Below are 72089 nucleotides of genomic sequence, written 5' to 3'. Positions count from 1 at the left end.
TATCCTGTATATAAGAGACGCTACTCTCGTGTATTTAAGAGACACTACTGTCCTGTATATAAAAGACGATACTGTCCTGTATATAAGAGACACTACTGTCCTGTATGTAAGAGACGCTACTGTCCTGTATATAAGAGACGCTATTGTCCTGTATAAAAGAGATGCTATTGTCCTGTATATAAGAGACGCTACTGTCCTGTATATAAAATACGCTACTGTCCTGTATACAAGAGACGCTACTGTCCTGTATGTAAAAGATGCTACTGTTCTGAATAGAAGAGATACTACTGTTCTGTATATAAGAGACGCTACTGTTCTGTATATGAGAGACGCTACTGTCCTGTATAAAAGAGACGCTACTGTCCTGTATATAAGAGACGCTATTGTTCTGTATATAAAGATAAGCTCATACCCTGTATACAATGGCATCGCCAGGGAGAAGGCCATAGGGCACCATCTACATCATGCTGCCCATCCCCTGTACCCTCCCAATTGAAATCCTACAGATGTCCCCCTTGTTACTACAGTACATAGAGTTATAGCTGCACCAAAGGGTCATGCCCCTTATGTCTCCCATATACTGCCCCTAATGCCTCATATACTGCCCCAATGCCTCCCATATACTGTCCCTCATACCTCTCATATATTGTCCCTCATACCTCTCATATATTGTCCCTCATGTCTCTCATATATTGTCCCTCATGCCTCCATATATTGTCCCTCATGTCTCTCATATATTGTCCCTCATGTCTCTCATATATTGTCCCTCATGTCTCTCATATATTGTCCCTCATGTCTCTCATATATTGTCCCTCATGCCTCTCATATATTGTCCCTCATGTCTCTCATATATTGTCCCTCATGTCTCTCACATATTGTCCCTCATGTCTCTCATATATTGTCCCTCATGTCTCTTATATATTGTCCGTCATGTCTCTCATATATTGTCCCTCATGTCTCTCATATATTGTCCCTCATACCTCCTATATATTGTCCCTCATGTCTCTCATATATTGTCCCTCATGCCTCCATATATTGTCCCTCATGTCTCTCATATATTGTCCCTCATGCCTCTCATATATTGTCTCTCATATATTGTCCCTCATGTCTCTCATATATTGTCCCTCATGTCTCTCATATACTGTCCCTCATGTCTCTCATATATTGTCCCTCATGTCTCTCATATATTGTCCCTCATGTCTCTTATATATTGTCCCTCATACCTCTCATATATTGTCCCTCATGTCTCTCATATACTGTCCCTCATGCCTCCATATATTGTCCCTCATACCTCTCATATATTGTCCCTCATGTCTCTCATATATTGTCCCTCATACCTCTCATATACTGTCCCTCATGTCTCTCACATATTGTCCCTCATGTCTCTCATACACTGTCCCTCATGCCTCCATATATTGTCCCTCATGTCTCTCATATATTGTCCCTCATACCTCTCATATACTGTCCCTCATGTCTCTCATATATTGTCCCTCGTGTCTCTCATACACTGTCCCTCATGCCTCCATATATTGTCCCTCATGTCTCTCATATACTGTCCCTCATGTCTCTCATATATTGTCCCTCATGTCTCTCATATATTGTCCCTCATGTCTCTCATATACTGTCCCTCATGTCTCTCATATATTGTCCCTCATGTCTCTCATATATTGTCCCTCATGTCTCATATATTGTCCCTCATGTCTCTCATATACTGTCCCTCATGTCTCTCATATATTGTCCCTCATGTCTCATATTTTGTCCCTTATGTCTCTCATATACTGTCCCTCATACCTCTCATATACTGTCTCTCATGTCTCTCATATATTGTCCCTCATACCTCCTATATATTGTCCCTCATACCTCCTATATATTGTCCCTCATGTCTCTCATATATTGTCCCTCATGCCTCTCATATATTGTCCCTCATGTCTCCCATATATTGTCCCTCATGTCTCTCATATACTGTCCCTCATGTCTCTCATATACTGTCCCTCATGTCTCTCATATATTGTCCCTCATACCTCTCATATATTGTCCTTCATGTCTCTCATATACTGTCCCTCATACCTCCTATATATTGTCCCTCATGTCTCTCATATATTGTCCCTCATGTCTCTCATATATTGTCCCTCATACCTCCTATATATTGTCCCTCATACCTCCTATATATTGTCCCTCATGTCTCTCATATATTGTCCCTCATACCTCTCATATATTGTCCCTCATGTCTCTCATATATTGTCCCTCATACCTCCTATATATTGTCCCTCATGTCTCTCATATATTGTCCCTCATGCCTCCATATATTGTCCCTCATGTCTCTCATATATTGTCCCTCATCCCTCCCATATATTGTCCCTCATGCCTCTCATATATTGTCCCTCATACCTCTCATATATTGTCTCTCATATATTGTCCCTCATACCTCCTATATATTGTCCCTCATGTCTCTCATATATTGTCCCTCATACCTCTCATATATTGTCCCTCATGTCTCTCATATATTGTCCCTCATACCTCCTATATATTGTCCCTCATGTCTCTCATATATTGTCCCTCATGCCTCCATATATTGTCCCTCATGTCTCTCATATATTGTCCCTCATCCCTCCCATATATTGTCCCTCATGCCTCTCATATATTGTCCCTCATACCTCCCATATACTGTCCCTCATGTCTCTCATATATTGTCCCTCATGTCTCTCATATATTGTCCCTCATGTCTCTCATATATTGTCCCTCATGCCTCCATATATTGTCCCTCATGTCTCTCATATATTGTCCCTCATGTCTCTCATATATTGTCCCTCATGTCTCTCATATATTGTCCCTCATGTCTCTCCTATATTGTCCCTTATGTCTCTCATATATTGTCCCTCATGTCTCTCATATACTGTCCCTCATGTCTCTCATATATTGTCCCTCATGCCTCTCATATATTGTCCCTCATGCCTCTCATATATTGTCCCTCATGTCTCTCATATACTGTCCCTCATGTCTCTCACATATTGTCCCTCATGTCTCTCATATATTGTCCCTCATGTCTCTCATATATTGTCCCTCATGTCTCATATATTGTCCCTCATGTCTCTCATATATTGTCCCTCATGCCTCCATATATTGTCCCTCATACCTCTCATATATTGTCTCTCATATATTGTCCCTCATGTCTCATATATTGTCCCTTATGTCTCTCATATATTGTCCCTCATGTCTCTCATATACTGTCCCTCATGTCTCTCATATATTGTCCATCATGTCTCTCATATATTGTCCCTCATACCTCCTATATATTGTCCCTCATGCCTCTCATATATTGTCCCTCATGCCTCTCATATATTGTCCCTCATGTCTCTCATATACTGTCCCTCATGTCTCTCACATATTGTCCCTCATGTCTCTCATATATTGTCCCTCATGTCTCTCATATATTGTCCCTCATGTCTCATATATTGTCCCTCATGTCTCTCATATATTGTCCCTCATGTCTCTCATATATTGTCCCTCATGTCTCTCATATATTGTCCCTCATGTCTCATATATTGTCCCTCATGTCTCTCATATATTGTCCCTCATGTCTCTCATATATTGTCCCTCATGTCTCTCATATATTGTCCCTCATGCCTCTCATATATTGTCCCTCATGTCTCCTATATACTGTCCCTCATACCTCTCATATATTGTCCCTCATGTCTCTCATATACTGTCCCTCATACCTCTCATATATTGCTCCTCATGCCTCTCATATATTGTCCCTCATGCCTCCTATATACTGTCCCTTATGGAGGGAGGCATCCTTAGGACTTGCTTACAATGAAATTATTTATTGAAATTATATGTGACTGAATTATTATTTAAATTATTGAAGCCAGATTGGCACATACTGAAAACAGTGTGCAAGCAAACACCGGTGAGGTAAGTATTTTTTGCACAGAGTTACATAGTTACATAGTTAGTACGGTCGAAAAAAGACATATGTCCATCAAGTTCAACCAGCGAATTGAAGGGTAGGGGTGTGGCACGATATTGGGGAAGGGATGGGATTTTATATTTCTGCATAAGCATTAATGTTATTTTGTTCCAGGAATGTATCTAATCCTGTTTTAAAGCTGTTAATTGTTCCTGCTGTGACCAGTTCCTGAGGTAGACTGTTCCATAAGTTCACAGTTCTCATGGTAAAGAAGGCGTGTCGCCCCTTTAGACTAAACCTTTTCTTCTCCAGACGGAGGGAGTGCCCCCTCGTCCTTTGGGGGGGTTTAACCTGGAACAGTTTTTCTCCATATTTTTTGTATGGGCCATTTATATACTTATATACGTTTATCATATCCCCCCTTAAACGTCTCTTCTCAAGACTAAACAATTGTAACTCCTTTAATCGCTCCTCATAGCTAAGATGTTCCATGCCCCATATTAGTTTAGTCGCGCGTCTCTGCACCCTTTCCAACTCCGCAGTGTCCCTTTTATGGACAGGTGCCCAAAACTGAACAGCATATTCCAGGTGAGGCCGTACCAATGATTTATAAAGGGGGAGTATTATGTCCCTGTCCCTGGAGTCCATGCCTCTTTTGATACATGACAATATCCTGCCGGCTTTGGAAGCAGCAGCCTGACATTGTGCTATTCTGTAGTCTGTGATCTACAAGTACACCCAGATCCTTCTCTACCAGTGACTCTGCCAGTTTAATCCCCCCTAAGACATACGACGCATGCAGGTTATTAGTATACACAGTCCCCCTCTATATACACAGCCCCCCCACTATATACACAGCCCCCCCCTCTATATACACAGCCCCCCTCTATATACACAGCCCCCCCTCTATATACACAGCCCCCCTCTATATACACATCCTCTATAGACTGTAACGTGCTACAAAGCTTGGTGTCATCTGCAAAGATAGAAACAGAGCTGTTAATACCATCCTCTATATATACACAGCCCCCCACTATATACAGAGCTGTTATACCATCCTCTATATCATTGATAAATAAATTAAACAACAGCGGGCCCAGTACTGAACCTTGGGGTCACCACTAATAACCGGGGACCAATCAGAGTACGAATCATTGACCACCACTCTCTGGGTACGATCCATGAACCAGTGTTCAATCCAGTTACAAACTAAAATTTCCAAACACCTTAACTTACCTGTCAGACGTCTATGAGGGACAGTATCAAATGCTTTAGCAAAATCCAGAAACACTATATCCACAGCCATTCCTCTGTATACACAGCCCCCCTCTATATACACAGCCCCCCTCTATATACACAGCCCCCCTCTATATACAGATCCCCCCTCTATATACACAGCCCCCCTCTATATACACAGCCCCCCTATATCCACAGCCCCCCTCTATATCCACAGCCATTCCTCTGTATACAGAGCCCCCCTCTATATACACAGCCCCCCTCTATATACACAGCCCCCCTCTATATACACAGCCCCCCTCTATATACACAGCCATTCCTCTGTCAAGGCTTCTACTCACCTCTTCATAAAAGCAAATTAGATTGGTTTGACAACTTCTATCCTTAGTAAACCCATGCTGGCTATCACTTATAATACAATTATCCCCTATGTATTCCTGTATGTAATCCCTTATAAGTCCTTCAAACAATTTACCCACAATGCACGTTAGACTTACTGGTCTATAGTTTCCTGGGGAAGACCTAGAGCCCTTTTTGAAGATTGGCACCACATTCGCCTTGCACCAGTCCCTTGGCACAATACCAGACACCAGAGAATCTCTAAATATCATGAACAGGGGTACAGATATTACTGAACTTACCTCTCTAAGAACTCTTGGGTGTAGTCCATCTGGTCCTGGAGATTTGCTTACATTTACTTTACTTAACTTACCTTGTACCATCTCTACATTAAGCCAGTTCAGTACATTACATGATGTGTTACCAGCACTGACCTGTACATGATGTGTTACCAGCACTGACCTGTACATGATGTGTTACCAGCACTGACCTGTACATGATGTGTTACCAGCACTGACCTGGCCAATGTCAGCTCCTTCTTCCATAGTGTATACAGAACTAAAGAACCCATTCGGTAGCTTCGCCTTCTCTTTATCGCCTGTGACAACCTCCCCATTATCATTAATAAGGGGTCCTGCATGCTTTGTCCTTGGTTTTTTTGCATTTATATATCTAAAAAAATATTTAGGGTTAGTTTTGCTTTCTTTGGCCACCTGTCTCTCGTTTTGAATTTTTGCTGTTTTTATTACATTTTTACAGATTTTATTAAGCTCTTTGTACTGTTTAAATGTTATCGCTGACCCATCAGATTTGTATTTTTTGAAGGCTATTTTTTTGTTGTTTATTGCTCTTTTAACATCATGTGTCAGCCATGTAGGATTTAGTTTTAATCGTTTATATTTGTTCCCCTTTGGTATATATTTAGCTGTATAGTTATTTAGAGTTGATTTAAAGATGCCCCATTTACCTTCTGTATCCGTGTTTGACAACACCTCCCCCCAGTCTATGTCCTGTAGTGCAGCCCTCAGCCCAGGGAAATTTGCCTTTTTAAAGTTATATGTTTTTGCCTTTCCCGCCTGTCTTTGTTTTCTACATTTTAAGTCAAAAGTAACTATATTGTGGTCTCTATTACCAAGGTTTTCCCGCACAGTTACATTACCAACCAGCTCTGCGTTGTTGGAAATGATCAGATCCAACAAGGCATCACTTCTTGTTGGGTCCTCCACAAACTGGCCCATAAAATTATCCTGCAATAAATTTAGGAATTGTCGCCCCTTTGTAGTTTTAGCCAACCCCGGACCCCAATCTATATCTGGATAGTTAAAATCTCCCATTATTACCACTGTAATATTATTTAATTTTATTTAAATTATTGAAGCCAGATTGGCACCTAGTGAAAACAGTGTGCAAGCAAACTGCGGTGAGGTAAGTGTTTTTGGCACAGTGTGTATTAATAAATTCCCATATGGGGGCACAGTGCATCAATTCCTATATGGGCACAGTATGTAATAAATTCCCCTATATGGGCACAGTATGTAATAAATTAATTTATGGAGGCACAGAATATGATTGCTTAATTTGTGGGACAGAGTATGTTAGGGATTTCAGGAAGCACAGTGTATTTAGAATTTCATATAAATGGTGTATATTGTAAATAATTCCTGGGGTGGCATGGATTCAGAGGGTACAGTGTCTGGCAGTATTAGATTCAGATAGTGCAGTGTGTGGCAGGGTTATATTCTGAGGGTTCAGTGTCTGGCAGGGTAAACTTCAGGGGTACGGTGTCTGGCAGGGTTATATTCAGATAGTCCAGTGTAAAACAGTTATTTTCAGAGGGAACAGTGTGTGGCAGGGTTATATTCAGAGGGTACAGTGTGTGTGAGGGTTATATTCTGAGGGTATAGTATCTGGCAGGGTAAACTTCAGGGGTACGGTGTCTGGCAGTATTATATTCAGATAGTACAGTTTAAAACAGTTATTTTCAGAGGGTACAGTGTGTGGCAGGGTTATATTCAGATGGTACAGTGTCTGGCAGTACTATATTCAAATAGTACAGTGTATAGCAGTGTTATATTCAGAGGGAACAGTGTGGCAGGATGATATTCAGAAGGTACAGTATCTGGCAGTATTATATTCAGATAGTACAGTGTGAAGCAGAGTTATTTTCAGAGGGTACAGTATGTGGCTGGGCGATATTCAGAGGCTACAGTATATGGCAGGGTTATATTAAGATGGTACATTGTCTGGCAGTATTATATTCAGATAGTACAGTGTATAGCAGTGTTATATTCAGAGGGTACACTGTATGGCTGGGTGATATTCAGGGGTACAGGTTCTGGCAGTATTTTATTCAGATAGTACAGTGTAAAGCAGAGTTATTTTCAGAGGGTACAGTGTGTGGCAGGATTATATTAAGAGGGTACAGTGTCTGGCAGCATTAAATTCAGATAGTACAATGTAAGCAGTGTTATTTTCAAAGGGTACAGTGCCTGGCAGTATTACATTCAGATAGAGCAGTGTTACATTCAGAGGGTACAGTGTGTAGTTGGGTGATATTCAGAGGGTGCAGGATCTGGCAGGGTTATATTCAGGGGTACAGTGTCTGGCAGTATTATGGAGTAGAGTAGAAGTAATTTTCTAAAGTGCGCTACACTGCAGGGGTCCGTCACGCCAAGTTGGGAACCTGTTTTAAAAAATTTGAACCCCACCCCTAAAAATTTGAGCCCCACCCCTGTGTATATAAATAGACAGTGATCTCCAAACTATGGCTGTCCAGATGTTGCAAAACTACAACTCCCAGCATGCTGGGAGCTGTAGTTTTGCAACAGCATGAGGGTCACAATTTGGAGACCACCGGGAAAAAATGTGCCTGGTTATTATTTGGTTGACCTCGATTATCCTAGAGTGATTTATGGTTGAGCTGCTCTTGGTTTTGCAGGCTAAATGGCCCCTAAGGGAGAGGGCCACAAGTTGTACTCAGAGCAAAGTTGCCAAAGTTGCTTACTAGGATTGTGGCTACTACCACGACAACTAGAATATCCTGAAGGACTTATTTCTTATTTCCTTCCTTAACTTCCTACTTGGCTGAGGGGATAACAATAGGCAAGGGCCTCTCAGCTAATTTTTGTGGACCTGTTCATGTCCTGTTGGGAGCCGACCTACAGAGGTTTGCAAAGGGTTCTTCAAGGGTTTTTTCAACTAAGGTTCTGGCCAATATCTATACCCCACATGGGTTAACTCCTTCAGTGCCATCTGCCTTCTGCCATCATCTACCTCAGGTAGTGTTTTTGTTGGAACTGTTCAATTTCTGTACACAGGGCACATCACGAGCCGTCTACACGCCACCAGCCGGGACATCTTCACACTCCTCCTCGTCCTAATTCTCATCCTGCTCATCCTCGCCCCATCTTCATTCTCATCCTTATCCTCCTCACCCCCATCCTCCTCCTCGGTAGAGTCATTTGCAGTGCAGTTGGGAGGTCTGAGGAGCTGCTGTAATCCTGGGTGACTGATCCCCTTCCTCTGATAAGACGCAGCTTAGGTATAAAGCCTTTGGTTTAAGTGCAAGAAATGGAAATTGACAAGATAACACAAGTCGGAGCTCGGGATCCCGGGGAGGTGTCAGATCCGCTCATCCTCTGCATTAACATCCAATCTGCACACCCAGCTCTGCACGACGAGGCGCCGGCTCTGCACAACACTTAACCAGATCTCAATGTTCAGCTCCGTAATCTGTATTCCCAGGAGGAAGGCGCCACCGCTATTCTGATGCTGGAAGTGTCTGCAGTCAGTGGCGTTGCGACCCGGGTGCGGGGGGTGCGGCCCGCACCGGGTGACACCAACCTAATGGGGTGACACCAAGACGCTCCGCAGCACCCCCCCCCCCCATCTGTGCCCGACCGGCCTCCCATCCGTCAGCAACCCCCCCCCCCCCCCCCTGCGCTGTGTGAGCGGTGCGCCCGTCCGTCATCACCCCCCCCCCCCCCTCTTTCACCTTCACTCTGCGCCCGTCCGTCATCACCCCCCCCCGCACCTTCACCAGCACTGTGCCCGTCCTCCGCTCCCACGTCTGCGCCGGCCCGACGTCACACCGCATGGCCGCGCAGGAGGACGTGAGTTACGTCACTCGCACGGCGCCCGGTGAGAAGGATCGCTGCGCTGGATTGGTGAGTGTGTATGTCTGTCTCTCTGTCTGTCTCTATCTATGCTTGTGTGTGACTGTGTGTGTGACTCTGTGTGTGTGACTGTGTGTGTATGTGACTGTGTGTGTTTGTGTGACTCTCTGAGTGTGTGTGTGACTCTGTGTGTGTGTGTGTTTGTGCGACTCTGTGTGTGTCTGTCTGTGAGTGTGTCTCTCTGACTGTGTGTGTGTGTGTTTGTCTCTCTGTGTTGTATGTGTTTTTTGTGTGTGTGTGTGTGTGTGTGTGGGTGGGTGGGGGGGGGGGGGGGGTATAACCAGCGATCTATTGTGGGGAGACTTTGACCCATTATGGGGAACCTGCAAGGGAACCTGCGGCCTAATGTGGGGAAACTACTACCAAATGTGCAGAGTCTATGCTACCTAATGTGGGGAATCTGTGCTACCAAATGTGGGAAGTCTATGCTACCTTATGTGGGGAATCTGTGCTACCTAATGTGGAGAAATTGCTACCTAATGTGGGGAAATTGCTACCTAATGTGGGATAACTGGTACCTACCTAATGTGGGGGAACTGGTACCAAATGTGGGGAATCTATGCTGCCTAATGTGGGGAATAGATGCTACCTAATGTGGGGAAACTGCGACCTACCTAATGTGGGGGCACTGGTACCAAATGTGGGGAATCTATGCTGCCTAATGTGGGGAATAGATGCTACCTAATGTGGGGAAACTGCGACCTACCTAATGTGGGGGCACTGCTGCCTACCTAATGCTCCCCCCCCCCTGGCAGTAGCACCCTCATCATCCACCAGCAACACCCCCCCAGCAGCACCTCCATCAACATATCCTGATGGTGGATGATGGAGGTGCTCCTGCCAGGAGGATGATCCTGCCGATGGATGATGGGGGTGATACTGCCAGGGGGGATGGCCAGTAGCACCCTCATCATCCTCCAGCAACACCCCCCCCAGTAGTAGCACCCCTATCATCCACTAGCAACACCACCAATACCCCCCTCCCGTGGTAATAGCATCAGCTAACGGATGTTGAGGGGTGTTACTTTGGTTGTGGTATTATATTCAGAGGGGGCAGTGTATGGCAACGTTATATTCAGAAGGCGCAGTTTGTGGTAGTATTATATTCAGAGGGCGCAGTTTGTGGTAGTATTATTAGAGATGAGCGAACTCACAGTAAATTCGATTCGTCACTAACTTCTCGGCTCGGCAGTTGATGACTTATCCTGCGTAAATTAGTTCAGCCTTCGGGTACTCCGGTGGGCTGAAAAAGGTGGATACAGTCCTAGGAAAGAGTCTCCTAGGTCTGTATCCACCTTTTTCAGCCCACCGGAGCACCTGAGAGCTGAACTAATTTATGCAGGATAAGTCATCAACTGCCGAGCAGAGAAGTTTGTGACGAGTTGAATTTACTGTAGTTTGCTCATCTCTAAGTATTATATTCAGAGGGTGCAGTGGGTGGTAGTATTATATTCCGAGGGTACAGTATGTGGCGGTATTATATTCAGGGGTACAGTATGTGGCAGATTTATATTCAGGTGTACAGTATGTGGCAGATTTATATTCAGGGGTACAGTATGTGGCAGATTTATATTCAGAGGGTACAGTATGTGGCAGATTTATTTTCAGAGGGCGCAGTTTGTGGTAGTATTATATTCAGAGGGCGCAGTTTGTGGTAGTATTATATTCAGAGGGTATAGTGTGTGGCGGTATTATATTCAGGGGTACAGTATGTGGCAGATTTATATTCAGAGGGTACAGTATGTGTTGGTATTATATTCAGAATGTACAGTGTGTGGTAGTATTATATTCAGTGGGTACAGTGTGTGGCGGTATATTCAGGGGTACAGTATGTGGCAGATTTATATTCAGAGTGTACAGTATGTGTTGATATTATATTCAGAGTGTACAGTGTGTGGTAGTATTATATTCAGTGGGTATGGTGTATGGAAGGTTTATAATGAAAGAGTATAGTGTATAGTAGTATTATATTTAGAGGATACAGTGTCTGGCAGGTTTATAATAATTATTGTTTTCATATAGAGGATGAGAATGCGCTGACATAGTGAGGAGACGTCTGGGCGTCACATTCTACAGACAGAAGTTTTAGCTGGACCAGGCGGTATGTACCATCTGAATTAGATAAGGGAAGACTATAGAGAAGACATCACCTGTAGTCACTGATATCATTGTGTATTCTCCTCTCTGTGTCCTATCAGAGCTGTAGTCACTTGTCAGTTCTACAGTTAGGTCAGTGAAACTACAACTCCCAGCATAACCTCACCACTGCTCAAAGGGGTACTCTACTGGAAAAAAAAAATTTTAATCAGCTGGTGCTACAAAGTTAAACAGATTTGTAAATTACTTCTATTTAAAAATCTTAATCCTTCCAGTACGTATTAGCAGCTGTATAAGCGATTCACAGGAAGTTATTTTCTTTTTTAATTTATTTTCTGTCTGACCACAGTGCTCTGTGCTGACACCTCTGTCCATGTCAAGAACTGTCCATAGTAGGAGCAAATCCCCATAGCAAACCTATCCTGCTCTGGACAGTTCCTGACATGGACAGAGGTGTCAGCAAATAGCACTGTGGTCAGACTGGAAAGAACTACACAACTTCCTGTGGAGCATACACCAGCTTATAAGTACTGTAAGTATTAAGATTTTAAATAGAAGTAATTTAAAAATCTGTTTAACTTTCTGGCACCAGTTGATATAAAAGTAAATGTTTTCCAGTGGAGTACCCCTTTAAGTAATTCTGGGAGCTGTATATTTCAATGGTGAAAACTTCTTTAACACTTTCCTATTCTGTGGCAACTGGTATATCTGATTATTATACTGGAATTTCTCACAATGCGCTACAACAGTGGTGTCTGTCACAACAGGCTAAAAACTTACTGGGGGGAGGGGGGAGGTATGGGGGTGACACCATTTTCTACCGCACCGGGTGACACCAACCCTAGCAACGCCACTGTCTGCAGTGTCAGGTGCTGAGAGCAGCCGAGACAGATGAGACAAGGGCCACACGGGTCCCCATGACAGGAGGTCAGCAGACAGGGGACAGCTCCTATAGACAGCACAGGATGAGGTCTTATAGACAAGAAGGGATACAGCTCTTATAGACAGCACAGGATGAGGTCTTATATACAGCACAGGATGAGGTCTTATAGACAAGATGGTATACAGCTCTTATAGAGAGAACAGGATGATGTCTTATAGACAAGATGGGATACAGCTCTTATAGACAGCACAGGATGATGTCTTATAGACAAGATGGGATACAGCTCTTATAGAGAGAACAGGATGAGGTCTTATGGACAAGACGGGATACATCTCTTATAGACAGCACAGGATGAGGTCTTATAGACAAGATGGGATACAGCTCTTATAGACAGCACAGGATGAGGTCTTATAGACAAGATGGGATACAGCTCCTATAGACAGCACAGGATGAGGTCTTATAGACAAGAAGGGATACAGCTCTTATAGACAGCACAGGATGAGGTCTTATAGACAAGAAGGGATACAGCTCTTATAGACAGCACAGGATGAGGTCTTATAGACAAGACGGGATACATCTCTTATAGACAGCACAGGATGAGGTCTTATAGACAAGACAGGATACAGCTCCTATAGACAGCACAGGATGAGGTCTTATAGACAAGAAGGGATACAGCTCTTATAGACAGCACAGGATGATGTCTTATAGACAAGATGGGATACAGCTCCTATAGACAGCACAGGATAAGGTCTTATAGACAAGAATGGATACAGCTCTTATAGACAGCACAGGATAAGGTCTTATAGACAAGAATGGATACAGCTCTTATAGACAGCACAGGATGAGGTCTTATAGAAAGAAGGGATACAGCTCTTATAGACAGCACAGGATGAGGTCTTATAGACAAGATGGATACAGCTCTTATAGACAGCACAGGATTAGGTCTTATAGACAAGATGGGATACAGCTCTTATAGACAGCACAGGATGAGGTCTTATAGACAAGACGGGATACAGCTCTTATAGACAGCACAGGATAAGGTCTTATAGACAAGAAGGGATACAGCTCCTATAGACAGCACAGGATGAGGTCTTATAGACAAGACAGGATACAGCTCTTATAGAGAGCACAGGATGAGGTCTTATAGACAAGAAGGGATACAGCTCTTATAGACAGCACAGGATGAGGTCTTATAGACAAGACGGGATACAGCTCCTATAGGCAGCACAGGATGAGGTCTTATGGACAAGACAGGATACAGCTCTTATAGACAGCACAGGATGAGGTCTTATAGACAAGAAGGGATACAGCTCCTATAGACAGCAAAGGATGAGGTCTTATAGAAAAGAAGGGATACAGCTCTTATAGACAGCACAGGATAAAGTCTTATAGACAAGAAGGGATACAGCTCCTATAGACAGCACAGGATGAGGTCTTATAGACAAGATGGTATACAGCTCCTATAGACAGCACAGGATGAGGTCTTATAGACAAGACAGGATACAGCTCTTATAGAGAGCACAGGATGAGGTCTTATAGACAAGAAGGGATACAGCTCTTATAGACAGCACAGGATGAGGTCTTATAGACAAGATGGTATACAGCTCTTATAGACAGCACAGGATGAGGTCTTATAGAGAAGAAGGGGTACAGCTCTTATAGACAGCACAGGATGAGGTCTTATAGACAAGACAGGATACAGCTCTTATAGACAGCACAGGATGAGGTCTTCTAGACAAGAAGGGATACAGCTCTAATAGACAGCACAGGATAAGGTCTTATAGACAAGAAGGGATACAGCTCCTATAGACAGCACAGGATGAGGTCTTATAGACAAGAAGGGATACAGCTCTTATAGACAGCACAGGATGAGGTCTTATAGACAAGAAGGGATACAGCTCTTATAGACAGCACAGGATAAGGTCTTATAGACAAGAAGGGATACAGCTCTTATAGGCAGCACAGGATGAGGTCTTATAGACAAGAAGGGATACAGCTCTTATAGACAGCACAGGATAAGGTCTTATAGACAAGAATGGATACAGCTCTTATAGACAGCACAGGATGAGGTCTTATAGACAAGATGGGATACAGCTCTTATAGACAGCACAGGATGAGGTCTTATAGACAAGAAGGGAAACAGCTCTTATAGACAGCACAGGATGAGGTCTTCTAGACAGCACAGGATGAGGTCTTATAGACAAGAATGGATACAGCTCTTATAGACAGCACAGGATAAGGTCTTATAGACAAGAATGGATACAGCTCTTATAGACAGCACAGGATGAGGTCTTATAGAAAGAAGGGATACAGCTCTTATAGACAGCACAGGATGAGGTCTTATAGACAAGATGGATACAGCTCTTATAGACAGCACAGGATGAGGTATAATAGACAAGACTGGATACAGCTCATATAGACAGCACAGGATAAGGTCTTATAGACAAGATGGTATACAGCTCTTATAGGCAGCACAGGATGAGGTCTCATAGACAAGACGGATACAGCTCTTATAGACAGCAGAGGATGAGGTCTTGCTGACAGGAAGGGATACAGCTCTTATAGACAGCACAGGATGAGGTCTTATAGACAAGAAGGGATACAGCTCCTATAGGCAGCACAGGATGAGGTTTTATAGACAAGAAGGGATACAGCTCTTATAGACAGCACAGGATGAGGTCTTATAGACAAGAAGGGATACAGCTCCTATAGACAGCACAGGATGAGGTCTTATAGACAGCACAGGATGAGGTCTTATAGACAAGATGGATACAGCTCTTATAGACAGCAGAGGATGAGGTCTTCTAAACAGGATAGGATGAGGTCTTGTAGAAAAGACAGGATTCAACTAATTTAGAGAGGACAGGATATAACTCTTATAGAAAGTTCTGGATAAGGTCTTAAAAGACAGAAGGGGATACAACTCTTATAGACAGCACAGGATGAGGCTTTATAGACAGGATGAGATACAACTCTTATAGACAGCACAGGATGAGGCCTTATAGACAGGATGAGATACAACTCTCATAGACAGCACAGGATGCAGAACCTATGGACAAGAGACAACATTTGAAGACAGAACAGAGAAAATCTCCAAAATACACAAGATGCAGCTCCTATAGACAGGACAGGGAACGTTCCTATAGAATGCACAGGATAAAGCTCCTATAGACAGGATAAGGTACAGCTCCTATAGACAGGACAGGGAACGTTCCTATAGAATGCACAGGATACAGCTCCTATATCCTATAGACAGGATAGGATAAAGCTCCTATAGACAGGATAAGGTACAGCTCCTATAGACAGGACAGGGAACGTTCCTATAGAATGCACAGGATAAAGCTCCTATAGACAGGATAAGGTACAGCTCCTATAGACAGGATAAGGTACAGCTCCTATAGACAGGACAGGGAACGTTCCTATAGAATGCACAGGATACAGCTCCTATAGACAGGATAAGGTACAGCTCCTATAGACAGGACAGGGAACGTTCCTATAGAATGCACAGGATAAAGCTCCTATAGACAGGATAAGGTACAGCTCCTATAGACAGGACAGGGAACGTTCCTATAGAATGCACAGGATACAGCTCCTATAGACAGGATAAGGTACAGCTCCTATAGACAGGACAGGGAACGTTCCTATAGACAGGACAGGGAATGTTCCTATAGAATGCACAGGATAAAGCTCCTATAGACAGGATAAGGTACAGCTCCTATAGACAGGACAGGGAACGTTCCTATAGAATGCACAGGATACAGCTCTTATAGACAGGATAGGATACAGCTCCTATAGACAGGACAGGGAACGTTCCTATAGAATGCACAGGATAAAGCTCCTATAGACAGGATAAGGTACAGCTCCTATAGACAGGACAGGGAACGTTCCTATAGAATGCACAGGATACAGCTCCTATAGACAGGATAAGGTACAGCTCCTATAGACAGGACAGGGAACGTTCCTATAGAATGCACAGGATACAGCTCTTATAGACAGGATAGGATACAGCTCCTATAGACAGGACAGGGAACGTTCCTATAGAATGCACAGGATAAAGCTCCTATAGACAGGATAAGGTACAGCTCCTATAGACAGGACAGGGAACGTTCCTATAGAATGCACAGGATACAGCTCCTATAGACAGGATAAGGTACAGCTCCTATAGACAGGACAGGGAACGTTCCTATAGAATGCACAGGATACAGCTCTTATAGACAGGATAAGGTACAGCTCCTATAGACAGGATAGGATACAGCTCTTATAAACAGGATAGGATACAGCTCCTAGAGACAGGATAGGATACAGCTCTTATAGACAGGATAGGATATAGCTCTTATAAACAGGATAGGATACAGCTCTTATAAACAGGATAGGATACAGCTCTTATAGACAGGATAGGATACAGCTCCTAGAGACAGGATAGGATACAGCTCTTATAAACAGGAAAGGATACAGCTCCTATAGACAGGATAGGATACAGCTCCTATAGACAGGATAGGATACAGCTCCTAGAGACAGGATAGGATACAGCTCTTATAAACAGGATAGGATACAGCTCTTATAAACAGGATAGGATACAGCTCCTATAGACAGGATAGGATACAGCTCTTATAGACAGGATAGGATACAGCTCTTATAGACAGGATAGGATACAGCTCTTATAAACAGGATAGGATACAGCTCCTATAGACAGGATAGGATACAGCTCTTATAGACAGGATAGGATACAGCTCCTATAGACAGGATAGGGAACGTTCCTATAGAATGCACAGGATACAGCTCCTATAGACAGGATAAGGTACAGCTCCTATAGACAGGACAGGGAACGTTCCTATAGACAGGACAGGGAATGTTCCTATAGAATGCACAGGATAAAGCTCCTATAGACAGGATAAGGTACAGCTCCTATAGACAGGACAGGGAACGTTCCTATAGAATGCACAGGATACAGCTCTTATAGACAGGATAGGATACAGCTCCTATAGACAGGACAGGGAACGTTCCTATAGAATGCACAGGATAAAGCTCCTATAGACAGGATAAGGTACAGCTCCTATAGACAGGACAGGGAACGTTCCTATAGAATGCACAGGATACAGCTCCTATAGACAGGATAAGGTACAGCTCCTATAGACAGGACAGGGAACGTTCCTATAGACAGGACAGGGAATGTTCCTATAGAATGCACAGGATAAAGCTCCTATAGACAGGATAAGGTACAGCTCCTATAGACAGGACAGGGAACGTTCCTATAGAATGCACAGGATACAGCTCTTATAGACAGGATAGGATACAGCTCCTATAGACAGGACAGGGAACGTTCCTATAGAATGCACAGGATAAAGCTCCTATAGACAGGATAAGGTACAGCTCCTATAGACAGGACAGGGAACGTTCCTATAGAATGCACAGGATACAGCTCCTATAGACAGGATAAGGTACAGCTCCTATAGACAGGACAGGGAACGTTCCTATAGAATGCACAGGATACAGCTCTTATAGACAGGATAGGATACAGCTCCTATAGACAGGACAGGGAACGTTCCTATAGAATGCACAGGATAAAGCTCCTATAGACAGGATAAGGTACAGCTCCTATAGACAGGACAGGGAACGTTCCTATAGAATGCACAGGATACAGCTCCTATAGACAGGATAAGGTACAGCTCCTATAGACAGGACAGGGAACGTTCCTATAGAATGCACAGGATACAGCTCTTATAGACAGGATAAGGTACAGCTCCTATAGACAGGATAGGATACAGCTCTTATAAACAGGATAGGATACAGCTCCTAGAGACAGGATAGGATACAGCTCTTATAGACAGGATAGGATATAGCTCTTATAAACAGGATAGGATACAGCTCTTATAAACAGGATAGGATACAGCTCTTATAGACAGGATAGGATACAGCTCCTAGAGACAGGATAGGATACAGCTCTTATAAACAGGAAAGGATACAGCTCCTATAGACAGGATAGGATACAGCTCCTATAGACAGGATAGGATACAGCTCCTAGAGACAGGATAGGATACAGCTCTTATAAACAGGATAGGATACAGCTCTTATAAACAGGATAGGATACAGCTCCTATAGACAGGATAGGATACAGCTCTTATAGACAGGATAGGATACAGCTCTTATAGACAGGATAGGATACAGCTCTTATAAACAGGATAGGATACAGCTCCTATAGACAGGATAGGATACAGCTCTTATAGACAGGATAGGATACAGCTCCTATAGACAGGATAGGATACAGCTCCTATAGACAGGATTGGATACAGCTCTTATAGACAGGATGAGGTACGAATCCTTTACACAGGACAAGAGACAATTAGACAGGAGAGGAAAAAACTCCTATATAGAGGACAATGATATATACTATATAGACCCAGATTTAGCAAACTGTGTGAGAGAAAAAAAATGAATGATTTTCCCACAGTAACCAATCACAGCTCAGCTAACGAGCTGTGGTAAAGTGAAAGCTGAGCTGTGATTGGTCGCTGTGGGAAAATCACTATTTTTCTCTCCCACAGTTTGATAAATCTGGGCCTAGTATTATAGTTGACATTGCCAATATGGGCTACAGCTACTATAGACAAGACATATCTCATAAAGACTACAGAGGAAAGCTCTTACAGACAGGACAGGATACAGCTCTTATAGACAAAACAGGGAATAGCTCCTATATACAGGAGAAGCGACAGGTCCGATAGACAAGATGGAATACTCCTATAGATAGGACAGGGGACAGCAGCTTTAGTTGACATGACAGGATAAAGCTCCTGTAAACAGGACAAGGGGCAACGCCTATAGGCAGGACATTGGAAAGCTCCTATAGGCAGGACATTGGACAGCTCCTATAGGCAGGACATTGAACAACTCCTATAGGCAGGACATTGGACAGCTCCTATAAGCAGGACATTGGACAGCTCCCATAGACAGGATAGGATGCAGCTCCTATAGACGGGATAGGATACAGCTCCTATAGACGGGATAGGATACAGCTCCAATAGACAGGATAAAATACAGCTCTTATAGACAGGATAGGATACAGCTCTTATAGACAGGATAGGATACTGCTCCTATAGACAGGATAGGATACAGCTCTTATAGACAGGATAGGATACTGCTACTATAGGCAGGATAAGATACAGCTCCTATAGACAGGATAAGATACAGCTGCTATAGGCAGGATAAGATACAGCTCCTATAGACAGGATAAGATACAGCTCTTATAGACAGGATAGGATACAGCTCTTATAGACAGGATAAGATACAGCTCTTATAGACAGGATAAGATACAGCTCTTATAGACAGGATAGGATACAGCTCTTATAGACAGGATAGGATACAGCTCTTATAGACAGGATAGGATACTGCTACTATAGGCAGGATAAGATACAGCTCCTATAGACAGGATAAGATACAGCTGCTATAGGCAGGATAAGATACAGCTCCTATAGACAGGATAAGATACAGCTCTTATAGACAGGATAAGATACAGCTCTTATAGACAGGATAAGATACAGCTCTTATAGACAGGATAGGATACAGCTCTTATAGACAGGATAGGATACAGCTCCTATAGACAGGATAAGATACAGCTCTTATAGACAGGATAGGATACAGCTCATATTGAGAGGGAAGGGAACAGTCCCTATAGAAGGACAAGGAATGGTCTGTTATAATTTTATAGACCAAACAATTATAGACCAAACAATTATAGACCAAACAATTGCCGATCTCACTGGAATCCTGTAGGGCCGGTAGTTCTCTTGTTTTATATGTATTTCATATATTTATATTTCTTTCTGCTCTTCTTCTTACGTTTTACACTACAACTGTTCGGTTGCCGCAGTACATTGTGTCGTGTCCAAAAGTTTCCAGTCATATTAATGGATTCCATATGATTGATGGACTACAGGGACTCACATGACCTTATCCTGTCTTAAGACACCTGGCATTACCAGTAGTGATCAGCCTATAACTTATCAAGGCAGCTGGGAACCAACTATTCAAGTGAGTGAGACAAACAACTCCTGAGGTTATCAGGGCAAACCCAGAGGTAACGGCCTGTCCCAAATCCGGTCATGAAGTGGTGCAGCAGCAGCAGAGAGGAATCTGACAGCCAGTCGTACCAGATACTAAGCTCTTCACACCACAATTCGTGTACAATTGACATATTGATGTGTCCCTGCTTGGGCACAGGCCCTAGTCAGTTAGTGACCACGTTCGGGTAATTTCCCAAGATTATGCAAGTTTTGGCGCAGACTGAGAAATGCAGCTTGCAGCAATTTTCAGTCCAAGACAAAACTCGGATTTGTTGGGAAAATGACCAGAAGTAGTCAATAGCTGACTATGGCCGGGCCATTGAAATTAATAGGGCCTGTGCCTGTCCGAGCACGGACACATCAGCGTGTCATTGTGACATTTTCCAGACGTATCCGTGCCTCGGAGGCACAAATCGTGTTGTGAACTTGGCCTAAGCCTGCACTTCTTCCTCCCCTGTTCTGCAGGGGGGCACCCTGAAGTTATACTCAAACAGTAGACCTTCATTTCCAGTGACTGTATGCTGAGACTAGTGTGAAGGTTAGGATGGGCCGCAGGAGTTCTTGTGGCAGAATGAGACAATTGTCGGATTTTGTGCTATACCATACTTTACATTTGTTATTCATGGCTGTTTATATATGTGATACAAAGTTAGTTCCAAGCTGTGTGTCAGTTTAATGAATAATCTCAGAGATATCCCAACAGGACTCTGCATCCATACCCCGGATGATCCATTGGGTGGAGGCACTGTCGCAGATATGTACCCCAGCTGCCAGTGCTCAGGATTGGCCTTCTGCCAAGTGCAGAGGGTAACAGGGGTAAGGGATCACAGGGATACAGGTGGAAATCCCCAAAACACTGTTATATTTATATTGTTTTATACCGTTTTTCCTATGTTTTTCACTGCAATCGTATTTGAACCAGGCATGGCTTGGAGTGAAGGGTAAACATGCAAATAAATCTAGGACCCTTCCAGAGAGAAGGGAGAAGCTTGCTCTCAGCCAGCCTCTCTACTGAGAGGAGCAGGAGGATATCGGAAGTGTAATGTAGAGTGTGGAGGCTAGAGAAGCACATTATCCTCTCCCCTTGTGAATCTTTGACAAGCACCCAGGATAGCTTGGGTCAAGACTCTCTACTGGTCATCACCTTAACATGGTACAACCTGAGAGGTGAGAAAGAGATGAGGAGAGGTTAGTCTTTTGGGATAAGTTACACCAGGGAGAGTGATGAGGCTCAGCAGAAGCCAAATTTCTTGTGAAAGCCTCAGTCTGTCTTCTCTCTATGAGGGGAATTTATTATTGGTTTTACAGAAAACAACTTGAATGCAGTGCGGAATAGTTAGCTTTTTGCAGTGGTCTGGAATTTTTTAAGACAATATATTTTACCCCTCCCCTGCATAATTGGCCACTCCCCTGCACAATATATCCAGAAGCAGCACATTGGATGTTCTTTGTTTTATCTACAGTCAGTGGCCGTGGTGTCATACAGACACATGACAGCGATACTCTGCCCATGGATGGGGAAGTGCAAAACTGTATTTGAAAATAATGCATCATGGGAGATAACTGGGGTCACTTGCTTCTCAGGGGATCAGTGGAAGCAGAGTCACAGTCAGTCATTGTTTAAAAACTTCTTTATTAAGTTTGCAGCTGAACAGACAGTGAGAAGTGGTCTCTGGAGCGAGTCCTGGGGACATATCTAAGCGATGACTCCATAGTGCCCCCTATACACTCCCTGTCCATATCCTGGAGAACCATCCCCCAATGTTTACCCTCCACATAACAGAACAACAAAACTATGGACTCTAAAAGAATAAGATGATGAGGGATCCCAGAATCCATCCATGATGTCCTGACAAGTCTTCAAGTTACTCAAGACAAGGTTCCACACAAAGCTGCAGGGTTCACCTTGACGGGCCCTTGAGAGGGAGAAGCAATGTCTTAGGGCCACTCATCCTAGAACTAGAAACATCTTTACTGAGTGGCGAGAACAAAGTGAATATTTTTTTCCTCCAATGATGGTGGACAATTCTTGTTGAGAATCGCTGAGAATTGTCAAATGTCTACAATCTACAGGGAAGGAGAAGGCTTGGCCTTCATGATACCACCACCAGCAGCCATCATAAGACCACCACCAGCAGCCATCATAAGACCACCACAGCCATCTGGATACACATAGTCATCTGGATGATGTTCCTTGTTCCTGTGAATGGCAGTGATGTTTGGTAGGTTACGCTATAAGTATGGTCATACATGGTTTGTGAAACCCAGTATGATTATATATGTTATCTGTAGAGTGAAACAGTGTAGGATGTTATCTATAGGTCGCGATGATCTAGTACATTACCAGTAGGTCAAAGTGATCATTCAAAGTTGTGTATATCACCCATAGATCGAGATGGTCATATATGTTTCCTGTGGTTCTGTACAGTTCTATATGTTACCTGTATGTGTTCATGTATGCTACATATTGGTCAGGGTGCTTGTACATGTTACCTCAGTCATATATGTTACCTGTAGGTTTATACAAATGCTACCTGTAGGTTGGGAAGGTCATATTTGTCACCTGTAGGTCTGAAACAGTTGGTTTGGAGGATCATGTATCTTACCTAGGTTGGGACGGTCATATGTCTTCCATGTAGGTCAGGGTGGTCAAGTCAGTTACTCATTGGTCAGTAAAGTCATATGTGTTACCTGTGTGCCAGAATGGTCATATGCACAATGCATTCAGAAAAAAATTAGATCCTTTATTTCACTTATTTGTTATTCAAGTTTTCAATCATTCTGCACTCAATACCCCATAAGGACAAAGTAAAAACAGAATTATAGACATGTTTGCACATTTATTAAAATAAAGAAAGATCTGGAGGGGTCTGAAAGTTCCCAAAAACACAGTGGCCTCAAAAATTCTTACAGGTAAGAAGTTTGGAACTCTCTGCCCCACCCATCTAAGTTATCAGGGAAGAAGGGTCTTGGTAAGAGAGAAGACCGAGAACCCAATGGGAACTATGAATGAGCTCCAAAGATCCTGTGTGCAGATGGGAGAAACTTCCAGAAGGTCCAGAACCATCACTGCAGCCTCCACAGTCTGGGCTTTATGGCAGAAAGAAGCCTCATCAGTAATAACACATGAAAGCCGCCTGGAGTTGGCAAAAAAAAAAAAAAAATTCTAAAGGCTCAGACTGTAAGAAACAAGAGTATCTGGTCTGGTGAAACCAAAAACTAGTCTTATTTCTAAGCCTCATGTCTGGAGGAAACCAGGCACTGCCCATCACCTGCCCAATACCATCCCTACAGTGATCATGGTGGGGGCAACATTATGTCTGAAGGAAACCAGGCACTGCCCATCACCTGCCCAATACCATCCCTACAGTGATCATGGTGGGGGCAGCATCATGTATGGGGGAAACCAGGCACTGCCCATCACCTGCCCAATACCATCCCTACAGTGATCATGGTGGGGGCAGCATCATGTCTGGAGGAAACCAGGCACTGCCCATCACCTGCCCAATACCATCCCTACAGTGATCATGGTGGGGGCAACATTATGTCTGAAGGAAACCAGGCACTGCCCATCACTTGCCCAATACCATCCCTAAAGTGATCATGGTGGGGGAAGCATCATGTCTGGGGGAAACCAGGCACTGCCCATCACCATCCCTACAGTGATCATGGTGGGGGCAGCATCATGTCTGGGGGAAACCAGATACTGCCCATCACCTGCCCAATACCATCCCTACAGTGATCATGGTGGGGGCAGCATCATGCCTAGAGGAAACCAGGCACTGCCCATCACCTGCCCAATACCATCCCTACAGTGATCATGGTGGGGGCAGCATCATGTCTGGAGGAAACCAGGCACTGCCCATCACCTGCCCAATACCATCCCTACAGTGATCATGGTGGTGGCAGCATCATGTCTGGAGGAAACCAGGCACTGCCCATCACCTGCCCAATACCATCCCTACAGTGATCATGGTGGGGGCAGCATCATATGGTGGAGACAGGGAGACTGGTCAGGGTTGAGGAAAAGCTAAATGGAGCAGAAATATTCTTAATGAATACACTGAGGGTTCACCTTCCAACAAGACAATGGCCAAGACAACGCAGGAGGCTTAGGGACAACTCTGTGAATGTTGTTGAGGGGCACAGCCAGGGCCCAAACCCAATGGAACATCTCTGGAGAGACCTGAAAATCGCTTCCACTGATGGTCCCCATCCAACCTGACAGAGCTGAGAGGATCTACAGAGAAGGATGGCAGAAAATCCCCAAATCCAGATGTGTAAACCTTGTGGCCTCATCCCCAAGAAGACTGGAGGCTGAAATCACCTAACTCCTGAGTAAAGGGTATGAATACTTATGTCACTGGAAGATTTTTGCTTTTCCTTTTTAATAAATGTGTAAAGATTTCTAACATTCTGTCAATATTTTGTCATGATGGGGGATTGAGGGCAGAATGATGGGGGGGGTTAGATTTTCTTTTATTGTACATTTTAGCACAAGGTGCAGCATAACAAAATGCGAAAAAAGTGAAAAGGTCTGGAGACTCTCCAAGTCCCTTTATATAAATGGTGGTTCAGGACAGTCATGTATGTTACGTGTAGGTCAGTTAGGATTTAACCATTTATGAGATATGTTGTTAACCATTAGCTGATGTGTTGCGGTGTCCCCGGGATTCCTCTATGGCGGATAGGTGCAGTCGGTGAGGATGGATGAGGTCTACTCCTTGGGTCATTGTGGTGCATGGAGCTCTGTATACACCAGATGTGAAAACCACATGAACCTGTGAGTGTCCATGTGTGAGCGGTCACCTCCGGCAGCTGAGGATTCCTTCCCAGTGGACGCTGATCGGTGGTCGCTCTAGTCAGGGTATAGGATAAATCCGGAGAAGGTGCTGTATTTGTTGTTGTTCCCGCCATGCGCTTTCCCACCATCCAGCTTTACATAAATCTCGTCTCCGGAGTCCAGGTGAAGCACCACGCTGTTACTGGCATAGTCGTAGTTCTGATCTGCATCTTGAGCGATTGCGCTGGCCCGGACCTGAGGAGGAGGAAGAAGATGAGATCTAAAGTAGAGCCACAACGTTCTGTGTACAACGCTCCATCCTGGGGAGCATCATCCCTCCCTACAGATCTGACACACCAGCAAAGAGCCTGAGTATGACTCCTCTTACCGCACAGATCAGTGTTTTCCAACCAGGGTGCATCCGGATGTTGCAAAACTACAACTCCCAGAATGCCTGGACAGCCTTTGGCTGTCCAGGCATGCTGGGAGTTGACGTTTTGCAACACCTGGAGGCATCCTGCTTGGGAAACACTGGCAGAGATCAATGGGGAAGCCATGTGCAGAAATACTACAGGGTGCGCCATTTCTATGGATACACCTGAATAAAATGGGAATGGTTGGTGATAACTTCCTGTTTGTGGCACATTAGCATATGTGAGGGGGGGGGGGACTTTTCAAGATGGGTGGTGACCATGGCGGCCATTTTGAAGTTGGCCATTTTGAATCCAACTTTAGGAAGAGGGTCATGTGACACATCAAACTTATTGGGAATTTCACAAGAAAAACAATGATGTGTTTGGTTTTGACGTAACTTTATTCTTTCACGAGTTATTTACAAGTTTCTGATCACTTATAAAATGTGTTCAATGTGCTGCCCATTGTGTTGGATTGTCAATGCAACCCTCTTCTCTATATACTGCTATATACTACTATATACACCGCAGGAGAAATGCTAGCACAGGCTTCCAGTATCCGTATACACTGCTATATACTACTATATACACCGCAGGAGAAATGCCAGCACAGGCTTCCAGTATCTGTATACACTGCTATATACTACTATATACACCGCAGGAGAAATGCTAGCACAGGCTTCCAGTATCCATATACACTGCTATATACTACTATATACACCGCAGGAGAAATGCTAGCACAGGCTTCCAGTATCCGTATACACTGCTATATACTACTATATACACAGCAGGAGAAATGCTAGCACAGGCCTCCAGTATCTGTATACACTGCTATATACTACTATATACACCGCAGGAGAAATGCTAGCACAGGCTTCCAGTATCCATATACACTGCTATATACTACTATATACACCGCAGGAGAAATGCTAGCACAGGCTCCCAGTATCCGTATACACTGCTATATACTACTATATACACCGCAGGAGAAATGCTAGCACAGGCTTCCAGTATCCATATACACTGCTATATACTACTATATACACCGCAGGAGAAATGCTAGCACAGGCTCCCAGTATCTGTATACACTGCTATATACTGCTATATACACCGCAGGAGAAATGCTAGCACAGGCTTCCAGTATCCATATACACTGCTATATACTACTATATACACCGCAGGAGAAATGCTAGCACAGGCTCCCAGTATCCGTATACACTGCTATATACTACTATATACTCCGAGGGAGAAATGCTAGCACAGGCTCCCAGTATCCGTATACACTGCTATATACTACTATATACACCGCAGGAGAAATGCTAGCACAGGCTTCCAGTATCCGTATATACTGCTATATACTACTATATACACCGCAGGAGAAATGCTAGCACAGGCTTCCAGTATCCGTATACACTGCTATATACTGCTATATACACTGCAGGAGAAATGCTAGCACAGGCTTCCAGTATACACTGCTATATACTACTATATACACTGCAGGAGAAATGCTAGCACAGGCTTCAATTATCCATATACACGGCTATATACTACTATATACACCGCAGGAGAAATGCTAGCACAGGCTCCCAGTATCCATATACACGGCTATATACTACTATATACACCGCAAGAGAAATGCTAGCACAGGCTTCCAGTATCTGTATACACTGCTATATACTACTATATACACCGCAGGAGAAATGCTAGCACAGGCTTCAAGTATTCGTATACACTGCTATATACTACTATATACACCGCAGGAGAAATGCTAGCACAGGACTCCAGTATCCGTATACACAGCTATATACTACTATATACACAGCAGGAGAAATGCTAGCACAGGGTTCCAGTATCCATATACACTGCTATATACTACTATATACACCGCAGGAGAAATGCTAGCACAGGCTTCCAGTATTCGTATACACTGCTATATACTACTATATACACCGCAGGAGAAATGAGAGCACAGGCTTCAGTATCCATATACACTGCTATATACTACTATATACACCGCAGAAGAAATGCTAGCACAGGCTTCCAGTATCCGTATACACTGCTATATACTACTATATACACCGCAGGAGAAATGCTACCACAGGCTTCCAGTATCCGTATACACTGCTATATACTACTATATACACCGCAGGAGAAATGCTAGCACAGGCTTTCAGTATCTGTATACACTGCTATATACTACTATATACACCGCAGGAGAAATGCTAGCACAGGCTTCCAGTATCCGTATACACTGCTATATGCTACTATATACTCCGCAGGAGAAATGCTAGCACAGGCTTCCAGTATCCGTATACACGGCTATATACTACTATCTACACCACAGGAGAAATGCTAGCACAGGCTTCCAATAATCATCAGCTGCTGAAGTTGAGTTGTTCTTTTCTGTCTGGCAACAGTGCTCTCTGCTGACATCTCTGCTTGTCTCTGGAACTGCACAGAGTAGAAGAGGTTTGCTATGGGGATTTGCTTCTACTCTGGACAGTTCCCGAGACAGGTGTCATCAGAGAGCACTTAGACAGAAAAGAACAACTCAACTTCAGAAGCTCATAAGTACTTAAAGGATTAAGATTTTTTAATAGAAGTAATTTACAAATCTGTTTAACTTTCTGGAGCCAGTTGATGTATATAAAAAAGTTGTTTCCTGGTTAACTCCTTTAAAGTGTCCCTGGCATCTAAAAAAAACTTCTGACAGAGACAAAAGTCCCTTCACTCCGCAGACTGCTTCCTTCCTATATTTTAGCTCCATGGCCCCATCCGCACACTCCTCCTGACACCAGCAACATTATTAATAATCCTCCAGACCCTGGGGATATAATTATTATTATTTGTATTAATCTTCCAGACCCCAGTCATGTTGTTATCATTATTGTTATTAACATTATTATTATAATTAGAGTTGAGCGAACTTACAGTAAATTGGCTCTTAGCGAACCTCGCAGCTCGGCTGTTGGTTACTTTAGTCTGCGTAAATTAGTTCAGCTTTTCAAGGGCTCTGGTTGCCTGGAAAAGTCCGGGATGACCGTCTTAGGTCTCATAAGTCTGTATCCACCTTTTCCAGGCAACTGGAGCCCTTGGAAAGCTGAACTAATTTACGCAGACTAAAGTAACCAACAGCCGAGCTGCGAGGTTCGCTACGAGCCAATTTACTGTAAGTTCGTTCAACTCTAATTATAATAATTTCCCCAGGAAATTTACTACAATAATTATTATTTTAACCCCACAGACACCAGAAATATTAGTATTAAACCTCAACCAATGAGATTATTATTATTATTTTTAATATCCCTCGAGACATCAGGGATATTATTATTAAAGGGGTACTCCGCCCCTGGCATCTTATCCCCTATCCAAAAGATAGGGGATAAGATGTTAGATCGCCGCGGTCCCGCTGCTGGAGATCGCTCTGCACGTAATGACGGGCAATACAGGGGCCGGAGCAGCGTGACGTCATGGCTCCGCCCCTGATGACATCACGGCCCGTCCCCTTAATGCAAGTCTATGGGAGGGGGCGTGATGACCGCCACGCGGCGTGGTGCCGCAGCAGCGATCCCCGGGGTCCCCAGCAGCAGGACCCCGGCGATCTGATATCTTATCCCCTATCCTTTGGATAGGGGATAAGATGTCTAGGGGCGGAGTACCCCTTTAACTCTCCAAACACCAGGGATATTATTATCATTATTATTATTAAAGGAGTACTCAGGTGAAATGTATTTTTTGTGCCCAGGCTTTAAAAAGTAAAATGTAAAATAACAAACTTTTACTCACCTGCTGCCGCTTCCCTGATGCGCCAATATCGCTCTCCTGTCTTCTGACCCGGTCTTCTTCCGTATCTTGGAGCCTGACGCGTCACATTGCACTCAGCCTATCACCGGCGGAGGCGGGACATCACTGCCAGCGATAAGCTGTTGCCGATATGGGTGTATCTGGGGAGCAGCAGCAGGTGAATTAAAGGGGTATCCCGCCCCTAGACATCTTATCCCCTATCCGCCGCTGGGGACCCCCATGATCTCCGAGCAGCACCCAGCATTCTGTGCCGGGCTGCTGCTCCAGTCTCGGGGGCAGCTATCACGCCCACTCCCATAGACATGAATGGAGGGGGCATAGCGTGTCCCGGAAACACTTTGTATGTGGATATTACAATTAACCCTCCTGACACCAGGAATATTACTATTTATTTATCAAACCCTAGGGGAATTATTATTTATTATTATTAATAATAATAATCCTTCAGACCCCAGAGATATTATTTTAAATGCTAAACACCAAAGATATTAATATTATGATAATTATTAATCATCCTGACCCCATAAATATTATTATTATTATTGATCTCAGTATTGATAATCCTACAGACCCCAGTGATATAATAATGATAATAATAACTATTATTATTCCTTCAGATCCTAGAGATATAATGAAACGTCCAGACCCCATAAATATTAATAATATTATTGAGCCTACAGACCACAGGGATATTATTATTGTTATTATTATTATTATTATTATTAACCCTCCACACACCAAGGATTATGATAATTATCATTAGTAGTATTATTAATCCTCAGGACCTGCTGATGACAACACCTCACTGACAATGAGAGGACTACACAACTTCCTGGCAGGAGAGAGGGAGACAACACCACACTGCTGAGACAACACCACACTGACAATGGAAAGACCACACAACTTACTGTTAGGAGAGAGGGGAAGAGCCGGGGAGCTGCTGAAACAACACCACACTAACAATGAGAGGACTACACAACTTCCTTTCAGGAGAGAGGAAGGAGCCCGGAAGCTGGAGACAACTCCACACTGACAATGAGAGGACTACACAACTTCCTGTAAGGGGCATTATTAATGCACCCTCTATGCCGCCACAGATATTCCTGTTTTATACAATGTATAGTACAGTGAACCTACAAAGCCCTTCCCTAATGTCAGAATTAGAAGTAGAGCAGGAAAAAACCCTCAGGTATGGCGCTGCAGACTCTTGTAGACAGATGAGGCGGATGCCAAAGGTAATAGGAAAATCCTCAGCAGGACATTTTATTAAAAAAACAATAAAATAGACAAGATTACGCGTTTCGGGAGGATCCCTCCCTTCCTCAGATCAGGATCTGAGGAAGGGAAGGATCCTCCCGAAACGCGTAATCTTGTCCATTTTATTGTTTTTTTTAATAAAATGTCCTGCTGAGGTCTTTCCTATTACCTTTGGCATCCGCCTCATCTGTCTACAAGAGTCTGCAGCGCCATACCTGAGGGTTTTTTCCTGCTCTACTTCTAAAATTTACTCCCAGGACGACTTGTTTCCTCCTGCAACCCATCGGCATAGCAGCGACTCGCACTACAGTACCCAGATTATATCGTGGGTGATATGCTTTTTTGCATAGATCTCAAGGTGAGCGGCCATCTAAAAGCCCCGGGGGGTTGCCCCCACCACCCGATCTATTGAGGGTAAATACACGAGGCGCCGTCCGTCGGTCCTTTCTTTTCTTTTCTCTACAGATTCTTCCCCAATGTCGGCTCCAAATGTTAAAATTATGTAGCGGAGGTTTTGTTTCAAACACAATATATACACCTACTAAGAAAACCTCCAGACAAGGTAATATATAGAATTAATCAGTGAATCTTTATTAATGTACAAAAATATATTAAAAACAGAAATGAGGGATCGCACAAAGTGGAAAAAATACACACACATATATATATAGGAAAGTGCTATAGTGCCAGTATATATACATTTAAAGGGCTAAACAGCTCCCCAATTGTGGTAACAGAAAAAGGAACAAGGCTCAGATTGAGATAAAGTGCTATAGTGCAACCAGGTAAAGGGTCTGCTAGTTTGCAAACAGCACCTGGAGAGAATAAGTAAAAGGAAATGTAGCAGACTCATGCAGTGATCAGGACTCACCCCAGCTCCACATCAAACCTCCGACGCGTTTCGCCGGGAGAGGCTATATCCTGGATTACTTTGTCTGGAGGTTTTCTTTCTCACTATAGTGTTTTATGATGCAGGTGCCCCTGACAATGACTGAAGCATTGTGGACATCTCCAGTAGTGTTAATGCTTATCTACAGCTTGGAACATAATATATGCGGTTATATTCACGACTTTTAGTGCACCCCCACCCTGCAGTCTGTAATTTGGTAAAAACGCTACCACAGCAGAAGAGTATTCTTTATATTGGTCTGGGGACAGAATGCTGAACTCAAACACATCAATTATCTCCATTTTTTTCTATGTCCCTCAGTACTGACAGATGAGCCCAGCCTAGGGATCTCTCCAGCGCTGCCTGAATGCCCAATGCTGCATGATATCATATCCTGGATGTGTACTGCTGAACCATGACTGTCCGATACTGCACAATGACTGCACATTACATAAAGGGAAACTGACAGCAGCATCACCCACACTAACATGCTGACGCTGCATTATAATGTGGGTGACGCTGATCACAAGGGTCTTTTTCGTTTTGCTCTTTGTTGCGTAATTCCATGGCCGTAACTAAAACTTGAACAATTCAATTTTTGATGCTAAATTTAAGGCAAAACACTGAGAGCACGGTGCTATCAGGAAAAGTAACATTTTCCCTTGGACACAGGCTGACGCATACAAGTGCCAAGGCTTTTTTTTATGAAGCAACAGCTACAACTCCCGGCATGCCTGGACAGTCCAATTTTTGGTTGATGCAAAAGATGGTGCTATCAGTAAATTTTTCCCTTGGACACAGGCTGATGTGTACAAGTACAAGGGCCTCATCAAGGGACTTTTCAGCCTCATCAAGATATTACTTAAGAATGGTGCAGTGTTTCCCAACCAGTGAACCTTTAGCTGTTGCAAAACTATAACTCCCAGTATGCCCGGACAGCCCAATTTTTGGTGGTTGCAAAACACTGAGAGCATGGCGCTATCAGGAACAGTAATTTTTTTCCCTCGGACACAGTCTGATGTGTACAAATACAAGGGCTTAGCATAACATTTTTCAGCCACTTCAAGATATTACTAAGGAATAGTGCAGTGTTTCCCAACCAGTGTACCTTTAGCTGTTACAAACCTACAACTCCCAGTATGCCCTGATAACCGTATTTTTGGTGGTGCTAAATTTGAGGCAAGACACTGAGAGCACAGTGCTAACAGGAACAGTAAATATTTCCCTTGGACACAGGCTGATGTGTACAAGTACTTCTTTTACGCAGCAACACGCTATCAGCCACATCAAGTTATTACTGAGGACTGGTGCAGTGTTTTCCAACCAGTATACCTTTAGCATCGCAAAACTACAACTCCAAGTATGCCCGGACAGCCATCGGTTGAAACCGTGCTCTCAGTGTTTTGTCTCAGATTTAGCACAACCAAAAATTCGGTAAGTAAACACAAAGGTACACTGGTTGGGAAACACTGAAATAATATCTGTAATATCTGAAGATGGCTGAAAATTGTGATGCTGTAAAAGAAGCTCTTGCACAGTCGGATCTACAATATGGCCGACCAAGAGCATCACTGAGTGTGCGCCGCTTACACACTACATCTGGAAGCGGCGAGCAGGGTGTCTTCAGAAGCGTAACCATTGTTACGCCGAGCGCTCCGGGTCCCCGCTCCTCCCCGGAGCGCTCGCTACACTCTCCTCACTGCAGCGCTCCGGTCAGATCCACTGACCCGGGGCGCTGCGATACCGCCTCCAGCCGGGATGCGATTCGCGATGCGGGTAGCGCCCGCTCGCGATGCGCACCCCGGCTCCCGTACCTTACTCGCTCTCCGTCAGTCCTGTCCCGGCGCGCGCGGCCCCGCTCCCTAGGGCGCGCGCGCGCCGGGTCTTTGCGATTTAAAGGGCCACTGCGCCGCTGATTGGCGCAGTGGTTCCAATTAGTGTTATCACCTGTGCACTTCCTTGCCGGATCTTGTTGCCATCGTGCCAGTGAAAGCGTTTCCTTGTGTGTTCCTAGCCTGTGTTCCAGACCTCCTGCCGTTGCCCCTGACTACGATCCTTGCTGCCTGCCCCGACCTTCTGCTACGTCCGACCTTGCTTCTGTCTACTCCCTTGTACCGCGCCTATCTTCAGCAGCCAGAGAGGTTGAGCCGTTGCTAGTGGATACGACCTGGTCACTACCGCCGCAGCAAGACCATCCCGCTTTGCGGCGGGCTCTGGTGAAAACCAGTAGTGACTTAGAACCGATCCACTAGCACGGTCCACGCCAATCCCTCTCTGGCACAGAGGATCCACTACCTGCCAGCCGGCATCGTGACAACCATCATTGCATTCAACAGACACTACTCAACCTTAGCAAAGATGGCCACACGTATGAAGCCACTTCCGGGTGTAGTGTGGAAGCGGTGTATAAGCAGTGATGCTCTGGGCCAGCTGCATGCTTTTAGAGAAGGTTATGAATTGTTATTAAGGGGGCGTTCTTTAGGGACCAGCCTTGTGAGCCTGTCTGTCCATGAAGGGGCTAGGGTACATCCCCAAAAATACTTATTTACATATTTGTATTTTTAGGTATGTTAGGCTGGTTGTTGTGGGTCAAATCCTGAAATATAAATGTATACAACTAAACTATAACTATCAAGTGCTAATCCATGATTGCCAATAACACAGTAAAACTTCTTTGAGAAGACAACCTAAAATAGAATTTAAAAGTGCTCTTCTATGGGGGTGGTCACTATGTATAATGTATGGTGGCCTGAAAATCCATCACATGAAAGCTGGTCTGGATAAGGAGATGGTCTTCTCAAAGAGGTGGTCTTTAGGAAATGTAAAACCATGACTATACACAAATAAAGTATGACTGTACACTATCGAGATGATCTCGATAGTGTACAGTCATACTTTATTTGTGTATAGTCATGGTTTTACATTTCCTAAAGACCACCTCTTTGAGAAGACCATCTCCTTATCCAGACCAGCTTTCATGTGATGGTGCTAAATCATGACTGTTATGTCTGCTACTGAATCATGACCGTCCCCTGCTAAACAATGACTGTCCACTACTGAAACATGACTGTCCACTACTGAACTCTGACTGTCCACTACTAAACTATGACTTTCTTCTACTGAACTATGACTGTCCACTACTGAATCATGACTGTCCACTACTGAACTATGACTGTCCACTACTGAACTATGACTGTCCACTACTGAACTATGACTGTCCACTACTGAACTATGACTGTCCACTACTAAACTATGACTTTCTTCTACTGAACTATGACTGTCCACTACTGAATCATGACTGTCCACTACTGAACTATGACTGTCCACTACTGAACTATGACTGTCCACTACTGAATCATGACTGTCCACTACTGAATCATGACCGTCCCCTGCTGAACTATGACTGTTTACTACTGAAACATGACTGTCCACTACTGAACTATGACTGTCCACTACTGAACTATGACTTTCTTCTACTGAACTATGACTGTCCACTACTGAATCATGACTGTCCACTACTGAATCATGACCGTCCCCTGCGGAACTATGACTGTTTACTACTAAAACATGACTGTCCACTACTGAACTATGACTGTCCACTACTGAATCATGACCGTCCCCTGCTGAACTATGACTGTCCACTACTGAAACATGACTGTCCACTACTAAACTATGACTGTCCACTACTGAACTATGACTGTCCACTACTGAATCATGACCGTCCCCTGCTGAACTATGACTGTCCACTACTGAACTATGACTGTCCACTATTGAATCATGACTGTCCACTACTGAACTATGACTGTCCACTACTGAATCATGACTGTCCACTGCAGAATCATGATCATCCCCTGGTTAACTATGGATGTCCACTAATGAACCATGACTGTCCATTACTGAACCATGACTGTCCACTACTGAACTATGACTGCCCACTACTGAATCATGACTGCCCACTACTTAACTATGACTGTCAAATCCTGAACCATTACTGTCCACTAAAGAACTATGACTGTCCACTACTGAAACATGACTGTCCACTTCTGAATCATGATCATCCCCTGCTGAACTATGACTGTCCACTAGTGAACCATGATTGTCGACTATTGAACCATGACTGTCCACTTCTGAACTATGACTGTCCACTACTAAACCATGACTGTCCACTACTGAACTATGACTGTCCACTACTGAAGCATGACTGCCCACTACTGAACTATGACTCTCAAATCCTGAACCATTACTGTTCACTACTGAAATATGACTGTCCACTACTGAAACATGACTGTCCACTACTGAAACATGACTGTCCTCTATTGAACTATGACTGTCCACTACTGAACAAAACTGTCCACTACTGAATTATAACTGTCCACTACTGAACCATGACTGTCCACTACCGAACCATGACTGTCCACTACTGAATCATGATCATCCCCTGCTAAACTATGACTGTCCACTAGTGAACCATTACTGTCCACTAGTGAACCATGATCATCCCCTGCTGAACTATGACTGTCCACTAGTGAACCATGACTGTCCACTACTGAATCATGATCATCCCCTGCTGAACTATGACTGTCCACTACTGAACCATAACTGTCCACTACTGAATCATGATCATCCCCTGCTGAACTATGACTGTCCACTAGTGAACCATGACTGTCCACTACTAAACCATGACTGTCCACTACTGAATCATGACTGCCCACTACTGAACTATGACTGTCAAATCCTGAACCACTACTGTCCACTACTGAACTATGACTGTCCACTACTGAAACATGACTGTCCACTACTGAACTATGACTGTCCACTACTGAAACATGACTGTACACTACTGAAACATGACTGTCCACTACTGATCTAAACTGTCCACTACTGAATTATGACTGTCCACTACTGAACTATGATTGTCCACTACTGAAACATGGCTGTCCACTACTGAACTATGACTGTCGACAACTAAATCATGACTGTCCACTGCTGAACAATGACTATTCCCTAGTGAACCATGATTGTTGACTACTTAATCATAACTGCCTACTATAAAATCATGACTTTAAACTTCTGTATCATGACTATCCAGTGTTACACCATGACTGTCCACTACTGAATCATCACTGTCCATTACTAAACCATAAATGTCCAATACTAAACTATGACTGTCCACTACTGAATTATTGATTATCCACTACTGAACCATGACTGTCCACTTCTGAACCATGATTGTCCACTACTGAACTATGACTGTCCACTACTAAGCCATAAATGTCCAATACTAAACTATGACAATCCACTACTGAATTATGACTGTCCACTACTGAACTATGACTATCCACTACTGAAGCATGACTGCCGATTACTGAACTATGACTGTCAAATCCTGAACCATTACTGTTCACTACTGAAATATGACTGTCCACTACTGAACAAAACTGTCCACTACTGAATTATAACTGTGCACTACTGAACCATGACTGTCCACTACTGAACCATGACTGTCCACTACTGAATCATGATCATCCCCTGCTGAACTATGACTGTCCACTACTGAACCATGGCTGTCCACTACTGAATAATGACTGTCCACTACTGAATCATGACTGTCCACTACTGAACTATTGTAATATAATAACGGAGGTCCCAGCACTCACCGATGCAAGCAAATGGTATTTATTGTATACAATAAATACCACTTGCTTGCATCGGTGAGTGCTGGGACCTCCGTTATTATATTACAATACTCTTTTTCCTCGTGCACCACCACTTCTCAGATAGTGCCGACCATTGCTCTACTATTCACTACTGAACTATGACTGTCCACTACTAAACCATGACTGTCCACTACTGAACTATGACTGTCCACTACTGAATCATGACTGTCCACTACTGAACAATGACTGTCCACTACTGAATCATGACTGCCCACTACTGAATCATGACTGCCCACTACTGAATCATGACTGCCCACTACTGAACTATGACTGTCAAATCCTGAACCATTACTGTCCACTACTGAACTATGACTGCCCACTACTGAAACATGACTGTCCACTACTGAAACATGACTGTCCACTTCTGAATCATGATCATCCCCTGCTGAACTATGACTGTCCACTAGTGAACCATGATTGTCGACTACTGAACCATGACTGTCCACTTCTGAACTATGACTGTCCACTACTAAACCATGACTGTCCACTACTGAACTATGACTGTCCACTACTAAAGCATGACTGCCCACTTCTGAACTATGACTCTCAAATCCTGAACCATTACTTTTCACTACTGAAATATGACTGTCCACTACTGAAACATGACTGTCCACTACTGAAACATGACTGTCCACTACTGAAACATGACTGTCCTCTACTGAACTATGACTGTCCACTACTGAACAAAACTGTCCACTACTGAATTATAACTGTCCACTACTGAACCATGACTGTCCACTACTGAACCATGACTGTCCACTACTGAACTATGACTGTCCACTACTGAATCATGATCATCCCCTGCTGAACTATGACTGTCCACTAGTGAACCATTACTGTCCACTAGTGAACATGATCATCCCCTGCTGAACTATGACTGTCCACTAGTGAACCATGACTGTCCACTACTGAATCATGATCATCCCCTGCTGAACTATGACTGTCCACTAGTGAACCATGACTGTCCACTAGTGAACCATGACTGTCCACTACTGAATCATGATCATCCCCTGCTGAACTATGACTGTCCACTAGTGAACTATGACTGTCCACTACTGAATCATGATCATCCCCTGCTGAACTATGACTGTCCACTAGTGAACCATGACTGTCCACTAGTGAACCATGACTGTCCACTACTGAATCATGATCATCCCCTGCTGAACTATGACTGTCCACTAGTGAACCATGACTGTCCACTACTAAACCATGACTGCCCACTACTGAACTATGACTGTCAAATCCTGAACCACTACTGTCCACTACTGAACTATGACTGTCCACTACTGAAACATGACTGTCCACTACTGAATTATAACTGTCCAATACTGAAACATGACGGTCCACTACTGAATTATAACTGTCCAATACTGAAACATGACTGTCCACTACTGATCTAAACTGTCCACTACTGAATTATGATTGTCCACTACTGAACCATGACTGTACCCTACTGAACTATGAATGTCCACTACTGAATCATCACTGTCCACTACTAAACCATAAATGTCCAATACTAAACTATGACTGTCCACTACTGAATTATGACTGTCCATTACTAAACCATAAATGTCCAATACTAAACTATGACAGTCCACTACTGAATTATGATTGTCCACTACTGAACCATGACTGTCCACTACTGAACTATGACTTTCTTCTACTGAACTATGACTGTCCACTACTAAACCATAAATGTCCACTATTGAACTATGACTGTCCACTACTGAACTATGAAAATAAAAGCAGACAGGAGCGCTTCCATGTGCAGGACCACCAGCAAATAGATAAAAAAAAGGTGAATGTAATGCTCACCTTTCACAGTTGTGCAATAACGAGGCACAACACTCAAAGGGCAGAAAATGGAGATCGCAGGGATTGCTTCAAGGCTGCTGCAGGCTTCCCACGCCGCAATGGCGTGTAACGATTCAAGACAGAACACAATGGAAGTTTAGGGAAGTAATCCCGCGCTGCCGAACCAGGATAGATGAATATATGATAGTGTCCAAAAGTTGCTGAGTTGCCCACAACAACCAATCAGATCGCTTCTTTTATCTGATGTTACTAGGAGGATGTTAAACGCTGCTGGACTGCGTTTTCCTCTGCTGTAACACACACACAGGTTCTACGCCCTATGATCCTACAGCAGAAGGATCATAGGTCGCAGAGCCTGTGTGTGCATTACAGCAGAGAAAAGCGCAGTCCAGCAGCGTTTAACATCCTCTTAGTAACATCAGATAAAAGAAGCGATCTGATTGGTTGCTGTGGGCAACTCAGCAACTTTTGGACACTATCATATATTCATCTATCCTGGTTTGACAGCGCGGGACTACTGAACTATGACTGTCCACTACTGAAATATGATTATCCATTACTGAAACATGACTGCCCACTACTGAACTATAACTGTCCACTTCTGAACTATAACTGTCCACTTCTGAACTATAACTGTCCACTTCTGAACTATGACTGTTCACTACTGAATCATGACTGTCCACTGCTGAACTATAACTGTCCACTTCTGAACTATGACTGTTCACTACTGAACTATGACTGTTCACTACTGAAACATGACTGTCCACTACTGAACTATAACTGTCCACTTCTGAACTATGACTGTTCACTACTGAAACATGACTGTCCACTACTGAACTATAACTGTCCACTTCTGAACTATGACTGTTCACTTCTGAACTATGACTGTTCACTACTGAACTATGACTGTTCACTACTGAAACATGACTGTTCACTACTGAACTATAACTGTCCACTACTGAACTATAACTGTCCACTTCTGAACTATGACTGTTCACTTCTGAACTATGACTGTTCACTACTGAACTATGACTGTTCACTACTGAATCATGACTGTCCATTGCTGAATCATGACTGTCCACTACTGAATCATGATCATCCCCTGCTGAACTATGACTGTTCACTACTGAACTATGACTGCCTTCTACTGAATCATGACGGTCCACTACTTAACTATGACTGCTGAACAATTACTATTCCTAGTGAACCATGATTGTTGACTACTTAATCATTACTGCCTACTATAAAATCATGACTGTCCAATTCTGTATCATGACTATCCAGTGCTACACCATGACTGTCCACTACTGAATCATGATTGTCCACTACTAAACCATAAATGTCCAATACTAAACTATGACAGGCCACTGCTGAACTATGATTGTCCACTACTGAACAATGACTTTCCTCTTGTGAATCATGACTGTCCACTACTGAACCATAAATGTCCACTACTGAACCCTGACTGTCCACTACTGAATTGACTGTCCACTACTGAACCATGACTTTCCTCTACTGAATAATGACTATCCACAACTAAACCATAAATGTCCACTACTGAACTATGACTGTCCACTACTGAACTATCATTTTCCCCTGCTGAACCATGAATGTCCACTACTGAACTATGTCAACTACTGAACTATGATTGTCCACTACTGAACTATGATTGTCCACTACTGAATCATTACTGTCCACTACTGAACTACGTTTGTCCACTACTGAACAATGACTGTCCACTTCTGAACTATGACTGTCCACTACTGAACTATGACTGTTCACTACTGAAACATGACTGTCCACTACTGAATCATGAATGTCCACTACTGAACTATGTTTGTCCACTACTGAACTATGACTGTCCACTACTGAACTATGACTGTCCACTACTGAACTATGATTGCCCACTACTGAACCATGACTGTCCACTTCTGAACTATGACTGTCCACTACTGAACTATGACTGTCAACTACTGGACCATGACTGTCCTCTACTGAATCATGACTGTCCACTACTCAACTATGACTGTCCACTACTGAACTATGAATGTTTACTACTGAACCATGACTGTCCTCTACTGAATCATAACTGTCCACTATTAAACCATAAATGTCCACTACTGAATAATGACTGTCCACTACTGAACTATTATTGTCCACTACTGAACCATGATTGTCCAATACTCAACTATGATTGTCCACTGCTGAACAATGACTGTCCACTACTGAACTATGACTGTCCACTACTGGACCATGACTGTCCTCTACTCAATCATGACTTTGTACTACTAAACTATGATTTTCCCCTGCTGAACTATGACTGTCCACTACTGAACTATGTCCACTACTGAACTATGATTGTCCATTACTGAACTATGACAGTTTACTACTGAACCATGACTGTCCTCTACTGAATCATAACTGTCCACTACTAAACAATGACTGTCCTCTACTGAACTATGACTATCCACTTCTGATAAGTGACTGTCCACTACTGAAACATGACTGTCCACTTCTAAACTATGACTGTCCACTACTGAACCATGACTGTCCACTACTGAACTATGACTGTTTACTACTGAGTCATGACTGTCCTCTACTGAATCAAGACTGTCCACAACTAATCCATAAATTTCCACTACTGAACTATGACTGTCCACTACTGAACTATAACTGTCCACTACTGAACTATGACTGTTCACTACTGAAACATGACTGTCCACTTCTGAACTATGACTGTCCACTACTGAACTATGACTGTCCACTACTGAACCATGACTGTCCACTACTGAACTATGATTGTCCACTACTGAACTATGACTGTCCACTACTGAACTATGACTGTCAACTACTGGACCATGACTGTCCTCTACTGACTCATGACTGTCCACTATTGAACTATGACTGTCCACTACTGAACTATGAATGTTTACTACTGAACCATGACTGTCCTCTACTGAATCATAACTGTCCACTATTAAACCATTAATGTCCACTACTGAATAATGACTGTCCACTACTGAACTATTATTGTCCACTACTGAACCATGATTGTCCAATACTGAACTATGATTGTCCACTGCTGAACAATGACTGTCCACCACTAAACCACGTGCTAAACCAAATGCTAAACCCGCCACTAAACCATGACTATCCAATGCTAAGTCCATCACTAAACCATAACTATCCAATGCGGAGTCCACCAAAAAACATGACTATCCAATGCTGAGCTCACCACTTAACCATGACTATCAAATCCTGAGTCCACCACTAAACCACAAGCTAAGCCAAATGCTAAATCCACCACTAAACTATGACTATCCAATGCTTAGCCCACCACTAAACTATGACTATCCAATCCTGAGTCCACCACTAAACCATGACTATCCAATGCTGAGCCTACCACTCAACCATGACTATCCAATCCTGAGTCCCCCACTAAACCATGATTATCCAATGCTCAGCCCACCACTAAACCATGACTATCCAATGCTGAGGCCACCACTAAACCATGACTATCCATTGCTTAGGCCACCACTAAACCATGACTATCCAATACTGAGCCCACCACTACACCTTGACTTTCCATTGCTTAGCCCACCACTAAACCATGACTATCCAATGCTGAGGCCACCACTAAACCATGACTATCCATTGCTTAGCCCACCACTAAACCATGACTATCCAATGCTGCGCCCACCACTAAACAACGACTATCCAATGCTGAGTCCACCACTAAACCACGACTATTCAATGCTGAGTCCACCACAAAACCATGACTATTCAATGCTAAGCCCACCACTAAACCATTGGACCACTCCTGAGGAAGCTACCAATAGGTGGCGGAACGCGTGGATCTGCTGTGTCCTCCCAGGGTGGTGATGGGTCCTGTCCTATGTTTTGCATTTAGCTACTATATTCTCCTGGTCGCATAGGTGGTCTTAGCGGCGTTATCATTGGGGCATTTATTCCCTGTTATAGTGAATTGTTTACATTACAGTTGCTGCTATTTTTTGCACCTTATATTTTGTACCATATTACTGTGCAATATTGTAAATAGGTTTTGTATAACAAGGGATTGATTTGTACACAGGACAGGTTTTTCCTTCAGGTTATCAGCACCAGTGTTTTGAGGTTTATCTGTCCTCCACCTAGGATTGTATCTTTTTAAGTGTTTTTAACTGTGTGTTGTGTTTCCTAATAAAGGTTATATATTATTCCTTATTATTTGGCTGTGCATTTGAATATAGTGATCAGCTGTTTTCTACTGGAGGTTTCACCACTAAACCATGACTATCCAATCCTGAGTCCACCACTAAACCATGACTATCAAATCCTGAGTCCACCACTAAACCACAAGCTAAACCAAATGCTAAACCCACCACTAAACTATGACTATCCAATGCTGAGCCCACCACTAAACTATGACTATCTAATCCTGAGTCCACCACTAAACCATGACTATCCAATGCTGAGCCCACCACTTAACCATGACTATCAAATCCTGAGTCCACCACTAAACCACAAGCTAAACCAAATGCTAAACCCACCACTAAACTATGAATTTCCAATGCTGAGCCCACCACTAAACTATGACTATCCAATGCTGCGCCCACCACTAAACCATGACAAACCAATGCTGCGCCCACCACTAAACCATGACTATCCAATGCTGAGTCCACCACTAAACCATGACTATCCAATGCTGAGCCAACCACTCAACCATGACTATCCAATGCTGAGCCCAACACTAAACAATGACTATCCAATGCTGAGCCGACCACTAAACCATGACTATCCAATGCTGAGTTCATCACTAAACCGTGACTATCCAATGCTGAGCCCACCACTTAACCATGACTATCCAATGCTGAGCCCACCACTTAACCATGACTATCCAATGCTGAGCCAACCATTTAACCATGACTATCCAATGCTGAGTCCACCACTAAACCAAAAGCCAAACGAAATGCTAAGCCAACCACTAAACCATGACAATCCAATGCTGAGTCCACCACTTAACCATGACTATCCAATGCTGAGTCCACCACTAAACCACAAGCCAAACGAAATGCTAAGCCAACCACTAAACCATGACAATCAAATGCTGAGTCCACCACTAAACCATGACTATCCAATGCAGAGCCCACCACTAAACCATGACTATCCAATGCTGAGTTCACCACTAAACCATGACTATCCAATCCTGAGTACACCACTAAACCATGCCTATTCAATGCTGAGCCCACCACTAAACCATGACTATCCAATCCTGAGCCCACCACTAAACCATGACTATCCAATCCTGAGTCCACCACTAAACCATGACTATCCAATCCTGAGTCCACCACTAAATCATGACTATCCAATGCTGCGCCCACCACTAAACCATGACTATCCAATGCTGAGTCCACCACTAAACCACGCCTATCCAATGCTGAGTCCACCACAAAACCATGACTCTTCAATGCTGAGCCCACCACTAAACCATGACTATCCAATCCAGAGTCCACCACTAAACCATGACTATCCAATCCTGAGTCCACCACTAAACCATGACTATCCAATGCTGCGCCCACCACTAAACGACTATCCAATGCTGAGTCCACCACTAAACCATGACTATCCAATGCTGAGCCAACCACTTAACCATAACTATCCAATGCTGAGCCCACCACTAAACCATGACTATCCAATGCTGCACCCACCACTAAACCATGACTATCCAATGCTGAGCCCACCACTAAACCATGACTATCCAATGCTGAGCCCACCACTAAACCATGACTATCCAATCCTGAGCCCACCACTAAAGCATGACTATCCATTGCCGAGCCCACCACTAAACCATGAGTATTTAATCCTGAGCCAACCACTAAACCATGACTATCTAATGTTGAGCCTACCACTAAACCATGAATATCCAATGCTAAGTCCACCACTAAACCATGACTATCCAATCCTGAGCCCACCACTAAACCATGACTATCCAATCCTGAGTCCACCACTAAACCATGACTATCCAATCCTGAGTCCACCACTAAATCATGACTATCCAATGCTGCGCCCACCACTAAACCACGACTATCCAATGCTGAGTCCACCACTAAACCACGCCTATCCAATGCTGAGTCCACCACAAAACCATGACTCTTCAATGCTGAGCCCACCACTAAACCATGACTATCCAATCCTGAGTCCACCACTAAACCATGACTATCCAATCCTGAGTCCACCACTAAACCATGACTATCCAATGTTGCGCCCACCACTAAACGACTATCCAATGCTGAGTCCACCACTAAACCATGACTATCCAATGCTGAGCCAACCACTTAACCATAACTATCCAATGCTGAGCCCACCACTAAACCATGACTATTCAATGCTGAGCCCACCACTAAACCATGACTATCCAATGCTGAGCCCACCACTAAACCATGACTATCCAATCCTGAGCCCACCACTAAAGCATGACTATCCATTGCCGAGCCCACCACTAAACCATGAGTATTTAATCCTGAGCCAACCACTAAACCATGACTATCTAATGTTGAGCCTACCACTAAACCATGACTATCCAATGCTAAGTCCACCACTAAAGCATGACTATCCATTGCCGAGCCCACCACTAAACCATGAGTATTTAATCCTGAGCCAACCACTAAACCATGACTATCTAATGTTGAGCGTACCACTAAACCATGACTATCAAATGCTAAGCCCACCACTAAACCATGACTATCCAATGCTGAGCCCATCACTTAACCATGACTATCCAATGCTGAGCCCACCACTGAACCATGACTATCCAATGCTGAGCCCACCACTAAACCATGACTATCCAATGCTGAGCAAACCACTTAACCATGACTATCCAATGCTGAGTCCACCACTAAACCACAAGCCAAACCAAATGCTGAGCCCACCACTAAACCATGACAATCCAATGCTGAGCCCACCACTAAACCATAACTATCCAATGCTGAGCCCACCACTAAACCATGACTATCCAATGCTGCGCCCACCACTAAACCATGACTATCCAATGCTGAGCCCACCACTAAACCATGACTATCCAATGCTGAGCCCACCACTAAACCATGACTATCCAATCCTGAGTCCACCACTAAAGCATGACTATCCATTGCCGAGCCCACCACTAAACCATGAGTATTTAATCCTGAGCCAACCACTAAACCATGACTATCTAATGTTGAGCCTACCACTAAACCATGAATATCCAATGCTAAGTCCACCACTAAACCATGACTATCCAATCCTGAGCCCACCACTAAACCATGACTATCCAATCCTGAGTCCACCACTAAACCATGACTATCCAATCCTGAGTCCACCACTAAATCATGACTATCCAATGCTGCGTCCACCACTAAACCACGACTATCCAATGCTGAGTCCACCACTAAACCACGCCTATCCAATGCTGAGTCCACCACAAAACCATGACTCTTCAATGCTGAGCCCACAACTAAACCATGACTATCCAATCCTGAGTCCACCACTAAACCATGACTATCCAATCCTGAGTCCACCACTAAACCATGACTATCCAATGTTGCGCCCACCACTAAACGACTATCCAATGCTGAGTCCACCACTAAACCATGACTATCCAATGCTGAGCCAACCACTTAACCATAACTATCCAATGCTGAGCCCACCACTAAACCATGACTATTCAATGCTGAGCCCACCACTAAACCATGACTATCCAATGCTGAGCCCACCACTAAACCATGACTATCCAATCCTGAGCCCACCACTAAAGCATGACTATCCATTGCCGAGCCCACCACTAAACCATGAGTATTTAATCCTGAGCCAACCACTAAACCATGACTATCTAATGTTGAGCCTACCACTAAACCATGACTATCCAATGCTAAGTCCACCACTAAAGCATGACTATCCATTGCCGAGCCCACCACTAAACCATGAGTATTTAATCCTGAGCCAACCACTAAACCATGACTATCTAATGTTGAGCGTACCACTAAACCATGACTATCAAATGCTAAGCCCACCACTAAACCATGACTATCCAATGCTGAGCCCATCACTTAACCATGACTATCCAATGCTGAGCCCACCACTGAACCATGACTATCCAATGCTGAGCCCACCACTAAACCATGACTATCCAATGCTGAGCAAACCACTTAACCATGACTATCCAATGCTGAGTCCACCACTAAACCACAAGCCAAACCAAATGCTGAGCCCACCACTAAACCATGACAATCCAATGCTGAGCCCACCACTAAACCATAACTATCCAATGCTGAGCCCACCACTAAACCATGACTATCCAATGCTGCGCCCACCACTAAACCATGACTATCCAATGCTGAGCCCACCACTAAACCATGACTATCCAATGCTGAGCCCACCACTAAACCATGACTATCCAATCCTGAGTCCACCACTAAAGCATGACTATCCATTGCAGAGCCCACCACTAAACCATGAGTATTTAACCCTGAGCCAACCACTAAACCATGACTATCTAATGTTGAGTCCACCACTAAACCATGACTATCAAATGCTGAACCCACCACTAAACCATGACTATCCAATCCGGAGCCCTCCACTAAACCATGACTATCCAATGCTGAGCCCACCACTAAAGCATGACTATCCATTGCCGAGCCCACCACTAAACCATGAGTATTTAATCCTGAGCCAACCACTAAACCATGACTATCTAATGTTGAGCCTACCACTAAACCATGACTATCCAATGCTAAGTCCACCACTAAAGCATGACTATCCATTGCCGAGCCCACCACTAAACCATGAGTATTTAATCCTGAGCCAACCACTAAACCATGACTATCTAATGTTGAGCGTACCACTAAACCATGACTATCAAATGCTAAGCCCACCACTAAACCATGACTATCCAATGCTGAGCCCATCACTTAACCATGACTATCCAATGCTGAGCCCACCACTGAACCATGACTATCCAATGCTGAGCCCACCACTAAACCATGACTATCCAATGCTGAGCAAACCACTTAACCATGACTATCCAATGCTGAGTCCACCACTAAACCACAAGCCAAACCAAATGCTGAGCCCACCACTAAACCATGACAATCCAATGCTGAGCCCACCACTAAACCATAACTATCCAATGCTGAGCCCACCACTAAACCATGACTATCCAATGCTGCGCCCACCACTAAACCATGACTATCCAATGCTGAGCCCACCACTAAACCATGACTATCCAATGCTGAGCCCACCACTAAACCATGACTATCCAATCCTGAGTCCACCACTAAAGCATGACTATCCATTGCAGAGCCCACCACTAAACCATGAGTATTTAACCCTGAGCCAACCACTAAACCATGACTATCTAATGTTGAGTCCACCACTAAACCATGACTATCAAATGCTGAACCCACCACTAAACCATGACTATCCAATCCGGAGCCCTCCACTAAACCATGACTATCCAATGCTGAGCCCACCACTAAACCATGAATATTCAATGCTAAGTCTGCCACTAAACCATGACTATCCAATGCTGAGCCCACCACTAAACCATGACTATCCAATGCTGAGTTCACCACTAAACCATGATTATCCAATGCTGAGCCAACCACTTAACCATGACTATCCAATCCTGAGTCCACCACTAAACCATGACTATCCAATGCTGAGCCCACCATTAAACCATGACTATCCAATGCTGAGTTCAACACTAAACCATGACTTTCCAATGCTGAGCCAACCACTTAACCATGACTATCCAATGCTGAGCCCACCACTGAACCATGACTATCCAATGCTGAGCCCACCACTAAACCATGACTATCCAATGCTGAGCCAACCACTTAACCATGTCTATCCAATGCTGAGCCCACCACTAAACCACAAGCCAAACCAAATGCTGAGCCCACCACTAAACCATGACAATCCAATGCTGGGCCCACCACTAAACCATGACTATCCAATGCTAAGCCCACCACTTAACCATGACTATCCAATGCTGAGCCCACCACTTAACCATGACTATCCAATCCTGAGTCCACCACTAAACCCCAAGCCAAACCAAATGCTGAGCCCACCACTAAACCATGACTATCCAATGCTGAGTACACCACTAAACCATGACTATCCAATGCTGAGCCCACCACTAAACCATGACTATCCAATGCTGAGCCCACCACTTAACCATGACTATCCAATCCTGAGTCCACCACTAAACCACAAGCCAAACCAAATGCTGAGCCCACCACTAAACCATAACTATCCAATGCTGAGCCCACCACTTAACCATGACTATCCAATGCTGCGCCCCCCACTAAACCATGACTATCCAATGCTGAGTTCACCACTAAACCATGACAATCCAATGCTGAGCCCACCACTAAACCATGACTATCCAATGCTGAGCCCACCACTAAGCCATGACTATCCAATCCTGAGCCCACCACTAAACCATGACTATCCATTGCCGAGCCCACCACTAAACCATGAGTATCCAATCCTGAGCCCACCACTAAACCATGACTATCTAATGTTGAGCCTACCACTAAACCATGACTATCCAATGCTGAGCCTACCACTAAACCATGACTATCCAATGCTGAGCCCACCACTAAACCATGACTATCTAATGCTGAGCCAACCACTTACCCATGACTATCCAATGCTGAGCCCACCACTAAACCATGATTATCCAATGCTGAGCCCACTACTAAACCATGACTATCCAATACTAAGCAAACCATTAAACTATGACTATCTAATCCTGAGCCAACCACTAAAGCATGACTCTCCAATGCTGAGCAAACCACTAAACCTTGACTATCTAATGCTAAATCCGCCACTAAACAATGACTATCCAATCCTCAGTCCACTAATAAACCATGACTATCCAATGCTGAGTCTACCACTAAACCACAAGCCAAACCAAATGCTGAGCCCACCACTAAACAATGACAATCCAATGCTGAGCCCACCACTAAACCATTACTATCTAATGCTGAGCCTACCACTAATCCATGACTATCCAATGCTGAGCCCACCACTAAACCATGACTATCAAATGCTGAGCCCACCACTAAACCATGACTATCCAATGCTGAGTCAACCACTAAACCATGACTATCCAATGCTGAGCCCACCACTAAACCATGACTATCCAATGCTGAGCCCACCACTAAACCATGACTATCTAATGCTGAGCCAACCACTTACCCATGACTATCCAATGCTGAACCCACTATTAAACCATGACTATCCAATCCTGAGTCCGCCACAAAACCATGACTATCCAATGCTGAGCCCACCACTAAACCATGGCTATCCAATGCTGAGCCCACCACTAAACCATGACTATCCAATGCTGAACCCACTATTAAACCATGACTATCCAATCCTGAGTCCGCCACAAAACCATGACTATCCAATGCTGAGCCCACCACTAAACCATGACTATCCAATGCTGAGCCCACTACTAAACCATGACTATCCAATACTAAGAAAACCATTAAACCATGACTATCCAATCCTGAGTCCACCACAAAACCATGACTATCTAATGCTGAGCCCACCACTAAACCTTGACTATCCAATGCTAAGTCCGCCACTAAACCATGACTATCCAATCCTGAGTCCACTAATAAACCATGACTATCCAATGCTGAGTCTACCACTAAACCGCAAGCCAAACCAAATGCTGAGCCCACCACTAAACAATGACAATCCAATGCTGAGCCCACCACTAAACCATTACTATCTAATGCTGAGCCCACCACTAATCCATGACTATCCAATGCTGAGCCCACCACTAAACCATGACTATCCAATGCTGAGACCACCACTAAACCATGACTATCCAAGGCTGAGCCCACCACTAAACCATAACTAGCTAATGCTGAACCCACCACTAAACCATGACTATCCAATGCTGAGCCCACCACTACTAAACCATGAATATCCAATGCTGAGCCCACCACTAAACCATGACTATCCAATGCTGAGCCCACCACTAAACCATGAATATCCAATGCTGAGCCCACCACTAAACCATGACTATCCCATCCTGAGCCCACCACTAAACCATGACTATCCAATGCTGAGTCAACCACTAAACCATGACTATCCAATGCTGAGCCCACGACTAAACCATGACTATCCAATGCTGAGCCCACGACTAAACCATGACTATCCAATGCTGAGCCCACGACTAAACCATGACTATCCAATGCATAGCCCACCACTAAACCATGACTATCCAATGCATAGCCCACCACTAAACCATGACTATCCAATGCTGAGCCCACCACTAAACCATGACTATCCAAGGCTGAGCCCACCACTAAACAATTACTATCCAATGCTGAGCCCACCACTAAACCATGACTATACAATGCTGAGCCCACCACTAAACCATGACTATCCAATGCTGAGCCCACCACTAAACCATGACTATCCAAGGCTGAGCCCACCACTAAACAATTGCTATCCAAAGCTGAGCCCACCACTAAACCATGACTATACAATGCTGAGCCCACCACTAAACCATGACTATACAATGCTGAGCCCACCACTAAACCATGACTATTCACTACTGATTTATTACTGTCCATTACTCAATTATGACTCTTTTAGACCAAGACTTTCCAGTACTGAATTATGACTGTCCCCTGCAGCACCACAACTGTCTACTGCTCAGTCATGACTGTCTCTACTCTACTATGACTGTCCACTGCTGATCCATGACTGTCTCTACTCAATTATGACTATCCACTGCTGATCCATGAATGTTCTCTATCTGTCCACTGCTGATCCATGACTGTGATCCATAGCTGCAGGTCCTCCACTCCAATGTAGGTGCACAACTGCACTTGGAGTTGAGCACCTTGTATCACCTTAGATCACGTCAATGTAATTGATCCATGACTGTCTCTATGGCTGTCCACTGCTGATCCATGACTGTTCTCTATCTGTCCACTGCTGATCCATGACTGTTCTCTATCTGTCCACTGCTGATCCATGACTGTCTCTATGACTGTCCACTGTTGATCCATGACTGTCTCTATGACTGTCCACTGCTGATCCATGACTGTTCTCTATCTGTCCACTGCTGATCCATGACTGTCTCTATGACTGTCCACTGCTGATCCATGACTGTTCTCTATCTGTCCACTGCTGATCCATGACTGTTCTCTATCTGTCCACTGCTGATCCATTAATGTTCTCTTTCTGTCCACTGCTGATCCATGACTGTTCTCTATCTGTCCACTGCTGATCCATGACTGTTCTCTATCTGTCCACTGCTGATCCATGAATGTTCTCTTTCTGTCCACTGCTGATCCATGAATGTTCTCTTTCTGTCCACTGCTGATCCATGACTGTTCTCTATCTGTCCACTGCTGATCCATGACTGTTCTCTATCTGTCCACTGCTGATCCATGACTGTTCTCTATCTGTCCACTGCTGATCCATGACTGTCTCTATGACTGTCCACTGTTGATCCATGACTGTCTCTATGACTGTCCACTGCTGATCCATGACTGTTCTCTATCTGTCCACTGCTGATCCATGACTGTCTCTATGACTGTCCACTGCTGATCCATGACTGTTCTCTATCTGTCCACTGCTGATCCATGACTGTTCTCTATCTGTCCACTGCTGATCCATTAATGTTCTCTTTCTGTCCACTGCTGATCCATGACTGTTCTCTATCTGTCCACTGCTGATCCATGACTGTTCTCTATCTGTCCACTGCTGATCCATGAATGTTCTCTTTCTGTCCACTGCTGATCCATGAATGTTCTCTTTCTGTCCACTGGTGATCCATGACTGTTCTCTATCTGTCCACTGCTGATCCATGACTGTTCTCTATCTGTCCACTGCTGATCCATGACTGTTCCCTACCTGTCCACTGCTGATCCATGACTGTTCCCTATCTGTCTACTGCTGATACAAATGCACAGTCTACACCCCAGGATAACAGGAGTGACACCATTTATACGAGGAGAACAAACCATAGCTGTGAATAGGAATTTCTGGCATAGAACAAGCAGCCACTCCCAGACCCTGCAACAAACACAGAGACCCCATAATAGCGGCTCCCGACCTCATATAGGAATCCCCAGTCCCATCCACTTGATGACTCACTATCTCGGAGGGGGTCCGCAATCACCCAATAATACCCCCACAGTCACCCATTACCCTATAGATGCCTCGAATCCTAGTAATTATCCTAAAACACTCCAACTATTCTCCACATAATTAATCTCCCGGATGAGTATCACAGCTGCCCGACTCCCCTATTAATCCCCCTTAGTGACCCCTTGTCTATTACCCCAACTCCTCCGACCCCCGTATTCACCCTCAGTCACCCCACCTACTACTCCAGCTGACCCGACTCCCGTATTAATTACCTTCAGTGACCCCCGACTATTATCACAACTGCCCCGACTATTCTATTAATTACACTCAGTCATCCAGAACTAGTCGCATCACCTAACTTTCCTAAAAAAAATTCTGTAACCCGTCTCCCCTAACAATTACTCTCAGTGACCCCCCCCCCCCAATATTACCGCAGTTGCCCCGGCTCCCCTAATGATTACCCGTAGCCGCCCAGTCCCCCGCCGCTCCTGTCTCCGCTATTATGCCTATCGCCCCCAATTATTCTATCAATACCGGAGACCGAATTCCTCCCAGTTATGCTGAACTACACCTACAACTGCCCCAGAGCCCCCTACACCCCCGAATACTCCAAGTGCCCTAATAAGTCATTCTGCCTGTCTATCATCCAGTTCCTAACCTTCTCCCTCAGGTTCCTCACCTTCTCCCTGTTTTCCTCACCTTCTCCCTCAGGCTCCTCACCTTCTCCCTGTCGGTCACCTTCTCCCACAGATTCCTCACTTTCTTCCTGTTTTCCTCCCTCTTCTCCCTCAGGCTCCTCGCTTTCTCCCTGTTGGTTCCTTCTCCCTCACGCTCCTCACTTTCCCCCTGTTTTCCTCACCTTCTCCCACAGGTTCCTCACTTTCTCCCCGTTGGTTCCTTCTCCCTCAGGCTCCTCACCCTGTCCCTGTCGGTCACCTTCTCCCACAGGTTCCTCACTTTCTCCCCGTTGGTTCCTTCTCCCTCAGGCTCCTCACCCTGTCCCTGTCGGTCACCTTCTCCCACAGGTTCCTCACTTTCCCCCTGTTTTCCTCACCTTCTCCCACAGGTTCCTCACTTTCTCCCCGTTGGTTCCTTCTCCCTCAGGCTCCTCACCCTGTCCCTATTGGTCACCTTCTCCCTCAGGTTCCTCACTTTCTTCCTGTTTTCCTCACCTTCTCCCTCAGGCTCCTCACCCTGTCCCTGTCGGTCCCTTCTCCCACAGGTTCCTGACTTTTTTCCTGTTTTCCTCCCTCTTCTCCCTGTCCCTGTCGGTCCCTTCTCCCACAGGTTCCTGACTTTCTTCCTGTTTTCCTCCCTCTTCTCCCTGTCCCTGTCGGTCCCTTCTCCCACAGGCTCCTCACTTTCTCCCTGTTTTCCTCACCTTCTCCCACAGGTTCCTGACTTTCTCCCTGTTTTCCTCCCTCTTCTCCCTGTCGGTCCCTTCTCCCTCAGGCTCCTCACCGTCCCTGTCGGTCCCTTCTCCCACAGGTTCCTGACTTTCTCCCTGTTTTCCTCCCTCTTCTCCCTGTCGGTCCCTTCTCCCACAGGTTCCTGACTTTCTCCCTGTTTTCCTCACCTTCTCCCACAGGTTCCTGACTTTCTCCCTGTTTTCCTCCCTCTTCTCCCTGTCGGTCCCTTCTCCCACAGGTTCCTGACTTTCTTCCTGTTTTCCTCCCTCTTCTCCCTGTCGGTCCCTTCTCCCACAGGTTCCTGACTTTCTCCCTGTTTTCCTCCCTCTTCTCCCTGTCGGTCCCTTCTCCCTCAGGCTCCTCACCCTGTCCCTGTGGTCCCTTCTCCCACAGGTTCCTGACTTTCTCCCTGTTTTCCTCCCTCTTCTCCCTGTCGGTCCCTTCTCCCACAGGTTCCTGACTTTCTCCCTGTTTTCCTCCCTCTTCTCCCTGTCGGTCCCTTCTCCCACAGGTTCCTCACTTTCTTCCTGTTTTCCTCACCTTCTCCCTCAGGCTCCTCACCCTGTCCCTGTGGTCCCTTCTCCCACAGGTTCCTCACTTTCTCCCTGTTTTCCTCCCTCTTCTCCCTGTCGGTCCCTTCTCCCACAGGTTCCTGACTTTCTCCCTGTTTTCCTCCCTCTTCTCCCTGTCGGTCCCTTCTCCCACAGGTTCCTCCCCCTCGGGTTCTCACCTGTACCCCGGTTCCTCCCCCGCTCCTCACCTGGCCGTTCTTGCACAGGTCTGCCCACATGCTGGTCCCGTCGCCGCCCCGCATCAGGATGTGGTAGGTGAAGTAGTAGATGCCCGGGACCTGACAGGTGAATTTGCCGGTGCTCTGGTCGTAGTGGTTACCGACATTAGTCACTACATCGTCAAACTTGAGGAGCTCGTACCCCTCGTGTGGACTCTTCAGACCGACATAAAAGGCGATGCGGGGTCCCGGGAGAACAGGAGACACAGCAGCCCCAGAGCCCCCTCCTCTGCCCGGCTCACCGCGCTCTCCCGGGGGGCCACGCGGTCCTGGGGGGCCCGGTTCCCCAGGGGGTCCCCGCGGTCCTGGCTTGCCTGCTCTGCCTGGATCCCCCTTGGGTCCCTGGATGAAGGGCGGAGGGTCCCCGCTGAGGTCCTTCAGAGCTTCTCCCGAGGAGCTGAGGGGGTGTCCGGTGTACGGGTCACAGATCATCCGGCAGGAGCCCAGCATCTCGTAGTGTCCGGCACCGGGCGGGGGCAGCGCCAGCAGCGGGATGACTATCACCAAAACCAGCAGCATGGCCACCCCAAGGGCAACCAGCACCACCCGCCTGCGGGGCACCAGGGTGAGGAGCGGCTGCAGCGGAGGAGGAGGACGGAGAAGTGATCACTGAGCCCGGGACCGGGGGAGTGACGGGAGGAGGAGACTGAGCGGCGGCAGGTGACAGGGAACACCCCTGAATGGGTACACCCCTACACCGGGGTACAGTATATATATATATATATATATATATATATATATATATATATATATATATATATATGGGGCGGGGAACACCCCTGTACACGGGGGTACAGTATATATATATATATGGGGCGGGGAACACCCCTGTACACGGGGGTACAGTATATATATATATATATGGGGCGGGGAACACCCCTACACGGGGGTACAGTATATATATATATGGGGCGGGGAACACCCCTGTACACGGGGGTACAGTATATATATATATATGGGGCGGGGAACACCCCTACACGGGGGTACAGTATATATATATATGGGGCGGGGAACACCCCTGTACACGGGGGTACAGTATATATATATATATATGGGGCGGGGAACACCCCTACACGGGGGTACAGTATATATATATATGGGGCGGGGAACACCCCTGTACACGGGGGTACAGTATATATATATATATGGGGCGGGGAACACCCCTGTACACGGGGGTACAGTATATATATATAGGGAGTTATAGTATAAATGGCGGGGAACACCCCTAAATGGGTACACCCCTACACGGGGGTATATATATATATATATATATATATATGGGGCGGGGAACACCCCTGTACACGGGGGTACAGTATATATATATACGGGGCGGGGAACACCCCTGTACACGGGGGTACAGTATATATATATATATGGGGCGGGGAACACCCCTGTACACGGGGGTACAGTATATATATATATCTATATATATGGGGCGGGGAACACCCCTGTACACGGGGGTACAGTATATATATATATATATATATGGGGCGGGGAACACCCCTGTACACGGGGGTACAGTATATATATAGGGAGTCATAGTATAAATGGCGGGGAACACCCCTAAATGGGTACACCCCTACACGGGGTACAGTATATATATATATATGGGGCGGGGAACACCCCTACACGGGGGTACAGTATATATATAGGGAGTCATAGTATAAATGGCAGGGAACACCCCTAAATGGGTACACCCCTACACGGGGGTACAGTGTATATATATATATATATATATATATGGGGCGGGGAACACCCCTGTACACGGGGGTACAGTATATATATATATATATATGGGGCGGGGAATATATAGTATATATATATATATGGAGTTATAGTATATATGGGGCGGGGAACACCCCTGTACACTGTCCATACACGGGGATACAGTATGTATATATATATATATATATATATATATATATATATATATGGAGTCATAGTATATATGGGGGGAGGCCGAACACCCCAGTACACTGCCCATACACAGGGATATATAGGGAGTCATAGTATACATGGGAGGCGGAACACCTCTGTACACTGTCCATAGACGGGGGATACAGCAGGTGGGGGAACAGTATATATATATATATATATATATATATATACAGGGAGTCATAGTATATATGGGGTCATGGTATACATGGGGTCATAGTATATATAGGGGGAGGGGCTGAACACCCCTGTACACTGCACCTACACAGGGGGAGTACAGCAGGTGGGGTACAATGTATATATATATAGAGAGAGAGAGAGAGAGAGAGAGAGAGTGAGAGTATAAAGGAGGTTCAGAGTATATGGGCGGTAGAGGGTCATAGTATATAGGAAGAAGAGGGGGGTCAAAATATATGGGGGGCATAATATATATGAGTAGAGGATCATAGGATATAGGAAGTGGCAGCGGAGCACTCCTACCCTGCCTATACAAAGGGGGTATACAGCAGGTGGGGTTACATTGAAGAGTATATAAAATAGGGAGTCATAGTATATAAAAGGATGGGAGTCATAGTATATAAAAGGATGGGAGTCATAGTATATAAGAGGTGGGGGCCATAGTATATAAGAGGTGGGGGCCATAGTATATAAGAGGTGGGGGCCATAGTATATAAGAGGTGGGGGCCATAGTATATAAGAGGTGGGGGCCATAGTATATAAGAGGTGGGGGCCATAGTATATAAGAGGTGGGGGCCATAGTATATAAGAGGTGGGGGCCATAGTATATAAGAGGTGGGGGCCATAGTATATAAGAGGTGGGGGCCATAGTATATAAGAGGTGGGGGCCATAGTATATGAGGTGGGCGATAGTATATAAGAGGTGGGGGCCATAGTATATAAGAGGTGGGGGCCATAGTATATAAGAGGTGGGGGCCATAGTATATAAGAGGTGGGGGCCATAGTATATAAGAGGTGGGGGCCATAGTATATAAGAGGTGGGCCATAGTATATAAGAGGTGGGGGCCATAGTATATAAGAGGTGGGGGCCATAGTATATAAGAGGTGGGGGCCATAGTATATAAGAGGTGGGCGATAGTATATAAGAGGTGGGGGCCATAGTATATAAGAGGTGGGGGCCATAGTATATAAGAGGTGGGGGCCATAGTATATAAGAGGTGGGCCATAGTATATAAGAGGTGGGGGCCATAGTATATAAGAGGTGGGCGATAGTATATAAGAGGTGGGGGCCATAGTATATAAGAGGTGGGGGCCATAGTATATAAGAGGTGGGGGCCATAGTATATAAGAGGTGGGGGCCATAGTATATAAGAGGTGGGCGATAGTATATAAGAGGTGGGGGCCATAGTATACCTATCACACTATACAGCAGTCACACTATAGAGTCTCTATTGTAAGAGCGGTCACACTATGGAGTCTCTACTGTAAGAGCAGTCACACTATGGAGTCTATACTGTAAGAGCAGTCACACTATGGAGTCTATACTTTAAGAGCAGTCACACTATGGAGTCTATACTGTAAGAGCAGTCACACTTTAGTTTCTACTGTAAGAGCAGTCACACTATGGAGTCTATACTGTAAGAGCAGTCACACTATGGTGTCTATACTGTAATATCAGTCACACTTGAGTTTCTACTGTAAGAGCAGTCACACTATGGAGTCTTTACTGTAAGAGCGGTCACACTATAGAGTTTCTACTGTAAGAGCAGTCACACTATGGATTCTTTACTGTAAGAGCAGTCACACTATGGAGTCTATACTGTAAGAGCGGTCACACTATGGAGTCTCTACTGTAAGAGCAGTCACACTATGGAGTCAATTCTGTAAGAGTGGTCACACTATAGAGTCTATACTGTAAGAGCAGTCACACTATGGAGTCTATACTGTAAGAGCGGTCACACTATAGAGTCTATACTGTAAGAGCAGTCACACTTGAGTTTCTACTGTAAGAGCAGTCACACTATGGAGTCTTTACTGTAAGAGCGGTCACACTATAGAGTTTCTACTGTAAGAGCAGTCACGCTATGGATTCTTTACTGTAAGAGCAGTCACACTATGGAGTCTATACTGTAAGAGCGGTCACACAATGGAGTCTATGCTGTAAGAGCAGTCACACTATGGAGTCAATTCTGTAAGAGTGGTCACACTATAGAGTCTATACTGTAAGATCAGTCACACTATGGATTCTTTACTGTAAGAGCAGTCACACTATGGAGTCTATACTGTAAGAGCGGTCACACTATAAAGTCTATACTGTAAGAGCAGTCACACTATGGAGTCTAGACTATAAGAGCGGTCACACTATGGAGTCTATACTGTAAGAGCGGTCACACTATGGAGTCTATACTGTAAGAGCGGTCACACTATGGAGTCTCTACTGTAAGAGCAGTCACACTATGGAGTCTATACTGTAAGAGCAGTCACACTATGGAGCCTATACTGTAAGAGCGGTCACACAATGGAGTCTATACTGTAAGAGCAGTCACACTATGGAGTCTATACTGTAAGAGTGGTCACACAATGGAGTCTATACTATAAGAGCGATCACACTATGGAGTCTATACTGTAAGAGCAGTCACACTATGGAGTCTAGACTATAAGATCAGTCACACTATGGAATCTATACTGTAAGAGCGGTCACACTATAGAATTTCTACTGTAAGAGCAGTCACACTATGGAGTCTATACTGTAAGAGCGGTCAGACTATAGAGTTTCTACTGTAAGAGCAGTCAGACTATAGAGTTTCTACTGTAAGAGCAGTCACACTATGGAGTCTATACTGTAAGAGCGGTCACACTATAGTTTCTACTGTAAGAGCAGTCACACTATGGATTCTTTACTGTAAGAGCAGTCACACTATGGAGTCTATACTGTAAGAGCAGTCACACTATGGAGTCTCTACTGTAAGAGCGGTCACACTATGGAGTTTCTACTGTAAGAGCAGTCACACTATAGAGTCAATTCTGTAAGAGCAGTCACACTATGGAGTATATACTGTAAGAGCGGTCACACTATGGAGTCTATACTGTAAAAGCAGTGACAATATAGAGTCTCTACTGTAATAGCAGTCACACTATGGACTCTCTACTGTAAGACCAGTCAGACTAAAGTTTCTACTCTAAGAGCAGTCACACTATGGAGTCTCTACTGTAAGATCAGTCACACTATGCAGTCTCTACTGTAAGAGCAGTCACACTATGGAATCAATTCAGTAAGAGAAGTCACACTATGGAGTCTAGACTGTAAGAGCGGTCACACTATATAGTCTCTATTGTAAGAGCGGTCACACTATGGAGTCTCTACTGTAAGAGCAGTCACACTATGGAGTCTCTACTGTAAGAGCTGTCACACTATAGAGTCTTTACTGTAAGAGCAGTCACACTATAGAGTCTCCACTGTAAGATCAGTCACACTATGGAGTCTCTACTGTAAGAGCAGTCACACTTGAGTTTCTACTGTAAGAGCAGTCACACTATGGAGTCTATACTGTAAGAGCGGTCACACTATAGAGTTTCTACTGTAAGAGCAGTCACACTATGGAGTCTTTACTGTAAGAGCAGTCACATTATGGAGTCATTACTGTAAGAGCAGTCACACTATGGAGCCTATACTGTAAGAGCGGTCACACAATGGAGTCTATACTGTAAGAGCAGTCACACTATGGAGTCTATATTGTTAGAGAGGTCACATTATGGAGCCTCTACTGTAAGAGCAGTCACACTATGGAGTCTCTAGTGTAAGAGCAGTCACACTATGGAGTCTCTACTGTAAGAGCAGTCACACTATGGAGTCTATACTGTAAGATCAATCACACTATGGAGTCTCTACTGTAAGAGAAGTCACACTATAGAGTCTATACTGTAAGAGCAGTCACACTATATAGTCTATACTGTAAGAGCAGTCACACTATGGAGTCTCTACTGTAAGAGCTGTCACACTATAGAGTCTTTACTGTAAGAGCAGTCACACTATAGAGTCTCCACTGTAAGATCAGTCACACTATGGAGTCTCTACTGTAAGAGCAGTCACACTTGAGTTTCTACTGTAAGAGCAGTCACACTATGGAGTCTATACTGTAAGAGCGGTCACACTATAGAGTTTCTACTGTAAGAGCAGTCACACTATGGAGTCTTTACTGTAAGAGCAGTCACACTATGGAGTCATTACTGTAAGAGCAGTCACATTATGGAGCCTACACTGTAAGAGCGGTCACAGAATGGAGTTTATACTGTAAGAGCAGTCACACTATGGAGTCTCTACTGTAAGAGCAGTCACACTATGGAGCCTATACTGTAAGAGCGGTCACACAATGGAGTCTATACTGTAAGAGCAGTCACACTATGGAGTCTATATTGTTAGAGAGGTCACATTATGGAGCCTCTACTGTAAGAGCAGTAACACTATGGAGTCTCTAGTGTAAGAGCAGTCACACTATGGAGTCTCTACTGTAAGAGCAGTCACACTATGGAGTCTATACTGTAAGATCAATCACACTATGGAGTCTCTACTGTAAGAGCAGTCACACTATAGAGTCTATACTGTAAGAGCAGTCACACTATAGAGTCTATACTGTAAGAGCAGTCACACTATGGAGTCTATACTGTAAGAGCAGTCACACTATAGAGTGTATACTGTAAGAGCAGTCACACTATAGAGTCTATACTGTAAGAGCAGTCACACTATGGAGTCTCTACTGTAAGAGCAGTCACACTATAGAGTCTCTACTGTAAGAGCAGTCACACTTAAGTTTCTACTGTAAGAGCAGTCACACTATGGAGTCTATACTGTAAGAGCGGTCACACTATAGAATTTCTACTGTAAGAGCAGTCACACTATGGAGTCTATACTGTAAGAGCAGTAACACTATAGAGTCTCTACTGTAAGAGCAGTCACACTTGAGTTTCTACTGTAAGAGCAGTCACACTATGGAGTCTATAATGTAAGAGCAGTCACACTATAGAATTTATACTGTAAGAGCAGTCACACTATGGAGTCTATGCTGTAAGAGCGGTCACACTATAGAGTTTCTACTGTAAGAGCAGTCACACTATGGAGTCTATACTGTAAGAGCGGTCACACTATAGAGTTTCTACTGTAAGAGCAGTCACACTATGGATTCTTTACTGTAAGAGCAGTCACACTATGGAGTCTATACTGTAAGAGCAGTCACACTATGGAGTCTCTACTGTAAGAGCGGTCACACTATGGAGTTTCTACTGTAAGAGCAGTCACACTATGGAGTCTCTAGTGTAAGAGCAGTCACACTATGGAGTCTTTACTGTAAGAGCAGTCACACTATAGAGTCTCCACTGTAAGATCAGTCACACTATGGAGTCTCTACTGTAAGAGCAGTCACACTTGAGTTTCTACTGTAAGAGCAGTCACACTATGGAGTCTATACTGTAAGAGCGGTCACACTATAGAGTTTCTACTGTAAGAGCAGTCACACTATGGAGTCTTTACTGTAAGAGCAGTCACACTATGGAGTCATTACTGTAAGAGCAGTCACATTATGGAGCCTACACTGTAAGAGCGGTCACACAATGGAGTTTATACTGTAAGAGCAGTCACACTATGGAGTCTCTACTGTAAGAGCAGTCACACTATGGAGCCTATACTGTAAGAGCGGTCACACAATGGAGTCTATACTGTAAGAGCATTCACACTATGGAGTCTATATTGTTAGAGAGGTCACATTATGGAGCCTCTACTGTAAGAGCAGTCACACTATGGAGTCTCTAGTGTAAGAGCAGTCACACTATGGAGTCTCTACTGTAAGAGCAGTCACACTATGGAGTCTATACTGTAAGATCAATCACACTATGGAGTCTCTACTGTAAGAGAAGTCACACTATAGAGTCTATACTGTAAGAGCAGTCACACTATAGAGTCTATACTGTAAGAGCAGTCACACTATGGAGTCTCTACTGTAAGAGCTGTCACACTATAGAGTCTTTACTGTAAGAGCAGTCACACTATAGAGTCTCCACTGTAAGATCAGTCACACTATGGAGTCTCTACTGTAAGAGCAGTCACACTTGAGTTTCTACTGTAAGAGCAGTCACACTATGGAGTCTATACTGTAAGAGCGGTCACACTATAGAGTTTCTACTGTAAGAGCAGTCACACTATGGAGTCTTTACTGTAAGAGCAGTCACACTATGGAGTCATTACTGTAAGAGCAGTCACATTATGGAGCCTACACTGTAAGAGCGGTCACAGAATGGAGTTTATACTGTAAGAGCAGTCACACTATGGAGTCTCTACTGTAAGAGCAGTCACACTATGGAGCCTATACTGTAAGAGCGGTCACACAATGGAGTCTATACTGTAAGAGCAGTCACACTATGGAGTCTATATTGTTAGAGAGGTCACATTATGGAGCCTCTACTGTAAGAGCAGTAACAGTATGGAGTCTCTAGTGTAAGAGCAGTCACACTATGGAGTCTCTACTGTAAGAGCAGTCACACTATGGAGTCTATACTGTAAGATCAATCACACTATGGAGTCTCTACTGTAAGAGCAGTCACACTATAGAGTCTATACTGTAAGAGCAGTCACACTATAGAGTCTATACTGTAAGAGCAGTCACACTATGGAGTCTATACTGTAAGAGCAGTCACACTATGGAGTCTATACTGTAAGATCAATCACACTATGGAGTCTCTACTGTAAGAGAAGTCACACTATAGAGTCTATACTGTAAGAGCAGTCACACTATAGAGTCTATACTGTAAGAGCAGTCACACTATGGAGTCTCTACTGTAAGAGCTGTCACACTATAGAGTCTTTACTGTAAGAGCAGTCACACTATAGAGTCTCCACTGTAAGATCAGTCACACTATGGAGTCTCTACTGTAAGAGCAGTCACACTTGAGTTTCTACTGTAAGAGCAGTCACACTATGGAGTCTATACTGTAAGAGCGGTCACACTATAGAGTTTCTACTGTAAGAGCAGTCACACTATGGAGTCTTTACTGTAAGAGCAGTCACACTATGGAGTCATTACTGTAAGAGCAGTCACATTATGGAGCCTCCACTGTAAGAGCGGTCACAGAATGGAGTTTATACTGTAAGAGCAGTCACACTATGGAGTCTCTACTGTAAGAGCAGTCACACTATGGAGCCTATACTGTAAGAGCGGTCACACAATGGAGTCTCTACTGTAAGAGCAGTCACACTATAGAGTCTCTACTGTAAGAGCAGTCACACTTAAGTTTCTACTGTAAGAGCAGTCACACTATGGAGTCTATACTGTAAGAGCGGTCACACTATAGAATTTCTACTGTAAGAGCAGTCACACTATGGAGTCTATACTGTAAGAGCAGTCACACTATAGAGTCTCTACTGTAAGAGCAGTCACACTTGAGTTTCTACTGTAAGAGCAGTCACACTATGGAGTCTATAATGTAAGAGCGGTCACACTATAGAATTTCTACTGTAAGAGCAGTCACACTATGGAGTCTATGCTGTAAGAGCGGTCACACTATAGAGTTTCTACTGTAAGAGCAGTCACACTATGGAGTCTATACTGTAAGAGCGGTCACACTATAGAGTTTCTACTGTAAGAGCAGTCACACTATGGATTCTTTACTGTAAGAGCAGTCACACTATGGAGTCTATACTGTAAGAGCAGTCACACTATGGAGTCTCTACTGTAAGAGCGGTCACACTATGGAGTTTCTACTGTAAGAGCAGTCACACTATAGAGTCAATTCTGTAAGAGCAGTCACACTATGGAGTCTATACTGTAAGAGCGGTCACACTATGGAGTCTAGACTGTAAAAGCGGTCACACTATAGAGTCTAGACTGTAAGAGCAGTCACACTATGGAGTCTAGACTGTAAGAGCAGTCACACTATGGAGTCTATACTGTAAAAGCAGTGACAATATAGAGTCTCTACTGTAATAGCAGTCACACTATGGACTCTCTACTGTAAGAGCAGTCACACTATGGAGTCTCTACTGTAAGATCAGTCACACTATGCAGTCTCTACTGTAAGAGCCGTCACACTATGGAATCAATTCAGTAAGAGCAGTCACACTATGGGGTCTAGACTGTAAGAGCGGTCACACTATATAGTCTCTATTGTAAGAGCGGTCACACTATGGAGTCTCTACTGTAAGAGCAGTCACACTATGGAGTCTCTACTGTAAGAGCAGTCACACTATAGAGTCTTTACTGTAAGAGCAGTCACACTATAGAGTCTCCACTGTAAGATCAGTCACACTATGGAGTATCTACTGTAAGAGCAGTCACACTTGAGTTTCTACTGTAAGAGCAGTCACACTATGGAGTCTATACTGTAAGAGCGGTCACACTATAGAGTTTCTACTGTAAGAGCAGTCACACTATGGAGTCTTTACTGTAAGAGCAGTCACACTATGGAGTCATTACTGTAAGAGCAGTCACATTATGGAGCCTACACTGTGAGAGCGGTCACACAATGGAGTCTATACTGTAAGAGCAGTCACACTATGGAGTCTCTACTGTAAGAGTAGTCACATTATGGAGCCTATACTGTAAGAGCGGTCACACAATGGAGTCTATACTGTAAGAGCAGTCACACTATGGAGTCTATATTGTTAGAGAGGTCACATTATGGAGCCTCTACTGTAAGAGCAGTCACACTATGGAGTCTCTAGTGTAAGAGCAGTCACACTATGGAGTCTCTACTGTAAGAGCAGTCACACTATGGAGTCTATACTGTAAGATCAATCACACTATGGAGTCTCTACTGTAAGAGCAGTCACACTATGGAGTCTCTACTGTAAGAACAGACATAATTTGGATTTCTCTACTGTTAGAGCGGTAACACTATGGATTTCTCTACTGTAAGAGCAGTCACACAATGGAATCTCTACTGTAAGAGCAGTCACACTATGGAGTCTATACTGTAAGAGCGGACAAACTATAGAGTCTATACTGTAAGAGCAGTCACACTATGGAGTCTATACTGTAAGAGCAGTCACACTATGGAGTCTATACTGTAAGAGCGGACAAACTATAGAGTCTATACTGTAAGAGCAGTCATACTATGGAGTCTCTACTGTAAGAGCAGTCACACTATGGAGTCTATACTGTAAGAGCAGTCACACTATGGAGTCTATACTGTAAGAGTGGTCACACTATAAAGCCTCTGTTGTAAGAGCAGTCACACTATAGAGTCTCTACTGTAAGATCAGTCACACAATGGAGTCTCTACTGTAAGAGCAGTCACACTATGGAGTCTATACTGTAAGAGCAGTCACACTATAGAGTCTATACTGTAAAAGCGGTCACACTATAAAGCCTCTGTTGTAAGAACAGTGACACTATGGAGTCTACTGTAAGAACAGAAAAAATTTGGATTTCTCTACTGTAAGAGCAGTCCCACTATGGAGTCTATACTGTACGAGCGGTCAAACTATGGAGTCAATACTATTAGATCTGTCACAATATGGAATCTCTACTGTAAGATCAGTCACACTATGGAGTCTCTACTGTAAGATCAGTCACACTATGGAGTCTATACTGTAAGAGCAGTCACACTATGGAGTCTATACTGTAAGAGAGGTCACACTATGGAGTCTATACTGTAAGATCAGTCACACTATGGAGTCTATACTGTAAGAGCGGTCACACTATGGTGTCTCTACTGTAAGAGCAGTCACACTATGGAATCTCTACTGTTATATCAGTCACAATATGGAGTCTTTACTGTAAGAGCAGTCACACTATGGATTCTCTACTGTAAGAGCAGTCACACTATGGATTCTCTACTGTAAGATCACTCACACTATGGAATCTCTACTGTTATATCAGTCACACTATGGATTCTCTACTGTAAGAGCAGTCACACTATGGATTCTCTACTGTAAGATCACTCACACTATGGAATCTCTACTGTAAGATCACTCACACTATGGAATCTCTACTGTTATATCAGTCACAATATGGAGTCTTTACTGTAAGAGCAGTCACACTATGGATTCTCTCATGTAAGAGCAGTCACACTATGGATTCTCTCATGTAAGAGCAGTCACACTATGGATTCTCTCATGTAAGAGCAGTCACACTATGGATTCTCTCATGTAAGAGCAGTCACACTATGGAGTCTTTACTGTAAGAGCAGTCACACTATGGATTCTCTCATGTAAGAGCAGTCACACTATGGATTCTCTCATGTAAGAGCAGTCACACTATGGAGTCCTCCACTATTGATTGATGATGGTTATTATTATGGATGACGAATTTTATGTTTTCGGGTCGGTCCTGCTCTTGACCTTTTGAGTTGTGTCTGGTTCTTTGTTGGTTATAAATTGTCGGTGACTCTTCTCATCAGGAGAAGTGACACTGTGCTGAGGCTGAGCGGCGCGGAGGAGGCTGCGCTGGTTGTCACTTCCTCACATGTTTTCTTGTGCAGGGAGATGGATGAATTGCGGTGGATTTGTCCAGATGAGTGTTTGCTGTCATTCAGATGTGCGCCGATAATCACTTGGGGGGGTAGAGGGAAGTGAAACGACAACCCCCAACCCCCGCCCCAGATTCTCAGCTGTTTGATGCCTGCTCCGGGCCCTCGAGGGCCCCGCCGGGAATAGCACCATCCTCAGTCTCTTTTTTGCTGAGCTCGATTCTGAGCAGTCTTTAAAGAGCAAACAACTGAGGAGGATTCGCTTTCATGTCCTAATCTACGTGTCGCAGCTTAATTAAGGCTCCTCCGAGAGAATGAAGAAGGTCAAAGAAGATACAAAGATTCCATCTCTATCGTGGAAATTTTATGAGCCCCGGAAATATTATTGTTACTTCTCTTAGTGACATAAAGGACGTTATACGCGAACTTCTCCCTCTAATTACTGTATCTCTTATTCCTATTACTGGGGTTCCCCCATCCCGGAATATTAAGTGCTCCCCAATGTGCTGCACACTGCAGTATAACAACCTGAGCTCCAGTGGTCACATACAGGAGAGATATCACTCCCATCATCCCTGACCCCAGGAGCTCACAATCTAATCTAATATCACATACAATGTATCACTCCCATCATCCCTGACCCCAGGAGCTCACAATCTAATCTCCTATCATACAATGTATCACTCCCATCATCCCTGACCCCAGGAGATCACAATCTAATCTAATATCACATACAATGTATCACTCCCATCATCCCTGACCCCAGGAGCTCACAATCTAATCTCCTATCATACAATGTATCACTCCCATCATCCCTGACCCCAGGAGCTCACAATCTAATCTCCTATCATACAATGTATCACTCCCATCATCCCTGACCCCAGGAGATCACAATCTAATCTCCTATCATACAATGTATCACTCCCATCATCCCTGACCCCAGGAGCTCACAATCTAATCTCCTATCACATACAATGTATCACTCCCATCATCCCTGACCCCAGGAGATCACAATCTAATCTCCTATCATACAATGTATCACTCCCATCATCCCTGACCCCAGGAGCTCACAATCTAAACTCCTATCATACAATGTATCACTCCCATCATCCCTGACCCCAGGAGCTCACAATCTAATCTCCTATCATACAATGATCATTCCCATCATCCCTGACCCCAGGAGCTCACAATCTAATCTATCACATACAATATATCACTCCCATCATCCCTGACCCCAGGAGCTCACAATCTAAACTCCTATCATACAATGTATCACTCCCATCATCCCTGACCCCAGGAGCTCACAATCTAATCTCCTATCATACAATGTATCACTCCCATCATCCCTGACCCCAGGAGCTCACAATCTAATCTCCTATCACATACAATGTATCACTCCCATCATCCCTGACCCCAGGAGCTCACAATCTAATCTATCACATACAATGTATCACTCCCATCATCCCTGACCCCAGGAGCTTACAATCTAATCTCCTATCACATACAATGTATCACTCCCATCATCCCTGACCCCAGGAGCTCACAATCTAAACTCCTATCATACAATGTATCACTCCCATCATCCCTGACCCCAGGAGCTCACAATCTAATCTCCTATCACATACAATGTATCACTCCCATCATCCCTGACCCCAGGAGATCACAATCTAATCTCCTGTCATACAATGTATCACTCCCATCATCCCTGACCCCAGGAGCTCACAATCTAATCTCCTATCATACAATGTATCACTCCCATCATCCCTGACCCCAGGAGCTCACAATCTAATCTATCACATACAATATATCACTCCCATCATCCCTGACCCCAGGAGCTCACAATCTAAACTCCTATCATACAATGTATCACTCCCATCATCCCTGACCCCAGGAGCTCACAATCTAATCTCCTATCACATACAATGTATCACTCCCATCATCCCTGACCCCGGGAGCTCACAATCTAATCTCCTATCATACAATGTATCACTCCCATCATCCCTGACCCCAGGAGCTCACAATCTAATCTCCTATCACATACAATGTATCACTCCCATCATCCCTGACCCCAGGAGCTCACAATCTAATCTAATATCACATACAATGTATCACTCCCATCATCCCTGACCCCAGGAGCTCACAATCTAATCTAATATCACATACAATGTATCACTCCCATCATCCCTGACCCAAGGAGCTCACAATCTAATCTCCTATCATACAATGTATCACTCCCATCATCCCTGACCCCAGGAGCTCACAATCTAATCTATCACATACAATGTATCACTCCCATCATCCCTGACCCCAGGAGCTCACAATCTAATCTATCACATACAATGTATCACTCCCATCATCCCTGACCCCAGGAGCTCACAATCTAATCTCCTATCATACAATGTATCACTCCCATCATCCCTGACCCCAGGAGCTCACAATCTAATCTATCACATACAATGTATCACTCCCATCATCCCTGACCCCAGGAGCTCACAATCTAATCTCCTATCATACAATGTATCACTCCCATCATCCCTGACCCCAGGAGCTCACAATCTAATCTCCTATCACATACAATGTATCACTCCCATCATCCCTGACCCCAGGAGCTCACAATCTAATCTAATATCACATACAATGTATCACTCCCATCATCCCTGACCCCAGGAGCTCACAATCTAATCTAATATCACATACAATGTATCACTCCCATCATCCCTGACCCCAGGAGCTCACAATCTAATCTCCTATCATACAATGTATCACTCCCATCATCCCTGACCCCAGGAGCTCACAATCTAATCTATCACATACAATATATCACTCCCATCATCCCTGACCCCAGGAGCTCACAATCTAAACTCCTATCATACAATGTATCACTCCCATCATCCCTGACCCCAGGAGCTCACAATCTAATCTCCTATCACATACAATGTATCACTCCCATCATCCCTGACCCCGGGAGCTCACAATCTAATCTCCTATCATACAATGTATCACTCCCATCATCCCTGACCCCAGGAGCTCACAATCTAATCTCCTATCACATACAATGTATCACTCCCATCATCCCTGACCCCAGGAGCTCACAATCTAATCTAATATCACATACAATGTATCACTCCCATCATCCCTGACCCAAGGAGCTCACAATCTAATCTATCACATACAATGTATCACTCCCATCATCCCTGACCCCAGGAGCTCACAATCTAAACTCCTATCATACAATGTATCACTCCCATCATCCCTGACCCCAGGAGCTCACAATCTAATCTATCACATACAATGTATCACTCCCATCATCCCTGACCCCAGGAGCTCACAATCTAATCTCCTATCATACAATGTATCACTCCCATCATCCCTGACCCCAGGAGCTCACAATCTAATCTCCTATCACATACAATGTATCACTCCCATCATCCCTGACCCCAGGAGCTCACAATCTAATCTAATATCACATACAATGTATCACTCCCATCATCCCTGACCCCAGGAGCTCACAATCTAATCTAATATCACATACAATGTATCACTCCAATCATCCCTGACCCCAGGAGCTCACAATCTAATCTCCTATCATACAATGTATCACTCCCATCATCCCTGACCCCAGGAGCTCACAATCTAATCTCCTATCATACAATGTATCACTCCCATCATCCCTGACCCCAGGAGCTCACAATCTAATCTCCTATCACATACAATGTATCACTCCCATCATCCCTGACCCCAGGAGCTCACAATCTAAACTCCTATCATACAATGTATCACTCCCATCATCCCTGACCCCAGGAGCTCACAATCTAATCTCCTATCACATACAATGTATCACTCCCATCATCCCTGACCCCAGGAGCTCACAATCTAATCTCCTATCATACAATGTATCACTCCCATCATCCCTGACCCCAGGAGATCACAATCTAATCTCCTATCATACAATGTATCACTCCCATCATCCCTGACCCCAGGAGCTCACAATCTAATCTCCT

General features: G+C 44.3%; 1 protein-coding gene across 3 annotated transcripts; it reads right to left on the bottom strand.

Annotated features, from left to right (window-relative positions):
• Positions 1-22322: 22322 nt before the first annotated feature.
• Positions 22323-56368, bottom strand: C1QL2 (complement C1q like 2). 3 transcript variants are annotated; one of them, XM_056533643.1, is made up of 3 exons: positions 55681-56368; positions 25510-25738; positions 22323-22986 (listed from the first exon to the last, which is right to left on the bottom strand). In XM_056533643.1, the coding sequence occupies exons 1-2, from the start codon at positions 56257-56259 to the stop codon at positions 25559-25561; spliced, it is 759 nt and encodes a 252-aa protein (XP_056389618.1). In that variant the 5' UTR covers positions 56260-56368; the 3' UTR covers positions 22323-22986; positions 25510-25558. The 3 variants fall into 3 exon arrangements, with proteins under 3 accessions (XP_056389618.1, XP_056389617.1, XP_056389619.1); XM_056533642.1 differs by having other exon boundaries at positions 22323-25738; XM_056533644.1 differs by having other exon boundaries at positions 22323-25738; positions 55711-56368.
• Positions 56369-72089: the final 15721 nt, after the last annotated feature.

The sequence above is a fragment of the Hyla sarda genome, chromosome 8 (genome assembly GCF_029499605.1).
Source record: "Hyla sarda isolate aHylSar1 chromosome 8, aHylSar1.hap1, whole genome shotgun sequence".
NCBI classification, from domain to species: domain Eukaryota; kingdom Metazoa; phylum Chordata; class Amphibia; order Anura; family Hylidae; genus Hyla; species Hyla sarda.
This window is presented reverse-complemented; position numbering and strand designations above follow the sequence as displayed.

Excerpts from the sequence above, each read along its gene's own strand:
- C1QL2 (XM_056533642.1), bottom strand. The coding sequence starts at position 56,259 with ATGCTGCTGGTTTTGGTGATAGTCATCCCGCTGCTGGCGCTGCCCCCG. Across the intron at positions 25,739-55,680 it reads GGGGAGGAACCGGGGTACAG|GTCCGGGCCAGCGCAATCGC; the intron begins GTGAGAACCCGA and ends CCTCCTCCTCAG.